Below are 72089 nucleotides of genomic sequence, written 5' to 3' on the forward strand. Positions count from 1 at the left end.
TTTAGACCAGTCACTTAACATCGGTGGTTGGAAAAGTAATGGAACCCCTATTAAAGGAGAAAATAGAAGATCATCTAGAAAGCAAAAATATAATAATGAATAGTCAGCATGGATTTCAAAAGGGAAAGTCATACTTGACCAACTTCATTGAATTTTTTGAAGAGGTAACAGAGAGTGTAGACAAGGGTAATGCAATAGATGTCATTTATCTGGATTTTCAAAAGGCCTTCGATAGGGTAGCTCATAATAGACTGATGAACAAGGTCAGAGAATGTGGAGTCAGGGCACAAGCAGCAGAATGATTAATACAACCTGTGGTTAATGTCTGGTTATTGGATTGATTTTTATATTCAACAATCCAACACTAGAGGGTGCCATTGCCTTGGGAACTATGGGAGTGCGGGTTCAATCCTCAGAGTGAGTATTTGCACTCGGTTTTTCTGTGTCTTTCTGAGCATGCGCATTGGACTCTGCCCTCTTTTTTGAGCATGGGCCCTCAACTCGGTTGCGCATGCGCAGTGCAACGTACGAGGAAGTCGGAAGTGGGGCACAAGGCAGAGAGACAGCCGCTGGAGTTGGAGCTGGAACTGCTTCTAGCTTTTGGATTATTTGGAATATTTTCACAGCCTTCTGTGGGAGAGAAAACATCAGAGGTAGTGGGAGAGAGAGAGAGAGAGACTGGGGAGGGTGAGAGAGAGAGAGAGAGACTGGGGAGGGAGAGAGACTGGGGATGGAGGGAGAGAGAGAGAGAGAGAGAGACTGAAGGAGGGTGGAAGAGAGCGATTGGGGAGGGGGAGATAGAAACTGGGGAGGGAGAGGGATACTGGGGAGGGAGAGGGAGACTGGGGGAGGGAGACTGGGGAGGGAGAAAGAGCTGCGATAGAGAGAGGGAAAGTGGGAGACTGGATCGCAGAGGAGAGAGAGAACTCAGGGAAGATGGATCACATTCTTCCATCCCCCTTTACACCCACACCCAATTTCTCAGAAAGCTCGGTACGTGTGTGACAAGGGACATCACTAGAACGGATAAAATCCGGAAGTCACAACACTGGCACTATTCACTTTAGACCTAATAAACCTGTTAACAATCCGTGACCCACGTACAATGCCCCATCTATGGTGGGAATGGGGAAGGAACTTGGGCTGGGATGGAGCAGGAAGTTAGACTGGGATGGAGCAGGAAGTTGGGCTGGGATGAGGAAGCTTTATCCTGTTTGGGCTCTGAAGTCAGAATGGTTCGAATTACATTTTTCAAAGTCACTCAGAACTTGGGCTGGGCAGTTCCAATTACACTTTCCAGAAAACGTCTGGGTGTGTCTTACCCTCCAAGGGGACCAATCAGCAATCAGATCATGTGATCAAGGAGAGCCAATCAGAGCATTTTGTAGTGCAAATATCTGCGTCGCGGCTTAATTATACCCCCGAGGTAATAATTATACAGAGAGCTGTGAGATCCGATATATCAATGTGTTTACTCTGAGGTGGGGAGGGGGAGTGATATATCAATGTGTTTACTATTCTCTTCCAACAGTGAGCCGTTTGATATCAATTAGCGAGGCTGATTGACAGATTGCTGGCCCCAATTGTGTCTTTGGTATCCTGACCTGCCCTGGGGTTAATCACATCGATTGATCACCAGAAATATCAGGCAGAGGGAGAAGGCCAGAAGGAGGCAGTAATAAGGGGTTGGATTTCTGTACAGTTGAATATTCTCTCAGATGTTCCCATTCACACACTGAGCTGTGTTTGAGGATCGAGATATGGGCGAGTGTTGCACTAAATCCCATGGACTGTGGGACCCGGGTTAACATAATGAGACATTAATTAGAGCGATAAACAGATCACTATTAGTCAAATGTGGTCCAGAATCAGAACTGAGCATCAAAGCGAGAGAGCGGAGCCCCCGGATTATGTGTTGTTTGGGAGGTCAGCTTTCATTCGCTGCCAGAGGCAGAAATCTTTGTGAAAGATCGCACTTCAAGACAATTTCAGATGTTCAGTGTTGATGCGTTTAACCAGAATCTTTAAACAGATTATTGAGGCTCAGCGGGTCTCAGATGAAACAATCTAATAACATTGAAGTGTGTGGGAGCTGTGATATATCAGCTGGTGAACACGGGCATTTCATTTCACTGGAGGAGCGGATACAGCGGGAGCAGTAGATCGCATCGTGACCAGAAATGGGGGTGAACGGATTTAACCCCCGATCTCCCTGCAGCCGGCTCCTCACTGCTGCTCTTCTCTACCTTAGTGTCTGCAGCAACTCGCCAAGGCTTCTTCAACAGCACCTCCCAACCCACTCCCTCCACCCACCCCACACCGTGACTGCAGTGTGTACCATCCACAGGATGCACTGCAGCAACTCGCCAAGGTTTCTTCAACAGCACCTCCCAACCGACCAACTCCACCATCGAGAAGGACAAGGGCAGCAAGCGCATGGGACATCACCACCTGCAAGTTCTCCTTTGAATCACATACTTCATCCAGGCTTGGAAATATATCGGCCATTCCTTCATCATCGCTGGGTCAAAATTCTGCAACACCGTCCTGAACAGTTCCCTCAGTACTGCCCCTCTGACAGTGCAGCGCTCCCTCAATACAGCCCCTGTGACAGTGCAGCGCTCCCTCAATACAGCCCCTGTGACAGTGCAGCAATCCCTCAGTACTGCCCCTCTGACAGTGCAGCGCTCCCTCAGTACTGCCCCTCTGACAGTGCAGCGCTCCCTCAGTACTGCCCCTCTGACAGTGCAGCGCTCCCTCAGTACTGCCCCTCCGACAGTGCAGCACTCCCTCAGGACTGCCCCTCTAATAGTGCAGCGGTCCCTGATGACTGTGACATATCCTCCTGTGAATTTTGAAATCTCTGTCACGAGTTTTCAGTTCATTTTAAAATGCCATTCTTCTCGCCTCTTCCCAATGTCCTTGGGATTGGAATCCAAGAGCACATGGATTCTGGTCGCCAGAAAATCCCAACCCTTTGAACGGGGACAAGGCTCCAGTGTTCCCACACTCTGCCTGCAATGGGAGCCTGCCCCTGTGTCCTGTTTTACATCGGCCTTTACTCCCATATTACTGCAGTATTCCCACACTGCCTGCACAGGGAGCCTGCCCCTGTGTCCTGTTTTACATCGGCCTTTACTCCCATATTACTCCAATATTCCCACACTGTGCCTGCACTGGGAGCCTGTCCCTGTGTCCTGTTTTACATCGCCCTTTACTCCCATATTTGCCTCCAGGATCTCAGTCAGAATCTCATTGAACTGAAACTGCTCCTCCGAGGAATCTCTCCCTATTCTGTGCTTTATAACTTTATCTTCAGACTGTCTCTCCCGAGATTCTTTAAAGACGGAGGTTCAGTCCTCGATTGGCTCCCATCAGCCCTCCTCCCCAAGCTATAAACTTCACTGCTCATTCCCAGAGGGAGAGTCATGGCTCAGAGTGTTGGTGCCAGATTCTCCCAAACATTCCTGGGCTGATCCAGTCCCATTTCTAATTGATTCTACCACATCCTCCTTCCAGAAAATCTCTCCCCCAGAATCCCAAAGGAAGTGTCTGGGCCCACTGCCCCTCCCTTTGTAACTGTAACCCTGAACAGGAGCAAGATTCTGAGAGGGGAGAACCAGCTTGGGAGACATTCCAACCATTCCCATTATCAATGACCAGCTTTATTTGAAATAAGATTGCTCTATCTCCTGATGATCCATTTGTTTTTTGTGCTTTAAACATTTGTTCATTTCAGAAACAAGGTTGGGATTTATACGGATCATTATTGTGAACAATGTGATAATTTGCAGGAACAGACTCACAGCCCAGGGACCATCTGTCTCGGGATCCCCACTGTGAACTGTGAAAGAGTTAAAAGTCTTGCTCAGAAACTGGCAGAGTGCCAGCAAATATTCACAAGGTTTGTGAAGGATAATTTCTGTTGAATATCCATTGGGATTCTTCCGATTGTTATTCTGTGCGAATGATAAACATACCAGCACCAGGTCCCTTGTTTCAGTGTAAATTCTGTTCTCCAACAAGACCTTTACATATTGACATATTGGGAAGCCCAATGTCATTGTCTTCAGTCCACACCACAAACTCTGTTCCCTGACCCCCGACCCCATCGCTGACCACTGTCTGAGGCCGAACCAGACCGTCCACACCCTTGGAATTCTATTTAACCCTGAGCTGAGCTTCCCACCCCAAATCCTCCCCATCACCAAGACCGTCTATTTCCATCCCCGTAACATCACCCGACTCCGCACCTGACTCAGCTCATCTGCTGAAACCCTCATCCATGCCTTTGTTATCTCTGGACTTCACTCTTTCAAAGCTCCCTTGGTCGGCCTTCCATCTTTCACCCTATGTAAACTACAGCTCATCAAAAACTCTGCTGCCCGAGTCCTAACTCGCACCAAGTCCCGTTCACACATCACCCCTGTGCTCGCTGACTGACATTGGCAACACCTCGATGTTAACTTCTCATCCTTGTTTTCACATCCCTCCATGGCATTGCCCCTCCCTATCTCTGTAACCTCCTCCCACCCTCCAACCCTCTGAGCTCTCTGTGCTCCACCAATTCTGGCCTCTTGCGAATCTCTAAATTATATCACCCTGCCATTGGTGGTCGTGCCTTCAGCTGCCTGGGCCCTAAGCTCTGGAATTCCCTCCCAAAACCAATCCATCTCTCTATCTCTCTCCTCCTTTAAGATGCTCCTTAAAACCTACCTCTTTGGCCAAGCTTTTGGTCACCTGCCCTAATATATCGTTATGTGGCTTGGTGTCATATTTTGTCAGATTTATGCTCCTGTGAAGTGCCTTGGGACATTGTACTACATTAAAGGTGCTATATAAATGCAAATTGTTGATGTTATAGGATGGTCACTACACTAACCGTATCCCTCTGATACAGCCCATGATATTGTTATCATAGTGATGAATGAAGAATTATTGTGAGAGCGCGCAGTGTTAATTAACGATGGCCTGAGTTGAGCCCAAACTCTCCAGGAATCAGCGAGTGCCTCCTGGCCCCGTGGATTGAGGCAGTGTGTTGAGGGCGGGCTCTCTGTGACTCTTCCTGTGATTATATTGATACTCAGATCTCCTGGTATTACTGGGAGCGCTAATAGTATCAATAACCTGACCCATAACCTTTACAGATTGTGTTAACACAATAGCAATACTGAGAACATCTGTACATTTAACAAGCAGTAAAATTACAGGAATAAGACAAGGTTAAGTCTCGCTCAACGCTCTCACTGAGTGGTCTAGTCCCATCTCTCGCAGTAATGGCCTTGTGCTGATCGAGAATTTCCAGCGGTAACATTCAGTTATAGTGTGTGTTGGCCTCGATTTATTACAATCATTAACCATCGGATCATCCTCACTGTTTCCCAGAATTCCATGACAAATCTTTCATTTATATTATTCCAAGTAGTAGACAATTATTCCCAACCACAGCATATTCCACACTGTGCTGTATAATGAGTGATATAAACTGTGCAAAGCTTCCTCAGTACTGCACCTCCGACAGTGCAGCACTCCCTCAGTACTGCACCTCCAATAGTGCAGCACTCCCTCAGTACTGCATCTCTGACAGCACAGCACTCACTTGGTACTGCACTGGGAGTGTCAGCCTGGATTCTGTGCTTGAGTCTCTGGAGTGAGATTTGAACCCACGATCTTCTGACCCAGAGGCGAGAGTGCTGCCCACTGAGCCATGCCTGACTCTGAGCTGTTGGTTGAAATTGTTTTTTTGCTGATGCATCGAATGAGAAAACGAGTCAGTGTGGAGATTGAAGAATGAAATGTGGCCGGGCTGGGAAAATGTCAGTTTAATTCCTCTAAACTCTGGGATTATTCTATAAAGAGCTTTCTACACACAAAGGATCAGAGATTTCAGTGTTTGCAATTTGACGGGTTATTGAGATTCTCATCCTGCTTCTAGTCTCTGGATTTCAATTTTATTTCACTCCCATTATTAAACTGTGATATAACAACTTTCTTTTCAACAATTCCCCGTCCAATCAACTTGGCCGACCCTGGTGTCCATCAGACTGACACTTGACCCCTGAGCCAAGTGGTGTCCTTCAGACTGACCCTTGACCCTGGACTGAGTAGTGTCCATCAGACTGACCCTTGACCCCTGGACTGAGTGGTGTCCATCAGACTGACCCTTGAACCGAGCGGTGACCATCAGACTGACCCTTGGACTGAGTGGTGTCCATCAGATTGACCCTTGAACTAATGAGTGTTGACTTTGCAGGGATTATATTATATTATTATTGGGGTTTGGGGTCTGATTGGGGTTGGGATTTGGATGATTGCTGCTTATTATCCTGTGCCAGCAATGTCCTGATTTATACTTTGCTCACACTGACCCTGGATACTGAACCCACGATTAGAATCTGATTTCTTTTCACATTTCGAGAGGGGCGGAATCCTGAGCTCTGCTCCCTGCAGTTACAGAAATCAATGTGACCATTTTCTAATGACGGGAGATTGGTGGAAGGAGGTCACAAGCTGCAAAACCCAAGGAGTAAAGTGAGAAAGTGTGGGAGCCGCTGTGATGTGAGGTGGATATGGGGGAAAGGTCGCTGGGTTTGAATGCTGGAGCTGTCTGATCTCAGGCACATCATTAGTTTAGTGAGGGAAGAAATCTCTCTTTGACAAATACCAGGAGAAATGAAACCGAAACCACATTGCAGCATCTGAGCTCAGACAGGAGACAGAAGGAGCAAAGATTGCGGCCTTCGAGACTGAACCTATTACTGAGATTTCATATTTGTGGAAAGAGGATCAGGTTTTTATAATGGTGATATCAGAAAGCATTACATATTGGAGGGGGATTAGATCAATTTTCAAAAGGAATTTGAAATTAATTTGCAGAAAATGATGGATATTTGTTAAGAGTGAATAAGATTTAATTATTTGAGGATTAATATTCTCAGCCTATGTCCCTTGTAGTGTACAGACAGACAGATTGCCCTTTCATAAATCCATGGTGACTCTGCCCAATCTTATTATTTTCTATGTGTCCTTAATAATAGATTCGAGAATTCTCCCTGCAACTGACGCCAGGCTAACTGGACTGTAGTTCCCCGTTTTCTCTCTCCCTCCTTTCTTAAATAGTGGGGTTACATTTGCTATCTTCCAATCCGCAGGAACCATCCTATAATCTATAGAATTTTGGAAGATGATAACCAATGCATCCACTATTTCTATAGCCACCTCTTTCAAAACCCTAGGCTGTAGGTCATCAGGTCCAGGGGATTTATAGGCTTTCAATGCCATTTATTTCTCCAGTACCATTTTTTTACTAATATTAACTTCTTTCAGTTCCTCATTCTCGCCAGACACTGGATTCTCCACTATTTCTGCTAAGTTGTTTGCGTCTTCTTCGGTGAAGACAGACAGACACAAAATATCTGTTTAATTTCTCTGCTATTTCTGTATTCCCCGTTATAATTTCTCCTAATTCAGCCTGTAAAGGACCCACATTTACTTTCACTCATCTTTTCCTGTTTATATACCTATACCTCTTTACATATCTATAGAAGCTTTTCGTCTGTTTGTACTCTCATATTCTATTTTCTCTTTCTTTTTCAATTTCTTGGTCCTCCTTTGCTGAATTCTAAAATTCTCCCAATCCTCTGGTTTGCTACTTTTTATGGCAACATTATAAGCCTCTTCCTTTGATCTAATATTATTTTTAACTTCTCGTTAGCCACGGTTGAACCACATTTCCTGTGGGATTTTGGTACTTAAAGGAACGTATTTTTGTTATAAATTATGTATTAATTCTTTAAATGCTATAATTGCCTGTCCACCATCATACCTTTTAATGTAATTTCCAATCTACCTCAGCCAACTCACCCCACATACCTACGTAGTTTGCTTTGTTTAGATTTAAGACCCTAGTTTCGGATTTAACTAAATCACTTTCAAACTTATGTAAAATTCTATCATATTATGGTCACTCTTCCCTAAATGCCTATTTACTACAGCTTATTAATCAACCTTTCCTCATTGCACAATACTATATCTAAAATAGCCTGTTCCCCAGTAGGTTCCTCAACATGTTGATTTAGAAAACTATTTTGTATACATTCCATGAATTCGTCCTTTACACTACTACTGAAAATGTCATTTGCCCAGTCGATATGTAGATTAAAGTTTCCCATGATTACTGTATTACCCTTATTACATGAGTTTCCAAATTCCCATGATTTATACTCTGCCCTACATTACAACTCCTGTTCGGGGGCCAAAAACAACTCCCACCAAAGTTTTCAACCCCGTGCTATTTCTTAGCTCCACCCAAACTGATTCTACTTCTTGATTTTCAGAGCTAAGGTCCTTTCTCTCTACTGTCTTTATCCCACCCTTTATTATCAGGGCTACCTCTCCTCCTTTTCCATGTTGCCCATCTCTTCTAAAATATCCCTGTAATCCCAACCTTCGCCACTTTGCAACCACGTCTCTGTAATGGCTCTTCGATCAAAGCTATTAATTTATCTATTTTATGGTGAATGCTTCGCGCATTCAGATATAGTGCATTTAGCTTTGACTTATTTATATTCTTCCCTGATGTCATCTTAGACACTGATGCCTTATTACCTTTGTTATTTTCTCCGTCTCTTCCTGACCCACTCTGCTTATTTTTACCCAAAACTCTACTCTGCTCCAGTGCCTTGACATTTCTCTTGCTGCTTTTAAATTTACTCATTCCTGAAACCTCCCACCCACCCTTCATTAGTTTAAAGCCCAATTCAAAAAATAATTGAGGTTAGAGAAATATTCCTATATTCAAGGACTTTCTATCTCCTGAGCACCATTTATATCAAGGCAAGGTCTTTCTTTAAAGGATGTTGTTGTTTGAGTCTAAGGCCCTTCCCCAGATGTTGCAGCAGCTGTGTCAGAGGCCTGGGAGGGAGTTACAAGCCCACCCTCCCATCCAGTCAATGTTGGGCAGTGAGAGGGAGGGAAAGGGAAGATGGAATGGTTGTAACAATGAAGGAGGAAGAAGGGAGAAGTTTACAAATAAACATCGACACTGATAAAAAGGTCACTGGAAAGTGAACACACAGAAACCCAAATACCTTTCACAGGCTTTCCCTGTCCCGTGTGTCTGGGCCTGAGATTTATATTTCAGCTGACTTCAGTCAGAAATAAGAAACACATCTTTGAATTATTGATCTTTCCGACCTGTTTATTTCAAGCTCTTTTAACTCTCATTCGACATCCTGTCAAAAGAGGCAGCAAATATTTCATTGAGGAAGTCTGTTGGTATCATTGTTTGCTCATATTTCGGTCTGACAGTCGATGAGTAACAGGTTCGGAGAAATTTCAGAGTTTTTTAACGGAAAGTTGAACTTTAGGTGTGAGCTGTGGTTCATTGGCAGCATTTCACCTCTGAGTCAGAAGGTCGTGGGTTCAAGTTGGCCCCTAAAGACTTGAGCCCATAATCCAGGCACATACTCCCAGTGCAGTACCGATTGAGTGATGTCATCTCATCTATGCACTGTCAGAGGGGCAGTACTGAGGGAGTGATGTCATCTCATCCATGCACTGTCAGAGGGGCAGTACTGAGGGAGTGATGTCATCTCATCTAGACACTGTCAGAGGGTCAGTCCTGATGGAGAGATGTCATCTCATCTATGCACTGTCGGAGAGGAAGTACTGATGGAGGGCTGCACTTCAGAGGGGCAGTACTGAGGGAGTGCTGCACTGTCAGAGGGGGCAGTACTGAGGGAGGGCTGCCCTGTCAGAGGGGCAGTACTGAGGGAGGGCTGCACTGTCAGAGGGGCTGTACTGAGGAAGTGCTGCACTATCAGAGGGGGCAGTACGTCACTTGTGACTTTGATGAGAGTTGTTTCGATACTTTGGCAGGGGAGGAAACCTGGTGCTTCACAGGAGCGTAAATTATTTGACACCAAGTCACGTAAGGAGATATTCGGATAGGTGAGGTTTAAGGAGCATCTTCAAGGAGGGAGAGACGGAGAGGTTTAGAGAGGAAATTCCAGAGTTTGGGGCCCAGGGAGCTGAATGCATGGCCGTCAATGTTGGAGTGATTAAAATCGGTGATGTACAAAAGTGCATAGATCTCGGAGGGTGGTAGGGCTGGAGGAGGTTACAGAAATAGGAAGGGGTGCAGGGCTGGAGGAGGTTACAGAGATAGGGAGGGGTGTAGGGCTGGAGGAGGTTACAGAGATAGGGAGGGGTGTAGGGCTGGAGGAGGTTACAGAGATAAGGAGGGGTGTAGCGCAGGAGGAGGTTACAAAGATAGGGAGGTGTGTAGGGCTGGAGGAGGTTATAGAGATTAGGGAGGGGTGCAGGGCTGGAGGCAGTTACTGAGATAGGGAGGGTTGCAGGGTTGGAGGCGGTAAAGAGATAGGGAGGGGCGAGGCCATGGATGGAGTTGAACACAAGGGTGAGAATTTAAAATCGAGGTGTGGCCGGACTGGGAACAATGTCGGTCAGTGAACGGCGGGGTGGTGGGTGAACGGGACTTGGTGCGAGTTAGAACACAAAGGGGCCGAAATTGCCCTCCAACCAAAACGGGACACACTCACCGTTTCCTTTGCTGATTTACCGCCCCAATCGTTGTGTCTGGATCGATTTTGGACCTTTGTTAAATGTTTCTCTGGCGGGACGGTGAAGCCGGGCTGCGGCGGGGCGGAAGTCGGTGGGGAGCGGGGCGGAAGGTGGGCGGATTCAGGGGCGTCGCTCTGACGTGTCACAACGTCCCTCTCCTTCAGTTAAAGGGGAGGGCCGCTGCCAGCTCTGCATCAACTTTAGTGACACCCACTGGGCCACCAGGGAGGGTTTTGGCCGGGCCAGCGACCGACAATTAAAATAAAATGGCGGCCGCGGCAGTGCGCCCTCCTCTTTAAGGGCAGACGCCCCACGCAGCCACAAGCAGCTTCCCACCGGGGAAAGCTGTCAGTGACACCGACCGCCGGCCGATCTGCTCTCGCGGGACAATTTCCCATGGGGCAATTTCCCTTGCGGGGCGGAAAGGGGGTCAACGCTGCAAGGTAAGGGGTTGGCGTGCGCCCGACGGGATGGGAACACGGGCAGGGTGGTAGCTTACACCGCCATAAAAATGCACCAGGGCAATTTCTAAAATGGCGGCACCTCCGCCCCAACTGAGCGGTAGCTAATTGGTAACTGCTCTTAAAAAAAGGGGCAATTTCAGCCCCAAAACCATTTGATACAAAGGCACCCAACAGAGACAGCTCTTCAAAACCATAAACTAAAGGAAAATAATTTCCCCAAACACTGGGCTCCAGTTCCAGTCCATGTGGAATGGCTCGAATCTAAAGAGCAAATCATCGTCTGTTATCAGCAACAAGCAAGTTGTAAATCTGCCGATAAATCTTCACACAACCTGTTGAGAGCAAGTGCAGAGCGTTAAACTGAGATGAAAGGGCCCAGTGGAGCCATTCTGACCCCGGCTGTCATGTATCTCACATTACTCTATATAACTGTATCTTACCATGCTATACATGACTGTAACTGGATATGGCCTGTAACAATAAGCATACCTTATCACCAGGGGTGCACTTGCAGGAGACACTCCATACCTGTCCCACTGAGGTATATAAAGGGAGGTCTCAGGCAAGTGCAGGACTGGAGAGCTGGAATGAAAGGTGCAGGTCCTGAGTGACCTTGACTTCAGCATGTGTCTTGTGTAAGTCAGTACATTAGAGTCAGGACTTAACACCGGCGAGTGACTTTTCAACATTTAATATCTGAAATGTCAGATAAATGGGCTTTGATGATAATTCCTTGGAACCAGGAAATATTCTACAAGAGTTCCCGAGACAGGTCAGGAAAAGATTCTCCAGAACAAGAAATAAATGATGATTAATGTCCCTGTCGAATGAATGAAATATTTTCAGGACACAATCTCTCTTCTATTTTGTTGTAAAAGCTTTGAATCCTCTGTGTAAGATAAACTCAGAGCAAAGTGAATCATTTCTCAGCTGTGGTCAGTCAAGGTCTCAGGTCAGAGTTTATCTGCACTGTCTGAGGGGCACAACTGTGGGAGTGCTGCACTGTCGGAGAGGCAATACTGAGATAGTGCCGCACTGTCGGAGGGACAATACTGAGATAGTGCTGCATTGTCGGAGGGGCAGTACTGAAGGACAGGGGTACTGTAGGAGGGACAATACTGAGGGAGCGCTGCAATGTCAGAGGGACAATACTGAGCGAGCGCTGCACAGTCGGAGGGGCAGTACTGAGGGAGTGCTGCACGGTCGGAGGGGCAGTGCTGAGGGGACACTGTACTGTCGGAGGGGCAGTACTGAGGAAGCACTGCACTGTAGGAGGAGCAGTACAGAAGGAGTGCTGCACTGTCGGAGGGTCAGTACTGAGGGAGTGCTGCACTATCAAATGGAGTGAGGGAAGGAATGAGGAAGGAAGGGAATGGATGGAATGAGAGTGATGGAGTGTAACAAGTGTGAGTGAGTGAGGGAGTGAGTGCTGCACTATCGGAGGTACGATCTTTTGGATGAGACATTAAACCGAGGTTCCGTCTGCCCTCTCAGGTGGGTGTAAAAGATCCCATTTCACTATTTGGAAGAAGAGTGGGGCAGTTATCCCCAGTGTCCTCACCAATATTTATCCCTTGACCAACATCACTAAAACAGGTTGTCTGGTCATTATCACATTGCTGTTTGTTGAGAAAGTCCTTCATTGTCTGTTAGGTGCTTTGGGCTATCCTGAGGGGGTGAAAGGCGATGTAGAAATGCAAGTCCTTTCTTTCTTTCTTTGTCCCAAAGCTGGACATGGGCCGAGCAGCTGGCGATTACAGAATGAATATTAGCAGCTGCCTGGGCCCCGCGGGGAGTCCGAGAGTCCAGTCCCCACTGACTGCCCATTCCTTCCGGCCTCTCATATCCAGTCGGGCTGGGTGGGCTCCGGCCTCGGTTCCACTTTGCCTTTCCCAGGGGTGGGAGCGGGTGAGGGGAGCGTGTTTTACCGGCGACGCAGTAAACGCTGGATTCTCCTGCACTCTTCGCACCTTCCCGTGAGCGGCCATGGCGCTGGAAGCCGGTCAGAGCGGCGGGCGGCCATTAGCGGCGGTTAGCAGCGCAGTCAGCGACAGCAGCACCCGGTGTAAGGTGGGGTCCCGCGGAGATTGGGAGACACACCCTCCCACTTCCTCCCCACACTGGCCTTTCTCACACAGGAGCCCGGTGTAGGGAGCGGGGCACACACACCTCCCATTGTCCTCACACACTCCTCCGTTCTCACACCGCGTCAGAAAGTTATCGCACACGCCCGCTGCAAGAGGTCAGAGAAAAGAAAGGTCAGGTCATAGAAACTCTCCCACGTTACAGATTGTTCCAATTGTCTCTCACTTTTACAACAACTTGCATTTATATAGTATCTTAATCGTAATAAAACGTCCCAAGGTGCTTCACAGGTTATCAGACAAAATTTAACACCGAGACACAAAAAGAGATATTAGGACAGGGGACCAAAAGCTTGGCCCAAGAAGTCGGGTTTAAGGATTGTCTTATAGGAGGAGCGAGAGGTGGAGAGGTTTAGTGAGTGAAATCCAGAGCTTCGGGCCCAGGCAGCTGAAGGCACGGCCGCATATGGTTGAGCGATTAGAGTTGGGGATATGCAAGAGGACAGAACTGGAGAAGCACAGAGTTCGTGGAGGATTATGTGGCTGGAGGGGTTTACAGAGATAGGGAGGCTTATGAGGCTGGATGAGGTTACAGAGATAGGAAGGGGTGTAGGGCTGAAGGAGATTACAGAGATAGGGAGGAGTGTAGGGCTGGAGGGGGTTAGAGAGTTAGGGAGGAGTGTAGGGCTGGAGGGGGTTACAGAGATAGGGAGGGGCGTAGGGCAGGAGGGGGTTACCGAGATAGGGAGGGGTGTTGGGCTGGAGGAGGTTACAGAAATAGGGAGGGCTGGAGGGGGTTATTGAGATAGGGAGGGGTGTAGGGCTGGAGGGGGTTACAGAGATAGGGAGGGGTGTAGGTCTGGTGAGGTTACAGAGATAAGGAGGTGTGTGGGGCTGGAGGAGGTTACAGAGATAGGGAGGGGTGCAGGGCTGGTGGAGGTTACAGAGAGAGGGAGGGGTGTAGGGCTGGAGGGGTTTACAGATATAGGGAGGGGTGTAGGGCTGGAGAAGGTTACAGAGATAGGGAGGGGTGTAGGGCTGGAGGAAGTTACAGAGATAGGGAGGGGTGTAGGGCTGGAGAAGGTGACAGAGATAGGGAGGGTTGTAGCATGGAGGAGGTTACAGAGATAGGGAGGGTTGTAGGATGGAGGAGGTTACAGAGATAGGGAGGGTTGTAGGATGGAGGGGGTTACAGAGATAGGGAGGGGTGTCAGGCTGGAGGGGGTCACAGAGATAGGGAGGGTTGTAGGATGGAGGAGGTTACAGAGATATTGGGGTATGTGGCCATGGAGGGATTTGAACACAAACATAAGAATTTTAAATTCGAGGCATTGCCAGACTGGGAGCCAATGAGGATCAGCGAGCACAGGGGGGATGGGTGAACAGGACTTGGTGCAAATTAGGATGGGATTAAATATTGAGGCTGAGACTGAGGATTAAATTCTGTGTCCAATTATTCTGTCTAATTCTGGGCACATTAGGAAGGATGTCAAGGCCTTGGAGAGGGAGCAGAGAAGATTTACAGGAATGATACTGGGGATGTGGAGAGTTATGTGGAGAGACTGGAAAAGCTGGGATTCTTCTCCTTCGAGCAGAGAAGGTTAAAGGGAGATTTAATAGTGGTGTTCACAATTATGAAAGGTTTTTGATCGAGTAAATAAGTAGAAGCTGTTTCCAGGGGCAGGAGAGTCAGGGACCAGAGGTCACAGGTTGAAGGTAATTGGCAAAGGACCAGAGGGGAGATGGGAAGAGTTTATTTACGCAGCGAGTTGTTGTGATCTGGAATGCGCTGCCTGAAAGGGCGGTGAAAGCAGATTCAATCGTAACTTTCAAAAGAGAATTGGATAAATATTTGAAAAGGAAAGATGTGCAGGTCGATTGGGAAAGAGCAGTGAGTTGGACTAAATGGATCGCTCTTTCAAAGAGCCAACACAGGCCCGATGGGCCGAATGGCCTCCTTCTGTGCTGTCTGATTCTATGACCCGCCCTCATTGAACTCCAGGCCTCCCTTTGCGAGGAGCTGTGCCACTAATTGAGTGGCAGGTGATGGGAGAGTCCAGGGGGATTCACTCACTAAAAACCTCTGTGTTTCCCCCCACGGTATCTCTGCTATCGGATACTCTGCTGACCCTGACACCCAGAAGCCGGGGCGGAGTGAGGGGAGGGGCTGGTGCTGGAACGGTTACTTACCTCGACAGCCCCTGTGCCAGTTATATCCGGGCAGGCACCTGTCACACTTGGGCCCTGTCGCCCCCTCCTTACAGTCACAATATCCCGTGTCATTACAGCGATGGTGGAGCGAGCCATCAGGGTGACACTCACAGTCTGCAGAAACAAGACAACACACACACTGCACACGGCTGTTCCCAATAAATACAGCGACACAACCTCAGCGACAGGAATGAGTGCGAGCCGGGACAAGGGAGCCTCAGACTGTGGGGTTGAAACAAGTCTCCAACACTTTACAAACAGCTTCAATCCTCCACACACTGACTGCACACGGCCCGTGTTCCACTCCCTGGGGCGACTGCACAGAATTAACGCAGGTTAACAAGGCAAGAAAAAACAAGCCAGGTTCATCAATAGAGGATAGAATGCACAAGCACAGAAGTGATGTAAAACTTGTATCGAACCTTGGTTCGACCGTACTTGGAGCACTGGGCACAGTTCTGGTCTCCGTATTATAAAAAGGACAGAGAGGCACTGGAGAAGGTACAAAGTAGATTTACAAGGATGATACCAGAACTGAGACATTGTACCTATCAGGAAAGGCTGACCAGGCTGGGGCTCTTTGCTGGGAAAGAGAAGACTGAGGGGTGACCTGATCGAGGTCTTTAAAATTGTGAAGCGGTTTGATAGGGTGGACGTAGAGAAGATGATTCCACTTGTGGGGAGTCAAAAACTCCGGTCATAAATATAAGATCATCACTAATAAATCCAATAAGGAATGGAGGAGAAACTTCTTTATCCAGAGAATGGAACTCACTACCACAGGGAATGATTGAGGCGAATAGTATCGATGCATTTAAGGGGAAGCGAGATAAACACATGAGGGCGAAAGGAATAGAAGGATATGCTGATAGGGTGAGATGAAGAGGGGTGGGAGGAGGCTCGTGTGGAGCATAAACACCGGCATGGAGCGGTTGGGCCGAATGGCCTGTTTCAGTGCTGCACATTCTGTGTAATTGTGTGTGTGGAGAATGGGAGGAGATGAGGAAATGGAGAGAGGGGATTGTTGGTGGACACTGGGGGGAGGGGTAACATTGAGCAGAGGGAAGCAACGCTGCTACGATGCAGGATGGTCGTTTACCGAGAATACAAACTGTCATGTATTCAACTGTCATTGTAACCCAGGTATAAGCTGACCTAAGTTGTACACCTTGAGAACACTGACCACAGGGGGCGAACTTGTGGGAGTCACTCCTAACCTGGACATTCCAGTATAAAAGGGGAAGCTCCACCCACCGTCTGTCTCTTGAGGTCTTGGTAATAAAGGTAACTGGTCACAGGGTAACCTTTTCTCAAGTATGGGCCTTGTGTACATTTATACTGTATAGTAAGGACATATTATTGGCAACGAGAAACTGGGATTTAAACCACGCGAGCATGGCCACTAGCAGCACAGAAAAGAGTTACTGTGTTGGTGATGATTGGGACGACTTTATTGAGAGACGATAGCTAAGTTTTGTCACTAAGGAATGGTTGGGACAGGATTCAGCCGACAAATGCAGGGCTCATCTCCTGACTGTTTGTGGATCCAGAATGTACTCCCTGATGAAGGACCTTCTAGTGCCAGAGAAGCCGGCGGATAAGACTTTGCAAGAGCTCAATAAGTTGATCGGGGAACACCTTAAACCAGCGAGCAGCATGCACATGGCGAGACACCGGTTTTACACGCACCGGCGGCAAGAAGGGCAAAGTGTTCCAGACTTCGTGGCAGATCTCTGACGACTGGCGAGCCTATGTAAGTTCCCAGATGCATGCAGAGCGGAGATGCTGTGAGACTTTTTTAGTGAGGGCATCGGGCATGCTGGGGTTTTCAGTAAACTGATTGAGACCAAAGACTTGACCTTGGAAGTGGCGGCTCTGATAGCCCAGACAATTATCTCAGGGGAGGAAGAGACTAGAATGATTTATGGCAAAAATCTTGGCTCAAATGCGGCAAATGACCAAGGACTCAACATTGTTAATGCGGCACACAGTTCTCGAGGCAGACAAGGACAATCAGACATGCCCCAGCATGTAGTCGAACCCAAAGGGGGAATTCAACAGAGACAATGGCTAGCTGAATGGCGATTCAGGCCATCGCAATGGACAATGTGCGGCCAGTAATGGGTTCATCAATACCTGTTAATGGTGCTCTTAAGGACAGTTACAGAGACAGTCAGAGATGATCGACTGGTAATGGATCTTTTGTTTCCAACAATGGAGCCTCCAGCTCATGCTGGAGGTGTGGAAGCAAACACCCAGCCAGAGCTTGCAGGTATCAGCAATATACCTGCAGAAACTGCAACATCAGCGGTCACTTGGCGCATATGTGCAGGAAGCCTGCAGCCAGGTTGCTGTACGAGGAGGACGGACCCGATGTAAGCCCTACGAAGCCAAATGAATACTGGGGGAAATCACTGGAAGCTGAAGTTCAGCGAGTTCAGGTGGAGCACAGATACAGTTCATACACCAGGACGCCACCGATAATGATGAAAGTGCTCCTCAATGGCATCCCAATATTAACGGAGCTAGACACGGGGGCCAGCCAGTTCCTGATGAGTATCAAACAGTTCGAAAGGTTGTGGGTCTCCAAGCCCAGGAGGCCAAAATTATTGCCGATTGACGCACTGCTACGGACATATACAAAGGAGATCATTCCGGTGCTAGGCAGCACCACGGTAGCCATGACCCACAAAGATTCGGAGAACAGGTTGCCACTCTGGATTTTCCCAGGGGACGGTCCCGCACTACTGGGGAGGAGTTGGCTTGCTCTCATGAACTGGAAATGGGCGATGTCAATGCAATTTCTTCTGTGGAGCGAGTATCATTCTCACAGGTCCTGCACAAATTTGACTTATTATTTCAACCCAGCATCGGCACTTTCATGGGGACCAAGGTAGTGATTCACATAAACCCGGACGCCAGGCCAGTATACCACAAGGCCAGAGCGTTGCCGTACGTGATGCGGAAAAAGATAGAATGCGAATTAGACCGCCTGCTGAGGGAAGGCATCATCTCGCCAGTCGAATTCAGTGACTGGGTGAGCCCAATCGTGGCAGTGCTCAAGGCGGATGGGTCGGTCAGGATATGTGGCGATTACAAGGCCACCATCAATCGGGTATCAGTCCAAGATCAGTACCCGCTACCGAGAGTGGAGGACCTCTTTGCGACGCTATCCAGTGGCAAACTTTCTTCAAAATTGGACCTGACCTCAGCTTACATGACCCAGGAGCTGGCGAGTGAGTCAAAGAAGCTGACCACAATCACGACACACAATGGGTTGTTTGAGTATAACAGATGTCCGTTCGGGATTCATTCGGCCGCCGCGACCTTTCAGCGAAATATGGAAAGCCTCCTCAAGTAAATTCCAAGGACAGTGGTCTTTCAAGATGACATCCTCATCACGGGTATTGAAGAACACCTCCACAACCTGGAGGAGGTGCTACGCAGACTGGACCAGGTCGGGCTGCGACTTAAAAAAGCGAAGTGCATCTTCTTAGCTACAGAGGTAGAATTCCTCGGGAGGAGGGTGGCAGCAGACGGGATCAGACCTACTGCGTCCAAAACGGAAACGATCCAGGGAGCCATAACACGACGGAACTGCATTCGTTCCTGGGGCTCCTGAACTATTTTGGGAACTTTCTTCCCAAATTGAGCACGCTGTTAGAGCCGCTACACGTGCTCCTACACAAAGGTCGTGATTGGGTCTGGGGGGACAGCCAGGAAAAGGCTTTTGATGGAGCACGCAATTTGTTGTGCTCTAAAAAACTGTTAACGTTATATGACCCGTGTAAGAAACTAATTTTAACGGGTGATGCGTCATCCTATGGGGTCGTGTGTATGTGGCAGCATGTGAATGCCAATGGTCAGTTACAGCCGGTAGCTTATGCCTCTATAAGTCTGTCGCAGGCAGAAAGGGGTTACGGGATGGTAGAAAAGGAAGCACAAGCATGTGTATATGCAGTAAAAAAAATGCATCAGTATCTGTTTGGCAGGAAATTTGAGCTGGAGACAGATCACAAACCACTAACATCCCTTTTGGCCGACAACAAGGCCATAAATGCGAATGCATCAGCCTGCATAAAGAGGTGGGCACTCACGTTAGCCGCCTATGACTACACAATTTGACACAGACCAGGCACTGAAAACTGCGCCGATGCACTCAGCACGATCCCACTAGCCACCACTGAGGGGGCAGCTGAGCATGATGCTGAGATGGTCATGGCTGATGAAGCTTTCGAAAGCGAAGGCTCACCTGTGACAGCCCATCAGATTAAGTTCTGGACAAATAAAGACCCGCTACTGTCTTTAGTTAAGAAATGTGTCCTGAATGGGGACTGGGCAGCCACGTACGGGGCATGCCCTGAGGAGTTTAAACCGTTTCATAGGTGCAAGGATGAACTCTTGATTCAGGCCGATTGCCTACTGTGGGGAAACCAAGTAGTCATGCCCCCGAAGGGCAGAGAGGTGTTTATCAGAGAACGACACAATGAGCACCCGGGCATTGTCATGACGCAGCCAAGGAAGCCCCCCTTAGCCCTGGTCCTGGCTCGCCAAGCCATGGTCACACATCCATGTGGACTACGTAGGTCCTTTCATGGGAAAAATGCTTTTGGTTGAAGTAGACGCTTACTCCAAATGGATTGAGTGTGGATTTTAAATTGAAGCACATCCTCTGCCACGGTAGAAAGTCTATGGGCAATATTTGCTGCCCATGGTCTACCGAACGTCTTGGTCAGCAACAATGGCCCGTACAAGTACTGAATTCCAGGACTTCATGGCAGGCAATGGAATCAACCATGTCAGAATGGAATCGTTCAAGCCGACCTCAAATGGCCAGGCGGAACGAGCAGTGCAGATAATCAAACAGGGGATGCTCAGAATCCAAGGGGGTTCCCTACAAAGCTGCTTATCACGTCTCCTGTTGGCCAATAGATCCCGACCACACTCGCTCACAGGGGTTCCACCTGCAGAGCTGCTAATGAAAAGGACGCTCAAAACCAGGTTATCCTTATACACCCTACTATGAAAGAAATTGTTGAGAGCAGGCGTCAGTCACAATGTGACTACCATGACAGGAATGCGAGGGCACGATGTATTGATGTCAATGACTCTGTTTTTGTCCTTAATTACGCTGCAAGGCCCAAATGGCTTGCAGGCACTGTGATTGCCAAAGAGGGGAATAGGGTTCTGGCAGTTAAACTTACCAATGGACAAATCTGCCGCAAACACGTGGATCAAACTAAAAGGAGGTTCAGCAACACCATAGAAGAAGCAGAGGAAGAATACGACGTAGAGTTTACTCCACCACAGGTGACCGAAAACCGGAATCAAGTGGAGGAGAGCCCAGTCACTGTGGGCAGTCCAGACAGGCTTGAGGCACCGCAAACAGCAGACACTCAGGCCAGTGCCCAACAACTGGAGCCCCAACTCAGGCGCTCTACAAGGGAGCGCAAACCACCAGAGAGACTTAACCTGTGATCCCAATAAGACTTTGGGGGGAGGTGATGTCATGTATTCAATTATCATTGTGACCCATGTACAAGCTGACCTAAGTTGTACACTTTGAGAACACAGACCACAGGGGGCGGACTTGTGGGAGACACTCCTAACCTGGACTTTCCGGTATAAATGGGGAAGCTCCACCCACCGTCTGTCTCTTGAGGTCTTGGCAATAAAGGTAACTGGTCACAGAGTGACCTTCTCTCATGTATGGGCCTCGTGTGCATTTATACTGTACAGTAAGGACATATTACAAACAACATACAAATTCCTGAAAAACAATGGAGACAGGGAGGCAACGATTATATCGTCAAAACACAGAGCTTTCAATATACGTCAACACAGCTTGGGCCAGGCCTCATCGCTAGGGAAAGCCTGGGCCAGGCCTCATCGCTTGGGAAAGCCTCGCCAGATCTCATCGCTGGGAAAGATTGGGTTGGGGCCAAGTCACTGGGGAAAGGTTGGGTCAGAGTCTAGTCACTGGGGAAAGGTTGGGTCGGGGTCTAGTCACTGGGGAAAGGTTGAGTCGGGGTCCAGTCACTGGGGAAAGGTTGGGTCGGGGTCTAGTCACTGGGGAAAGGTTGAGTCGGGGTCTAGTCACTGGGGAAAGGTTGAGTCGGAGTCTAGTCACTGGGGAAAGGTTGGGTCGGGGTCTAGTCACTGGGGAAAGGTTGAGTCGGGGTCTAGTGACTGGGGAAAGGTTGAGTCGGGGTCCAGTCACTGTGGAAAGGTTGAGTCGGGGTCCAGTCACTGGGGAAAGGTTGGGTCGGGGTCTAGTCACTGGGGAAAGGTTGAGTCGGGGTCCAGTCACTGGGGAAAGGTTGGGTCGGGGTCTAGTCACTGGGGAAAGGTTGAGTCGGGGTCCAGTCACTGGGGAAAGGTTGAGTCAGGACCTAGTCACTGGGGAAAGGTTGGTTCGGGGTCCAGTCACTGGGGAAAGGTTGAGTCAGGACCTAGTCACTGGGGAAAGGTTGGGTCGGGGTCCAGTCACTGGGGAAAGGTTGAGTCAGGACCTAGTCACTGGGGAAAGGTTGGTTCGGGGTCTAGTCACTGGGGAAAGGTTGGGTCGGGGTCTAGTCACTGGGGAAAGGTTGGGTCGGGGTCTAGTCACTGGGGAAAGGTTGGGTCAGGGTCTAGTCACTGGGGAAAGGTTGAGTCAGGACCTAGTCACTGGGGAAAGGTTGGGTCGGGGTCTAGTCACTGGGGAAAGGTTGGGTCGGGGTCTAGTCACTGGGGAAAGGTTGGGTCGGGGTCTAGTCACTGGGGAAAGGTTGGGTCGGGGTCTAGTCACTGGGGAAAGGTTGGGTCGGGGTCTAGTCACTGGGGAAAGGTTGGGTCGGGATCTAGTCACTGGGGAAAGGTTGGGTCGGGGTCTAGTCACTGGGGAAAGGTTGGGTCGGGGTCTAGTCACTGGGTAAAGGTTGGATCGGGGCCTAGTCTCTGGGGAAAGGTTGGGTCGGGGTCTAGTCACTTGGTAAAGGTTGGGTCGGGGCCCAGTCACTGGGGAAATGTTGGGTCGGGGTCTAGTCACTGGGGAAAGGTTGGATCGGGGCCTAGTCTCTGGGGAAAGGTTGGGTCGGGGTCTAGTCTCTGGGGAAAGGTTGGGTCGGGGCCCAGTCACTGGGGAAATGTTGGGTCGGGGTCTAGTCACTGGGGAAAGGTTGGATCGGGGCCTAGTCTCTGGGGAAAGGTTGGGTCGGGGCCCAGTCACTGGGGAAATGTTGGGTCGGGGTCTAGTCACTGGGGAAAGGTTGGGTCGGGGTCTAGTCTCTGGGGAAAGGTTGGGTCGGGGCCCAGTCACTGGGGAAAGGTTGGGTCAGGGTCTCGTCACTTGGGAAAGATTGAGTCGGGGCCTAGTCACTGGGGAAAGGTTGGGTCGGGGTCTAGTCACTGGGGAAAGGTTGGGTCGGGGTCTAGTCACTGGGGAAAGGTTGGGTCAGGGTCTAATCACTGGGGAAAGGTTGGGTCGGGGTTCTAGTCACAGGGGAAAGTTTGGGTCGGGGTCTAGTCACTGGGGAAAGGTTGGGTCGGGGTCTAGTCACTGGGGAAAGGTTGGGTCGGGGTCTAGTCACTGGGGAAAGGTTGAGTCAGGACCTAGTCACTGGGGAAAGGTTGGGTCGGGGTCTAGTCACTGGGGAAAGGTTGGGTCGGGGTCTAGTCACTGGGGAAAGGTTGGGTCGGGGTCTAGTCACTGGGGAAAGGTTGGGTCGGGGTCTAGTCACTGGGGAAAGGTTGGGTCGGGGTCTAGTCACTGGGGAAAGGTTGGGTCGGGATCTAGTCACTGGGGAAAGGTTGGGTCGGGGTCTAGTCACTGGGGAAAGGTTGGGTCGGGGTCTAGTCACTGGGGAAAGGTTGGGTCGGGATCTAGTCACTGGGGAAAGGTTGGGTCGGGGTCGAGTCACTGGGGAAAGGTTGGGTCGGGATCTAGTCACTGGGGAAAGGTTGGATCGGGGCCTAGTCACTGGGGAAAGGTTGGGTCGGGGTCTAGTCACTGGGGAAAGGTTGGGTCGGGGTCTAGTCACTGGGTAAAGGTTGGATCGGGGCCTAGTCACTGGGGAAATGTTGGGTCGGGGTCTAGTCACTGGGGAAAGGTTGGGTCGGGGTCTAGTCTCTGGGGAAAGGTTGGGTCGGGGCCCAGTCACTGGGGAAAGGTTGGGTCGGGGTCTAGTCACTGGGGAAAGGTTGGGTCGGGGTCTAGTCACTGGGGAAAGGTTGGGTCGGGATCTAGTCACTGGGGAAAGGTTGGATCGGGGCCTAGTCTCTGGGGAAAGGTTGGGTCGGGGCCCAGTCACTGGGGAAAGGTTGGGTCGGGGCCCAGTCACTGGGGAAAGGTTGGGTCAGGGTCTCGTCACTTGGGAAAGATTGAGTCGGGGCCTAGTCACTGGGGAAAGGTTGGGTCGGGGTCTAGTCACTGGGGAAAGGTTGGGTCGGGGTCTAGTCACTGGGGAAAGGTTGGGTCGGGGTTCTAGTCACAGGGGAAAGTTTGGGTCGGGGTCTAGTCACTGGGGAAAGGTTGGGTCGGGGGTCTAGTCACTGGGGAAAGGTTGGATCGGGGTCGAGTCACTGGGGAAAGGTTGGGTCGGGGCCGAGTCACTGGGGAAAGGTTGGGTCGGGGTCTAGTCACTGGGGAAAGTTTGGGTCGGGGTCTAGTCACTGGGGAAAGGTTGGGTCGGGGCCTAGTCACTGGGGAAAGGTTGGGTCGGGGTCTAGTCACTGGGGAAAGGTTGGGTCGGGGTCTCGTCACTGGGGAAAGGTAGGGTCGGGGTCTAGTCACTGGGGAAAGGTTGAGTCGGGGTCTCGTCACTGGGGAAAGGTTGAGTCGGGGTCGAGTCACTGGGTAAAGGTTGGGTCGGGGTCTAATCACAGCGGAAAGGTTGGGTCAGGGCCCAGTCACTGGGGAATGGTTGGGTCAGGGCCTAGTCACTGGGGAAAGGATGAGTCGAGGTCTAGTCACTGGGGAAAGGTTGGGTCGGGGTCTAGTCACTGGGGAAAGGTTGGGTCGGGGTCTAGTCTCTGGGGAAAGGTTGGGTCGGGGTCTAGTCACTGGGGAAAGGTTGGGTCGGGGTCTAGTCACTGGGGAAAGGTTGAGTCGGGGTCTAGTTACTGCGGAAAGGTTGGGTCGGGGTCTAGTCACTGGGGAAAGGTTGGGTCGGGGTCTAGTCACTGGGGAAAGGTTGAGTCGGGGTCTAGTTACTGCGGAAAGGTTGGGTCGGGGTCTAGTCACTGGGGAAAGCTTGTGTCGGGGTCTAGTCACAGGGGAAAGGTAGGGTCGGGGCCTAGTCTCTGGGGAAAGGTTGAGTCGGGGCCTAGTCTCTGGGGAAAGGTTGGGTCGGGGTCTAGTCACTGGGGAAAGGTTGGGTCGGTGTCTAGTCACTGGGGAAAGGTTGGGTCGGGGTCTAGTCACTGGGGAAAGGTTGGCTCGGGGCCTAGTCTCTGGGGAAAGGTTGGGTCGGTGCCCAGTCACTGGGGAAATGTTGGATCGGGGTCTAGTCACTGGGGAAAGGTTGGGTCGGGGCCTAGTCACTGGGGAAAGGTTGAGTCGAGGTCTAGTCACTGGGGAAAGGTTGAGTCGAGGTCTAGTCAGTGGGGAAAGGTTGGGTCGGGGTCTAGTCACAGGGGAAAGGTTGGATCGGGGTCTGGTCACAGGGGAAAGGTTGGGTCGGGGCCTCGTCACTGGGGAAAGGTTGAGTCGAGGTCTAGTCACTGGGGAAAGGTTGAGTCGAGGTCTAGTCACTGGGGAAAGGTTGGGTCGGGGTCTAGTCACTGGGGAAAGGTTGGGTCGGGGTCTAGTCACTGGGGAAAGGTTGAGTCGAGGTCCAGTCACTGGGGAAAGGTTGAGTCGAGGTCCAGTCACTGGGGAAAGGTTGGGTCGGGGTCTAGTCACTGGGGAAAGGTTGAGTCGGGGTCTAGTCACAGGGGAAAGGTTGGGTCGGGGTCTAGTAACTGGGGAAAGGTTGGGTCGGGGACTAGTCACTGGGGAAAGGTTGGGTCGGGGTCTAGTCACTGGGGAAAGGTTGAGTCGGGGTCTAGTCACTGGGGAAAGGTTGAGTCGGGGTCTAGTCACTGGGGAAAGGTTGGATTGAGGCTGGTCACTGGGGAAAGAGGGGCTGATTTCCGACGCACTTTGCTCAGCCCTATTGAAGGTATTTTCTTTGTTTCTTTATCTTGTTTTGGGCTGAAAGCAGAAGGGTGAAAGAAGGAGAGAGCAGAGATTGTAACAGGAACTGACCTCGGCAAACGTGGTGGTGGTCCAGCTGTGCTGAAGGGTTTCGGTGGTAGCCCAGCTGACATAACTGGCAGTGTCGGCCTCTCGTGTTGTGCTTACAGCTCACGCAAATGGCGGTGGTGAGCAGCTCGAGGTAACTGCACCGGTTCGAATGGCCGAAGCATTCGCAGGCTTGCAGGGAAAAGACAGAGAGTGTAGACGGGACACAGACAGTTTGCAGACTGTGAGAGGGTCACATGCTGCAGGAATGAGAGGTGGGGAGGAAATGGCTGGAATGGGAGGGAGGGAGGGAACACTGAGGCTTTTAGCTGTGAGGGGAAAACATCAGACTCCTGGCTAGTTACGGTTTGCATTGAATCAGGCAGATGGCAATGGATGGTCCCAATCCCAGGTTATAGATTCTGTGCCGGGTTTTACACAGCACTGCCAAGTTAGGGGCCTTTCAACTGTGGCTCAGTGGGCAGCACGTTCGCCTCGGAGTCAGAAGGTCATCGGTTCAAGTCCCATTCCAGAGATTTGAGCCCATAATCCAGACTGACGCTCCCAGTGCAGTACTGAGGGAGTGGTGCACTGTCGGAAGGGCAGTTCTGAGGGAACGCTGCAGTGTCGGAGGGGCAGTTCTGAGGGAGCACTGTGCTGTCGGAGGGGCAGTACTGAGTGAGTGCTGCACTGTCGGAGGGGTAGTACTGAGAGAGCGCTGCACTGTCGAATGGGCAGTCCTGAGGAATTGCTGCACTGATGGAGGGGCAGTACTGAGGGAGTGCTGCACTGTGTGAGGGGGAGTACTGAGGGAGTGCTGCACTGTGTGAGGGGGAGTACTGAGGGATTGCTTCACTGTGTGAGGGGCAGTACTGAGGGAGTGCTGCACTGTGCGAGGGGCATTACTGAGGGATTGCTGCACTGCCGGAGTGGTCGTACTGAAAGACTGCTGCACTGCCAGAGGGACAGTACTGAGGGAGTGCTGCACTGTCGGAGGGACAGTACTGAGGGAACACTGCACTGTTTGAGGGGCAGTACTGAGGGATTGCTGCCCTGCCGGAGGGGCAGTCCTGAAGGAACAATATATAAATGAAAATCCTTGCTTTCTCATGTGCTCTGAGCCAGACGCGGTGTTTGAGAGCTCCTACCTTGCTCTGGGGTCGTGACCTCTAGTGATGAGTTTCTTGGCCGTGTGCGACCGAGCTTTGGGTCAGCTGCATATGTCAGGAGAAATCAGCAATTATTAATCCCAGCTGGAGAACACGCGTTCTGAACAGAACATCTGTACTGTACGCACACACATCGAGTGGACACTGTCCAGGATGGCAGGAGTATCCGAGAGACAAGCAAACAGACATTTCCATCTCCGCTACACCGCCAATCAGACAGAAACTCACACCGAGACTCGGGAGGAGATATTAGGACAGGTGACCAAAAGCTCGGTCAAAGTGGTAGGTTTTAAGGAGATTCTTAAAGGAGCAGAGAGAGGTGGTGCGGAGACGTTTAGGGAGGGAATTCCAGAGCTTCGGGCCCAGGCAGCTGGAGGCTTGGGAAGGCGTTAGGGATGGAGAAGGTTACAGAGATAGGGAGGGTTGTAGGGTGGGAGGGGGTAATAGAGATAGGGAGGGTTGTAGGGTGGGAGGGGGTTATAGAGATAGGGAGGGGTGTAGGGTGGGAGGAGGTTACAGCGATAGGGAGGGGTGTAGGGTGTGAGGGGGTTATAGAGATAGGGAGGGCTGTAGGGTGTGAGGCTTTACTGATAGGGAGGGGTGGGGCCACGGAGGGATTTGAACGCGAGGTTGAGAATTATAAATTGGAGGCGTTGCTGGACCGGGAGCCAATGTCGGATCAATCAATCACTTCCCCGGGTCTACTCACTGCCCGGCTGTCACTCCAACCGGATCGATGGATAATTAGTGGGAATCTGGTCCGCGGAAAGATGATTAAATGGGGTGAGGCCGTGACAGGCTGTTATTGTGGGATTACGGTATATTGAGGGTTTGTACCTGGGTAGCAAAGGAGCATGTTTGGGGTCAAAATGTAACGTTTCATAGACCCCCAGTCTCGGTCAGTGTGGTGGGTTATGGTCACTCCTGGTCAGTGTGGGGCGTTTTGATAACTCCCGGTCAGTGTGGAGAGTTATGGTCACTCCTGGTCAGTGTGGGGAGTTATGGTCACTCCCGGTCAGTGTGGGGAGTTATGGTCACTCCTGGTCAGTGTGGGGAGTTATGGTCACTCCTGATCAGAGAGTTATGGTCACTCCCGGTCAGTGTGGAGAGTTATGGTCACTCCCGGTCAATGTGGGGAGTTATGTTCACTCCCGGTCAGTGTGGAGAGTTATGGTCACTCCCGGTCAGTGTGGAGAGTTATGATCACTCCCGGTCAGTGTGGGGAGTTATGGTCACTCCCGGTCACTGTGGGGAGTTATGGTCACTCCCGGTCAGTGTGGGGAGTTATGGTCACTCCCGGTCAGTGTGGGGAGTTATGGTCACTCCCGGTCAGTGTGGGGAGTTATGGTCACTCCCGGTCAGTGTGGGGAGTTATGGTCACTCCCGGTCAGTGTGGGGAGTTATGGTCACTCTGCTCCCGGTCAGTCTGGGTGTTGGTTCGGGGTTGCGTTATGGCGGATGGTTTGGAATTACATGGACAGCATGTGAAGGGTTAAATAAACGGGAACAAGTTGATGTAAGATCCAGGAACAAAGAGGAACAGATTGAGGCCGAGACACTCACCCAGTTCCCATTCCTGCATCTGGGATAACGGGATTACAACACGTCCCCATTGATCTTGGCCTCAACCACCAAATGGATTTCTACAAATCTTCCCTCCACTTCCCACTGAACGTTCTCACTGAGACACAGTGAGAAGCATTTTCGTCTCAGCTAAGATGTCCGTCGTATATATTACATCTTCCCTGCTTTATATCTGCTGCACTGCTCGAGGAGATTATACTTTACTGCATAGATACACGGGCAAGCAGACTCCTGATCCCAGCCCTGTTCATACCTAATCTGCCTCACACTTTCATCTGTTCACACTCAGCCCCTGCTCACACTCAATCCCTGCTCACACCTACACCTGTTCCTCGCTCACTGAGCGACAAGGGAGGTTTGAGGGAATCGGATCATTCCCGATACAGAAATGAGCTCTGGGTCAGCAAGTCACAGGTCAGAGAGCATAGGTTCTACTTACGGCCACTCGCCACGGAGGGGTCAGGGAGGCCTGGAGAGGGAAACGGAAACAGAGTTAGAGAGACATCTGATTAACAATCTTTATCGATAAACACATTAACACAACCCATCACACGGAGTGTTCATCAGATCGACGTCACTCAAACTCACGAACAAGGAACTGATGGGGGATTGGCGTGCTGCATCCTCTGAGAGCTCACACCAGCCCTGTGTGAGACCAGGTAGAGTTGCTAAAGTGCTCCCATAAGATGAGTGTGAGAGTAGTACGTGGGGACGCTCCCACTACGTGCGATTAGTGTGTAAGTACGCAGGATTAATACGTAAGGGCATCAGTGGTCACACACACCCCTCCCCCACTGCCCAGTCAGCTCACTATCTGGATATTGATCTCGGGACATTCCACACACAGCAGGCCACAGATGTCCCTCACAACCTTCACTTCCTGATCTGCTTCAGATATTGATTTCACAGAGGCTGATTCTCCTCTAACCTTCCCCAGCTGTTCCCCAGATGTTCATCCAGCTGTGAACATTCCATTCTCACATCAGTCTGCACCTCACTGCTGGCTCTGTATGTGTGGGTGTCCGGAGTGAGGTTTCAGCAAATTCAACCCCTGCGGCTATTACAACCTCACCCTCTACATAATGCCAGCGATCCCCCCTCGCTCACTGACCCCGACATTACATTGATAGAGGGCTTCAAAATGAGGAAGGGTTTTGATGGAGTGAATAAGGAGAAACTGTTTGCAGGGGCAGGAGGGTGGGGAACCCAAGGACACAGATTGAAGGTGATTGGCCAAAGACCCAGAGGGAGATGAGGATTATTTTTAGCAGCGAGTTGTTGTGCTCTGGAATGCGCTGCCTGAAAGGGCAGTGGGAGCAGATTTAATCATAACTTTCAAAAGGGAGTTGGATAAATACTTGAAATGGCAACATTTGCAGGTCCATGGGGAAAGAGCGGGGAGTGGGACTAATTGGATAATCTTTCTTTCATTATTTTTTTCTTCGCTATATCTCTAATTCTTTCTCTCACTTTCCTTTTCTCTCTCTTTCCCTCTCTCTTACTTTCCGTCTCTCATTCTAACTTACTTTCTCTGCTTCTCTCTCTCCCTCTTTATCACTTTCTCTATGTCTCTGTTTCCCACTTTCTCTTTCTTTTTGTTTGTTCTCTCTTTCATTCTTTGCTTCTCTCTTTCTCTGTCTCTGTCTCTCTTTCTCCCCCCTTTTTCGCTCCCTCCCTCTGCCCTGCTCTCTCTCCCCTCTCCCTCTCGCTCCCCCCGCCCCCCGTCCCCAGTCCCCCCTCAGTGTGGAGCTGTGGGCACGGACCCTATCTCTGTCCCTGGCTCTGTCCAATCTCCCGCTGTGAGTCTCTGTTCCCACATGAACACAATGACAAAGATGGGTGGGTTGTATTTTGGAGTCGGTGCGTTGCCGGGAGTTGGGCTGAGAATGAAATGTGAAGGGAATCTGGTGCCGGCACTGAGCCGGGCTGGAGCAGCTCTGGTTACTCACAGACATTGGCCGTCCCTTTGGGGATTGGGAGGTACGAGCCTGCTCTCCACGCTCGGCCTTGAAAGCCTTTCTTGCATCTCCCGCAGTCCGGCCCCGTGGTGTTGTGCTCACACTCGCAACTCAGCTTCCCCTTCTCCCAGATACAGTTGTTGGCGTGAAGATTGCACTTACACCTGGCAAAAAACAATAGCAAGCTGGTTTCAAATAAGCTGAGCAGCCGGGTTAGACTGGGGACTGGCCGCTCCGCGAGTCTGCTCTCCCTTTCCCAGCTTCGCTCTGCAAACAGCAACATTTTTCTCCCACTTACTGCCTTTCAACCCAGGCGGCGGGTCAGTTTCTGGGTGTGTTTCCGCTGATTGACGATCAGATTCTGGGCAGCAACAAGAACACGTTAGGAGAGAGTTTCTGATCAGCTCCGGCCTTCCAGGCCCCTCAAAGGAAGAGCTTGCATTTATAGAGCGCCTCTCACAAGTTATTTCTTTACAACAACAACAATAAAACCTGGAACAACAACTTGAATTTATATCGCGCATTTAACTTGTAAAACGTCCCAAGGTGCTTCACAGGAGCGTAAATCAGATAAACTGACACCAGCCACTTAAGGAGATATTTGGACAGGTGACCAAAAACTTAGTCTGAGAGGTCAGTTTTCAGGAGCGTCTTAAGGGAGAATAGAGAGGTTGAGAAGTGGATATGTTTAGGGAGGGGATTCCAGAGCTTAGGGCCCAGGCAGCTGAAGGCACGGCCACCAATGGAGGGGCGAAGGGAGTGGGGGATGGACAAGAGGCCTGTGGTGGAGGAGAGCAGCGACCTCGGAGTGCTGTTCCTGGTGTTGGAGGACAGCAGAGATCTTGGAGGGCTGTAGCGTGGGAGGAGGTTACAGAGATAGGGAGGGGGAGAGGCCATGGAGGGATTTTTAGACAAGGATGAGATTTTGTTGTTGTTGTTGTTCAGGAAATGCGATTTGGAAAGGCACAAAGTGCTGTGACGGTCTCTGTACCGTGAAGCGTGAGAACGCTGGTCTCGGTGACTCTGTGCTAACAGCATCGAGCCGCTGTTTAACTCACTGAGAGGGTGAAGCTTCACAATCCGCAGATTGTATGTTGCACATTCAGCAAATTGTCAGTTCTGGGCACTGTATGCTGAACTAAGCAGATACCCAGACAGTTCCTTGGAGTCACATTAACGGCAGCGTAAACATTTTACTGCTCCTGTTCTCTAATTAGTGTCTGAAGATTGTCCTCGTCTAAAAGCTGGAACGAGCCTCCCAGAAGCTGAGTGTGGAATAATGAGGGAATGGCTCCGAGCCCTGGAGATTGTGTGATGGGAGAATGGGAACTCACTGACCCAGACTGAATATAGATCCAACACGAAGGAAGCCTTCAGTCACAATCAGTCATCGAATCAGGAAGGACTTGGATCGAGTAAATAATGAGCAACTGTTTCCAGTGGCAGTAGGGTCGGGGACCAGAGGTCAAAGGTTGAAGGTAATTGGTAGAAGACCCAGAGGGGAGATAAGGAGAGTTTGATCTGGAATGCGCTGCCTGAAAGGGCGGTGGGAGCAGATTCAATCGGAACTTTCAGAAGGGAATTGGATAAATACTTCAAGGGAAATATTTGCAGGGCTATGGGAAAAGAGTTGGGAGTGGGACCTATGGATATCTCTTTCAAAGTGCCGGCACAGGCCCGATGGTCTGAATGGCCTCCCCCTGTGTTGTGTGATCCTCTCACTCTCTGGATCACGTCAAACCTCCCCAGTTACCCAGCGCTCACATAGGAAAAGAAGGAGGCCATTCGGCCCCTCGAGCCTGCTCCGCCATTCAATGGGAACATGGCTGATCTGTGACCGAACTCCATTCACCCGCCTTTGCCCCACATCCCTCAATACCATTGGTTAATAAAATCTATTAATCTCAGATTTAAAATTAACAATTGATCTAACATCAACTGCCATTTGTGGAAAAGAATTCCAAACTTCGACCAACCTTTGTGTGTAGAACTGTTTCCTAATTTGACCCCTGAAAGGTCTGGCTCTAATTTATAGATTATGCCCCTACTCCAAGAATCCCCAACCAGGGAAATAGTTTCTCTCTATCTAACCTTTCAGTTCCCCTTAATATTTTGAAAACTTATCAAAACACCTTCTAAATTCTCGGGAACACAAACCTAGTTTATGTAATCTCTCCTCGTAATTAGATGTTGGCCCTGATAGACTGACCTTCAGATGTTCATTGAGATTGTGTGCCAGATGTTAACTCCGATATAGTGCCCTCCAGATAATAACTGATTGAGTGTCATGCCAGATGTTATACCTGATAGAGTATCCCAAATGTTAACTCTGATAGGGAACACCAGATATTTACCCTGATGGAGTATCACCAAGATGATAGACTGAGAATATCCCCCAGATGTTGCCCCTGATAGAGTTCCCCAGTTGTTGCCTTGATAGAGTGCCCCAGCTGTTGGCCTTGATAGAGTGTCCCCCAGATGTTGTCCTGTTGACGGCCCCCAGATGTTGGCCCTATGAGTGCCCCCCGATGTTGACCCTGTGAGTGCCCATCCAGATGTTGGCCCCATGCGTTACCCCCAGATGTTGGCCCTGTGAGTGCCCCCCGATGTTGACCCTGAGTGCCCATCCAGATGTTGGCCCCGTGCGTTACCCCCAAATGTTGGGTTTGTGAGTGCCCCAGATGTTGGCCTGACACGGCGCCCCCTGGGTGTGAAGTGTGGGGTCTGCGACTCTGGCCAGAAGGGGCGGGGAGCTCTCACCGGCCGCGAATGTCCAGGTTGGAGATGGCGTAGAAGTATTTGGAGTGGTTGTGCTGGTCAACACTGGTGGCCCCAGTGGCCGGCCGGAGCAGCCTGACCCGCAGGTCGGTCAGGGTGAAGAAGTCCCTCAGGTCCTTGGTGGTGTCCAGCTGGCCGTACAGCGAGGCCATGTCCTGGAGACCGGGCCCCCCAAACAGGGCAAAACGCTCCTGGATCTCGAAGCGGACCATCTTGTCCACCTTCCACACGTAGCCCCTGGAATACTCCTCCGTGCAGATGATATCTAGCACTGAGGCCGGGCTCAGATCCCGGGCGCTTCTCGGCTCCATCCCGAAGGAGGTGAGGCAGTCAGCCGCGTAGAACTGGTAGGGTTGCCACGTACGGCCGTGGTCCAGAGACTTCTCCAGGACCATCTGCTCCGGCCGGCCCGACTCGAAGGTGATGACTATGTCCTCGGTCAGCTCGATGGTCTTGCCCCAGGACAGAGTGATATTGATCAGGAGGGGCTCGGGGAAACTCCTCCAGGAGACGCTTTGCCAAAAGGTGTTGGGAATCCGCCCCTCATCATCCAGCATCAGCTCGGGCGGGTGTGCGAGCTCGGGCATGTGAGCATCACACTCGTTGTTGCACATGTACGGGTTCTCCTGGAAACAGAGACGGAACAACACAGGTTATGTGTTTGAGTGAGTGAGTGTGATAGAAACATAGAAACATAGAAACATAGAAAATAGGTGCAGGAGTAGACCATTCGGCCCTTTGAGCCTGCACCGCCATTCAATGAGTTCATGGCTGAACATGCAACTTCAGTACCCCATTCCTGCTTTCTCACCATACCGCTTGATCCCCCTAGTAGTAAGGACTTCATCTAACTCCTTTTTGAATATATTTAGTGAATTGGCCTCAACAACTTTCTGTGGCAGAGAATTCCACAGGTTCACCACTCTCTGGGTGAAGAAGTTTCTCCTCATCTCGGTCCTAAATGGCTTACCCCTTATCCTTAGACTGTGTCCCCTGGTTCTGGACTTCCCCAACATTGGGAACATTCTTCCTGCATCTAACCTGTCCAACCCCATCAGAATTTTAAACATTTCTATGAGGTCCCCTCTCATTCTTCTGAACTCCAGTGAATACAAGCCCAGTTGATCCAGTCTTTCTTGATAGGTCAGTCCCGCCATCCCGGGAATCAGTCTGGTGAACCTTCGTTGCACTCCCTCAATAGCAAGAATGTCCTTCCTCAGGTTTGGAGACCAAAACTGTACACAATACTCCAGGTGTGACCTCAGCAAGGCCCTGTACAACTGTAACAACACCTCCCTGCCCCTGTACTCAAATCCCCTCGCTATGAAGGCCAACATGCCATTTGCTTTCTTAACCACCTGCTGTACTGCATGTCAACCTTCAATGACTGATGTACCATGACACCCAGGTCTTGTTGCACCTCCCCTTTTCCTAATCTGTCACCATTCAGATAATAGTCTGTCTCTCTGTTTTTACCACCAAAGTGGATAACCTCACATTTATCCACATTATACTTCATCTGCCATGCATTTGCCCACTCACCTAACCTATCCAAGTCGATCTGCAGCATAATAGCATCCTCCTCGCAGCTCACACTGCCACCCAACTTAGTGTCATCCGCAAATTTGGAGATACTACATTTAATCCCCTCGTCTAAATCATTAATGTACAGTGTAAACAGCTGGGGCCCCAGCACAGAACCTTGCGGTACCCCACTAGTCACTGCCTGCCATTCTGAAAAGTCCCCATTTACTCCTACTCTTTGCTTCCTGTCTGACAACCAGTTCTCAATCCATGTCAGCACACTACCCCCAATCCCATGTGCTTTAACTTTGCACATTAATCTCTTGTGTGGGACCTTGTCGAAAGCCTTCTGAAAGTCCAAATATACCACATCAAATGGTTCTCCCTTTTGGAAACATCCTCTAAAAATTCCAGAAGATTTGTCAAGCATGAATTCCCTTTCACAAATCCATGCTGACTTGGACCTATCATGTCACCTTTTTCCAAATGCACTGCTATGACATCCTTAATAATTGATTCCATAATTTTACCCACAACCGATGTCAGGCTGACCGGTCTATAATTCCCTGTTTTCTCTCTCCCTCCTTTTTTAAAAAGTGGTGTTACATTGGCTACCCTCCACTCTATAGGAACTGATCCAGAGTCAATGGAATGTGACTGTCAATGCACCCGCTATTTCCAAGGCAACCTCCTTAGTCATAGACATAGACATAGAAAATAGGTGCAGGAGTAGGCCATTCAGCCCTTCTAGCCTGCACCGCCATTCAATGAGTTCATGGCTGAACATGCAACTTCAGTACCCCATTCCTGCTTTCTCGCCATACCCCTTGATCCCCATCAGGCCCTGGGGATTTATCGGCCTTCAATTCCATCAATTTCCCCAACACAATTTCCCGACTGATAAGGATTTCCCTCGATTCCTCCTCCTTACTCGACCCTCTGACCCCTTTTATATCCGGAACGTTGTTTGTGTCCTCCTTAGTGAATACCGAACCAAAGTACTTGTTCAATTGGTCCGCCATTTCTTTGTTCCCCGTTATGACTTCCCCTGATTCTGACTGCAGGGGACCTACGTTTGTCTTTACTAACCTTTTTCTCTTTACTTATCGATAGAAATTTTTGCAATCCGTCTTGATGTTCCCTGCAAGCTTCATCTCGTACTCCATTTTCCATGCCCTAATCAAACCCTTTGTCCTCCTCTGCTGAGTTCTAAATTTCTCCCAGTCCCCGGGTTCGCTGCTCTACACTGTCCCATCAAACACTCCCAGGGCACGTACAGCATGGGTTAGATGCAGAATAAAACTCCCTCTACACTGTACCATCAAACACGCCCAGGGCAGGTACAGCACGGGTTAAAGAAAACCCCAGGTGTGGACGGAACACGTTGTGCTTTTTAAATGAATCTGGGGAAGAAATAGCAGAGGCACATATTTAATAATTAGTTAGAAAAAGGTGTCATACCCGAGGACTGGAAGATAGCTAACGTAATACTTATATTTAAGAAGGGAGATAGAACATGTCCAGAGAACTGTAAACCCGTCAACTTAATATCGGTGGTAGGAGAAATAATGGAATCCTTACTAAAGGAGAATATAGAAGAATATTTAGAGAGCAAAAGTATAATAATGAATAGTCAGCATGGAGTTCAAAAGGGAAAGTCTTGCTTGACCAACCTCATTGCATTCTCTGAAGAGGTAACAGAGAGAGCAGACAAGGGTAATGCAGTCGATGTAATTTATCCAGATTTCCAAAAGAGCTTCGATAAGGGACCACATAATAGACTAATGAATAAGGTCAGAGAATGCAGAGTCAGGGAGCCAGTAGCAGAATGGATAGCTCGCTGGCTTCAGGACATAAAGCAGAGAGTAGGGGTAAAGGGCAGCTATTCAGTGTGTCAGAAGGTAGAAAGTGGGGTCTCCTCATCTCCCCTTAACCTTCTCTGCTCTGAGGAGAAAATCCCAGTTTCTCCAGAGTCTCCACATAACTGAAGTCCCTCATCTCTGGGACCATTCCAGTAAATCTCGTCTGCTCCCTCTCCAAGGCCTTGACATCCTTCCTACAGTGTGGTGCCCAGAATTGGACACAATTCTCCCGCTGGGCTCTGCCTCCACCACCCTTTCAGGCAGTGCATTCCAGATCCTAACCACTCGCTGCGCAAAAACAATTTTCCTCATGTCGCCTTTGGTTCTTTTGTCAATCACCTTCAATATGTGTCCTCTGGTTCTTGAGCCTTCTGTCAATGGGAACAGTTTCTCTCTATCTACTCTGTCTAAACCCCTCATGACCATGAACACCTGTATGAAATCTCCCCTTAACCTTCTCTGCTGTAAGGAGAACAATCCCAGCTTCTCCAGTCTTTCCCTGCAACTGAAGTCCCACATCCCTGGGACCAGGAACGAGCCCCAGCCTGTTCAGCCTTTCCCCATAGTTAGATCCTCTCAGTCCCCCAATCATCCTTGGGAATCGTTTTGAGCAAAATAAAATGGACTGCAAGGAGACCAGGGAGCTGACATTTGGACAGATTTCTGACATGACAACATTTTGGACGTTTTCTTTGTTTAGATTTTCCAAAGTTCATGTTCAGTGAAAGAATCTCCGACCTCTGACCTCTAGAGATGGGAAAATGAGTCTCACTGCAGCTGTCTGTTTGGGTTAGAGAGAGAGAAACGACAAAAGTTTTGTGGGCGGAATGATTGACGGGAACTTGTCTTTTTATCGTCTATTGTTAAAACAATCCCTTATTTGTGCTCAGGCCTTACCCCTGGGCTCTGTGTGTCGGACCCTCGCCCAGCCTGTGGGCCGAATGATGCTTTACCTCAGGCTGGTTTGTGAGGGAGCAGTCGGAGGTGGCAGGGCTCCCTTGGGGTCACTTCAGGTCATTGACCTTCCGCGATGAAGCAGCGATGGACACAGCGGCAGCTCCACATGTTGTGATCTGGAATGCGCTGCCTGAAAGGGCGATGGCAGCAGATTCAATCGGGAATTGGAGAAATACTTGAAGGGGAAAGATTTACAGAGCTGTGGTGAAAGAGCGGGGAGTGGGGTTAATTGGGTAACACTTTCAAAGAGCCAGCACAGGCACAATGGGCCGAATGGACTCCTTCTGTGCTATATCATTCTATGATGCTGTGATTCTAAGCCGGGACACTGTGTGACTCGAGGGGAACTTGGAGGTGATGGTATTCCCAGGCACCTGCTGCCCTCGTCCTTCTAGGTGCTGGAGGTGGCAGATTTGGGAGGTGCTGCTGAAGAAGCCTTGGCGAGTTGCTGCAGTGCATCCTGTGGATCAGACACACTGGGACTCTGCCTGACATCGGCAACATAGAATCAGCCCGACATCTTTTTCCAAATAATCAGAAAGTGGCTGTTGCAGCAATCAATAAAACTAATGCGTGTGATAAAGATGGAGAGCGCGGCAATATACAGAGATCATAGAGATTAATGAATCTATAATTGTCACAGCATCGACTAAAGGCAGTGACTCAAGCCGCATATTGGATTGGTTATTTTTAATACTCGATGTAGAAGGAATGGGGTAACATTAGTACCACAATCCTAAAGCTGTGTAAAGTATAAATGAACAAAGGAACGGTGCAGATGTGACGTGCTCCTGAATTGCCGTGTCCTCGGGACATAATTAACAGCACCGTGCCCCAGCGCTACAACTGACCTCCGACTGCTCCGTCACTGTGTGTCCCAGGCCGTGGTCTTTGTTGGTGAAGGCACCATAAAGGTTCAAGCTCAGGTCACCAGCCATGCCCGGCCCATCCAAACCTCGCTCACCTTCTTGTTCCCTACTCAGCCTCACCCCTCCTCACACTACCCTTTCACAAGACTTCAGCCTCAACCCTAATCTGAGGCCCTTCTCACCTCATCCCACCGTTCACACATGCACTGTGAGCAGCCACGCAGATTCAAATGCACGTTTACACACATCCACACAGCAGCAACTATTCAACTATGGAAGGCACATGTGGCACACGATGAGCTGCACACTCACTCACACCTTCTTGTGCTTCTTACTACAGGTGAAACTAGCTCACAACAGGAGAGAGCAGCAGTGCACCGGTGGAGGGGAGCCTGACATACAAGCCCTCAGTGAGGTGGAGGAGCGAGTGTCCATCCCCATGGGCACACCAGTTGGTGCGGTAGTGGACGGAGAAGCAGCACCCCCTGTGGACCGTGACGGTATGTGAATGCCCTTTGGCATTTCTGTGAGATCCTTGACCCTTGACAGTAAACGCCGTCCACTTCAACTGACGGGGAAGATGAAGAGGAAGGTGAGGAAAGTGTGGTGCCTGTGTGGGACCCTCCATCAGTTGCATCGAGTGGGGACACCACCGTGGTGGAAGGACCAACATTCCTGGGCTTTGAAGAGCCTAGGCTCCTGAATCCAGTGGCCTGCAGCAGCGCCCAGAGCGAGGGGAAGCTCGGGGACCATCTCCCCGGACAGTGAGTCGACCCATCAGTCCTGCTCAGAGAAAGTCAGACGTGGACCTGGACTTGGAGGCTATGTCCAGAGAGTGCATTGGAGAAGGTCCCGCAGAGCATGGATACACTTGCCCTGAGGTTGGGGGAGGCCGCCTCTAGCATTGTCCCTGCCTCTCAGCAGTTCAATGAACCCATCCTTGCCCACTTACAGAGGGAGATGGACTCAACCAGCGACAGTGGAGTTGCAGAGGGGAGAGCGCGTGCCATGGTTGACGTGGCAGCAGCTATCGCATCACAGGCCCAAGCCACGCAAAGCCTTTGTGATGTGATACTGTTAATGATTGTGGCAACAACTCTCAGAACGCTGCGTTTGAGACTCAGGCTGCTCTGAGTCAGTCACAGAGTGATGCCATGCAAACACTAACTGCTGCCATCCTCTCTGTTCCCCAAAATCCAACGGGGAGGTAACGGTGCCGAAGGAGGCCAGTAATCCGCGCTCCCGCATATTGCTCCGGATGCTGAGGTTCCGCCCTGGGGGAGTGGCAGTGGGCCATGGGAAATGAAACTTGTTGTCTTTGCTCAAGATGACAGCATTCTGGCTCCCACCATTGCCACTCTGCCTTTCCACCTGCCGCGGTCTACACACCAGCCAACCTAGACTGCTGCCGCCGATGCTGAGGTGGTGCAGTCCGCAGCCGGGCCTTCCAGGCCCAGAGCTGGTCCAATGTATCCTACTAGGCCATCTGTAGTGTCTGTTACACACACAGCAGCCCTCAAGCAGCCTTGCTGCAGGCACTGAGGCAACATTGAGGAGGAGCAGGAGGTGTGGGAGGGGGTTAAGGTAAGGGGTAGCAAATGCCAGAGCTAGTCTCAATAAAAACTTTGGCCACAATGGACAGAAGGCCTCATCCTGTAAATATGTTTGTCAAGATCTGGTTGCAGTTTTTGAGGCCTGCTATTGTAAGTGTATGTGCCTAATACGGCACATGGATACTGTTGAGGAATGACAAATGGCAGGGGCCTGTGTACAGCTATTGTTGAGGTTAATTGTGTGTTATGGTGTTTCAAGGGGCTGTTGTTAAATGTTTATTAGTTGCTGGTCAGGGGTTGTGTTGTGTTGTTGGAGAACCGATGTATGATGAGCCGCTGACATGTGGCCCTTGTATCGGGAGCAGTGCCACGGTGTCTCCTCCGTGGCTGCTGCACCTCCTCCTCTGGCTGGCCAGTCGGGGCCTCGCCAGGCTCCTGTTCCTCTTTCTCCTCCTCCTGAGTTGGGGCTGCACTCCCCACTGGTAAGGCCTGGGCCCTCATGATGGCCAAGTTGTGCAACTTGCAGCACACCACAATGAATAGCGACACCTGTTGAGGGAAGTATTGAAGGCTGCCTCCAGAGTGGTCCAGGCTTCTGAAACGCTGCTTGAACACCCCTATTGTCTGCTCGATGATGTTGTGAGTGGCCGCATCTTGGATCTTTGGATCAAGACCGCTCAAAATGGAGGAGAAGCATCCGAGAAGGCGACGAACACATCGAGTCTCTTTGCCGGGAGGATGCGGAAGCCAAGTACAAACAGCAGAAGGAACGTACGACAACCCAAGCACCCCACCCACCCATCCCTCTAACCACCATCTACCCCACCTGTGACAGAGACTGTGGATCCCACATTGGTCTCATCAGTCACCTGACAACTCATTTTAATGTGGAAGCAAGTCATCCTCGACTCCGGGGGACTGCCTAAGAAGAAGAGAAGAATTAAACATCACCATACAGCCCAGGGAGAGAGAGACACAACGGGCTCCTGCTGTGTGTGGCTGCATCAATGCGGGAAGGGAAGATATTTCAATATAAGGATCATGTATTACAGAAACTGCTCCTGCAACACTGGAGCATAAACGGAGCATCTTATGAATCATTGTTCCTTCCACAAATCCACTCACCCCTTGACATTTATTTCGGGCTTTAAGTGTTGCTGTCTCGGATTTACACTGTGTGGTGTGACGAAGAGCCTGTCGTTATCACCAACTAAACCACTCGCGATCAGCACGGTTCAGTCCCCTGGTTAATGATGTAAATTAGTGTATTATTGAGGACAGAAGTTAGTGGCTCCATAAAGTACAATCCCACAGATTGATGTCACTCCCCATCACCCAGTAATCAGGCCCTTTGTTGGAGTTAATGTTCGAGCAGAGTTGCTCAGTTAGCAGTATTTAGTGGGCCAGTACTGAGCTGAAAGATTACATAGGATTACTTATAGGATTACATATAGGATTACATAGAATATACGGCACAGAAACAGGCCATTCGGCCCAACTAGTCCATGTCGGTGTTTATGCTCCACTCGAGCCTCCTCCCGTCTTTCCTCATCTAAATCTATCCACAACCCTCTATTCCCGTCTCCCTCATACGCTTGTCTAGCCACCCCCACCGCACCCCCCCCCGCCCCGCCTTAACTGCATCTACACTATTTGCTTTAACCGCTCCCTGTGGTAGCAAGTTCCACATTCTCACCACTCTTTGGGGACAGACGTTTCTTCTGAATTCCCGATTGGATTTCTTGGTTCTCTCTGTATCCACTCGATCAAAACCTTTCATAATTTCAAAGACCTTTATTAGATCACCCCTCAGCATTCTCTTTTCAAGAGAAAAGTGACCCAGCCTGTTCATCCTTTCTTGATATGTATACCCTCTCATTTCTGGTATCATCCATCTCCCCACGGCCCACAGTGGGTCAGGGAGAGGGTCCTCTCCCCACGGCACACAGTGGGTCAGGAAGAGGCTTCATCTCCCCACGGCCCACATTGGGTCAGGGAGAGGGTCCTCTCCCCACGGCCCACAGTGGGTCAGGGAGAGGGTCCATCTCCCCACGGCCCACAGTGGGTCAGGGAGAGGGTCCTCTGCCCACGGCCCACAGCTCAGGGAGAGAGTCCTCTCCCCACGGCCCACAGTGGGTCAGGGAGAGGGTCCATCTCCCCACGGCCCACAGCTCAGGGAGATTGCCGTGAAGCCCAACTTGTTCAGTGATGTCCTTTAGGAAAGGAAACCTGCCTCTGTAACCTGCCCGGGCCTATATGTGACTCCAGGCCCACACCAACGTGGTTGACTAGTAATGACCCTCTGAAGTGGCCGAGCGAGACACTCAGTTTGTATCAAACCCGATCCCAGTGGATCAAGAAGGCGGCCCACCCCCACCTTCTCAGGGCACCTGGGGATGGGCAATAAATGCCGGCCGTGTCAGCGATGCCCACATCCCCAGAATTAATTTAATAAAGGAACGGCGGTTTTAAGTCCATATCTTGCCTGGGAGCTCGATGGGATTCTACACTTTGGAATTTAATTATAAAGAACGTGAGCCGGCAGAAATGAATGTTTGTTCAAGTTAATGAAACCCAGAACTCTGCACCTGGTGTTTGTGTCTAAACATTTCAGCAATGAGAAGACCAGAGGGAGGTTTCAGAGAAAGAAACCAGACTGGGGAAGGATTGAGAATCTGCAGCAAATCTTCAACCAGCTGTGGTGTAATCCCACATTATTGACCGGCCTGTGTCGATCGGTCCTTATAGACCACAGCCATCGTTCATTAAACACCCAGCTTCCAATTTTAAACCGTCCGTCCCCAATGGGTGACCTCCTTCTAATGAAAGGTCCCCAATAAAAGGCCTTCTCCCCAAACTAATGTCCCCAGTGCCCCAGCCTCACGGAGACTCAGGGCTGTGAGCAGGTGTTCAGGGAACCCACCGACAGTCTGTCAAACCAGGTTTAAACAAACACTTTAATCCCAGGCTCATTTCAGCTCCGTCAGTCAGCAGGTTCCTGGGGGTGGGAAATAAAACAGGAGCTCGCAGACATATACCGCCGTCCGCCCCGCTCCCCACGCACTTCCACCCCGCCGCAAACTGACTGCACCGCCCGCAACAAAAACAATCTACAAAGAGCTGAATTTCGCTCAACTCTCCGCTCCATGGATTGGGGCGGGGAAAATCGGCTCGCTCAGTGAGTGTGCCCCCTTTCGGTCGGAGGGCAAATTCGGCAACAGGGTGTTTCTGGTGAATGAGCCCATGTAATGTGGGAGGGGAGGAGGGAGCAAGAGGGAGAAAGAGAGAGGAGAGAAAGAGAGAGCAAAGACTGAATTCTAAAGCGCCATTGACTATCTCAGGATGAGAGTAGTGCAGCGCTCCCTCAGTACTGCCCCTCCGACAGTGCAGTGCTCCCTCAGTACTGTCCCTCCGACAGTGCAGTGCTCCCTCAGTACTGCCCCTCCGACAGTGCAGTGCTCCCTCAGTACTGCCCCTCCGACAGTGCAGCGCTCCCTCAGTATTGCCCCTCCAACAGTGCAGCGCTCCCTTAGTACTGCCCCTCCGACAATTTAGTGCTCCCTCAGTACTGACCCTCTGACAGTGCAGCACTCCCTCAGTAGTGACCCTCCGACAAGTTAGTGCTCCCTCAGTACTGACCCTCTGACAGTGCAGCACTCCCTCAGTAGTGACCCTCCGACAATGTAGTGCTCCCTCAGTACTGACCCTCTGACAGTGCAGCGCTCCCTCAGTACTGCCCCTCCAACAATTTAGTGCTCCCTCAGTACTGACCCTCTGACAGTGTAGCACTCCCTCACTACTGCCCCTCCGACAGTGCAGCGCTCCCTCAGTACTGACCCTCCGACAGGGAAGCGCTCCCTCAGTACTGACCCTCCGACAGTGGAGCATTCCCTCAGTACTGCCCCTCTGACAGGAAAGCGCTCCCTCAGTACTGACCCTCTGACAGTGTAGCACTCCCTCACTACTGCCCCTCCGACAGTGCAGCGCTCCCTCAGTACTGACCCTCCGACAGGGAAGCGCTCCCTCAGTACTGCCCCTCCGACAGTGCAGCGCTCCCTCAGTACTGCCCCTCTGACAGGGAAGCGCTCCCTCAGTACTGACCCTCCGACAGTGGAGCATTCCCTCAGTACTGCCCCTCTGACAGGGAAGCGCTCCCTCAGTACTGACCCTCCGACAGTGGAGCACTCCCTCAGTACTGCCCCTCTGACAGGGAAGCGCTCCCTCAGTACTGCCCCTCCAACAGTGCAGCACTCCCCCAGTACTGCACTGGGAGTCTTGGCCTGGGTTTTGTGCTCAAGTGTCTGGAGTGGGACTTGAACCCTCGACCTTGCCTGTCTGCCTCTATCTGTGTTTATAATGAAATTTGCGCGTGGTCAATACAGAGAATGGGTAACAGAGAATAACAGGAGATGGAACCGAGACTCCTCATCATTCAAACTGCTCGATGGAAAAATCCATCCACTGGTGACAGGTTCAGGGGTCAGTTAGTCAGTGCCACAACAACAGTAAATCATTCTTCAAGCATTCTCCTGTCTGAGCTGCTAAAGTGAGTGGAACATTGTCAGAGAGCAGCGCAGTGAGGGAGCTCTGATCCAGGAATCAAGAGACTGGGAAAGTTTAATGTGCAGCCGGTTTACTGGGGACAGTGGGCAGTGAGTGAGATATTGGGCAGGGGGCGGATTCATGGGGATAAAGTCTATGGCCTCAGGTTTAATCCACTTCCTGTCGGCCTCTCCCAAACCCTCGATTTCCCGTCTGAGTAATAAAGGTTTAGTCCCAGACCCAATAGAATGGACTGCGATATTACAAAGAGAATGTTTGGCTCGTTCAGACTGAAATCCCGTCTGCTGCTCGCATCTGCTGAAAATAAACTCCCTTAAAACAAGGGAAATATCACAGAATCTCACAGCACAGAAGGCAATTCGGCCCATCGTGCCTGTACCCATTCTTTGAGGAGCTGTTTGAACCTGCTTCAACTAAACTCCCTTAAAACAGGGAAAAATATACTTAATAAATTTGGGAAAAAGGATAAATTTGCAAGGCTATGGGGAAAGAGCAGGGAGTGGGACTAATTGGATCACTCTCTCAAAGAGCCGGCACAGGCACGATGGGCCGAATGGCCTCCTGCTGTGCTGTGAGAGTGTGTGAACAGCTGGCAGGGGAACGGATACAGATGTTAACAATCCCGAGAGGATCAGACACAATCCCCAGGCACCAGTTTACAATCAGTTCAAACTCAGCTTACAGAAATTACCCAGAAACTCCACGTTAACATTCACCAGCTGTCACCACTCGCTGGGATTTCCAGAATTGGTGATCGGATTCAGAAATAATTAGCTGTCAGAATTTTACCCGAGCAAGGCACAGACTGTGTTTCTACAGAAGTGGAGACGATTCTCCCTTTAATTTGACTGTTCGAGCTAACCTCATAACACAGTCCCTCACCCCCTCACCCCTGGTCACACTGTGTCACTGTGCCCCGTGTCATAGAAACATAGAAACATAGAAAATAGGTGCAGGAGTAGGCCATTCGGCCCTTCTAGCCTGCACCGCCATTCAATGAGTTCATGGCTGAACATGCAACTTCAGTACCCCATTCCTGCTTTCTCGCCATACCCCTTGATCCCCCTAGTAGTAAGGACTTCATCTAACTCCTTTTTGAATATATTTAGTGAATTGGCCTCAACAACTTTCTGTAGTCGAGAATTCCACAGGTTCACCACTCTCTGGGTGAAGAAGTGCCCCATCTCTCTCTCCCCTCACCCCCTCACCCCCTCACCCCCGGTCACACTGTGTCACTGTGTCCCATCTCTCCCCTACAATGAGGAGCCCACTCTGCCCGCAGTATTCCAGATGTGCCTCTCCCTCAGTTTGTGCTCAGACACTGTGAGTTTTGCTTTGCAGCACGAGAAACACTCAAATCAATGAACAAATCGGCACTGAAGTGGAATTGGAGGCGAATACTTTGAGCTGGTGCCAGAGATGAATCAAATTGGGGATTACAGACCAGCGGGAGATTCTATTTCTAACACGGAGATCGATGAGCATTAACTGGTGCCTTTTGGTCGAGAAGAACTAAAACAAACAATCATATCCACTCGATCACCAAGGCCACCTATTTCCACCTCAGTAACATCGCCCGTCTCCGCCCCTGCCTCAGCACATCTACTGCTGAAACCCTCATCCATACTTTGTTCCCTCCAGACTCGACCATTCCAATGTTCTCCTGGCCGGACTCCCATCTTCCACTCTCCGTAAATTTCAGCTCATCCAAACCTGTGCTGCCCGTGTCCTAACACACACAAGTCCTGTTCCCCCATCGCCCCTGTGCTCACTCACCGACGTTGTTTCCCAGTCCGGCAACACCGAAGTGGCAAGTAACATTTGTGGTCCACAAGTGGAAGGCAATGATCATCTCCAATAAGCGAGAGTCCAACTACCTCTCCATGACATTCAACGGCGTTACCATTGTCGGATCCCCCACTATCAGCATCCTGGGGATCGCCATTGACCAGAAACTTAACTGGACCAGCCACATAAATACTGTGGTACAAGAGCAGGTCAGAGGCAAGTATTCTCAGCGAGTGTCTCACCTCCTGACTCCCCAAAGCCTTTCCACCACCTACAAGGCACAAGTCAGGCGGGTGATGGAATACTCTCCAATTGCCTGGATGAGTGCAGCTCCAACAATACGCAAGAAGCTTCACACCATCCCGGACAAAGCAGCCCATCCACCACCTTAAACATTCACTCCCTCCACCACCGGCGTACCGTGGCTGCAGTGTTTACCATCTACAAGGTGCACTGCAGCAACTCACCAAGGCTTCTTCGATAGCACCTCACAAACCCATGGTCTCCATGGGAACACCACCACCTCCATGTTCCCCTCCAAGTTACACCGCATCCTGATTGGGAAATATATTCAATGTTCCTTCATTGTCACTGGGTCAAAATCCTGAACTCCCTTCCTAACAGCACTGTGGGAGAATCTTCAACACACAGACTACAGCGGTTCAAGAAGACAGCTCATCACCACCTTCACAAGGGCAATTAGGGATGGGCAATAAATGCTGGCCTTGCCAACGATGCCCACATCTCAGGAACAAATAAAAAACTGAAGGATGTGCCTGGGACTGAGTCTCCCAGCAGGACCGGCAGTATCTCCCTCTGCCCAGTCTCAAAGCCCATGGAGGGATTGGAAGTGCAGTTCTGTGGATTACTGGTCCAGTCACAGAAGCCCTGCACCACCATGCCCAATTCGATCACAACAGTTTATGACCAGGAATTCGTGTCTTTGCACCAAAGTTACAGCCACAGTCTGAATACATTCTCACCCTGGAGTCTTTCTGTCTCACTCACCCACTCACAGTCAACACACAATCAGGGAACACAAGTTCAGAAGTCGGGACACATCTGGAAAGAAGGAGCGAGTACACCTGTCAAAAATTGTTACATATTAAAAAAAGGCCAATAAATTCAGCCGCGTTTTTATCGGTGAAAGAAAAAATGATTGCGATTTCAAAAAGTCCTCAATTGTCTGTGAAGCGCTTTGGGACGTCCTGAGGTGTAAAACTGAGACAGTAACATCTAGTGTGGTCTCACTGGGTCCGGGCCCTGTTTCACACACAGCTCCCACAGTGCGATATGGGACAGCTGGAAGTTTACCTCAAAGACTCGTATTATTTTTATAACAGATTACTAATTGAGCTGGAGAATAATTCCCTCTTATGAACTGCATGTTCTGCAATAAATTATACATTTTCAATTATTGCTGAAACATACGGCTGATTATTAAACCAGGTGTTTCCCCTCGAACAATGATGTAGGAACCAATTATCCTGAGGAGATGATTCACTCAACAAGAGCATCATTAATATTTAGAAAGAGGCTTGAATTTACATCTCAAGGACATATTCCACACTGGGGATATTGGGCAGGGCTCAGACACAATGGGACATATTCCCCACTGGGGATATTGGGCAGGGCTCAGACACAATGGGACATATTCCTCACTGGAGATATTGGGCAGGGCTCAGACACAATGGGACATATTCCCCACTGGGGATATTGGGCAGGGGTCAGACACAGTGGGACATATTCCCCACTGGAGATATTGGGCAAGGCTCAGACACAATGGGACATATTCCCCACTGGAGATATTGGGCAGGGCTCAGACACAGGGGTCAGGAGCTCCAGGGGTTGTTTATAAACATTCGACCTCCCTCCTCACATCTATTTCCGTGTCTAATTTTACAAACACTGCCACCCCTTACGGTGCGACACTGGGAAGCAGCGAGTTTTGTGGTTTACGTGTCCTGACCTTTCCTGTTCAGCCCAGCAGTTTGACTTCTCCTCACAGTTCCAGTAAATGCAACTTATCAGACTGTTATTCCATCCCCATATCTCCTCCTTCACCAAGCCCGCCTACTTTCACCTCCGTGATATCGTCTGTCTCTGCCACTGGCTCAGAGCTGTCCAGTTAGTCCCACTCTCCTGCTCCTTCCCCATAGCCCTGTATGTTTCTCCTTTCCCAGTATTTATCCAATTCCCTTTTGAATGTTATTATTGAATCTGCTTCCACCTTCCTTTCAGGCAGCACATTCCAGATCATAAAAACTCGCTGCATTAAAACATTCTCCTCATCTCCCCCCTTGGCTTTTTTGCCAATTATCTGAAATCTGTGTCCTCTGGTTACCGGCTCTCCTGCCACTGGAAACATTGTCTCCTTATTTACTCTTTCAAAACCCTTCATGATTTTAAACACCTCATCAAATCTCCCCTTAACCTTCTCTACTCTGAGGAGAACAATCCCAGCTTCTCCAGTCTCTTCACATAACTGAAGTCCTTCATCCCTGGAAACATTCCATTAAAATTCCTCTGCACCCTCTCCAAGGCCTTGTCATCCTTCCTAAAGTGTGGTGCCCAGAATTGGATACAATACTCCAGCTGGGGCCTAACCAATGATGCATAAAGGTTCACCATGACTCCCTTGCTTTTGCACTCGATGAAGCAAATGTAGGAATTTGGATGGAATTCACTTTGATAAAGGCCGTTCAGTGAGCGTCCATTCACAGCGCGACACATAACAGAGGCTGTCTCAGAAAGGCTTCTACTCACCAGCGTGCAGTACATCTCGGGGGTCTCTCCACACGTACTGTCGGAGGGATCCAAGCTGACCTTCAGTGACCTGGTGAGCAGGGCGGCCTCGGGCTGGCAGGCCATGTAATCCCAACTCATGGCCTGGTCCCAGTGAAGCTGGGCCTTACACAGGTCGTAGTGACCCCAGGACGGGAAGTGCTGCGCAGTGAGAGACAGGGCCGCCCAAAGGGCCTGAAGGGGCAACAAACCGGACAGACGCATCGCTCCGACTGGACCGCGCTCAGAGAGGGGCCATCTCGGTACGTCTGGTGGTGATTCAGTGAGTCCCTGCTCCGACTGGACCCGCTCAGAGAGGGGTAATCTCAGTCCATCTGAGGGTGATTCAAGGGGTCCCTGCTCCGACTGAATCCGCTCAGAGAGGCGCTATCTCGGTCCGTCTGGGGGAGATTCAGGGGGTCCCTGCTCTGACTGGACCCGCTCAGAGAGGGGCGATCTCAGTCCATATGGGGGTGATTCGGGGGGCCCTGCTCCGACTGGACCCGCTCAAAGAGGGGTGATCACTATGCTTGCAGATGTTCCAGGTGTTGGAATTCCAGCTATTTTCCCAGCATTGGTACAGATGTTCTGGATGTTGGAATTCTAGCTGTTTTCCCAGTTGGTGCAGGTGTTCTCGGTGTTAACATTCCAGCTGTTTTCACACTGTTGGTGCAGATGTTCCAGGTGTTGGGATTCCAGCTGTTTTCTCACTGTTGGTGCAGATGCTCTGGGTGTTGGAATTCCAGCTGTGTTCCCAGTGGTGGTACAGATGTTACGGGTGTTGGGATTCCAGCTGTTTTCTCAATGGGTACAGATGGTCTGTGTGTTGGGATTCCAGCTGTTTTCTCGGTGTTGGTACAGATGTTCTGGGTGTTGGGATTCCAGCTGTTTTCCCAGTGTTGGTACAGATGTTCCAGGTGTTGGGATTCCAGCTGTTTCCCCCCCAGCTGGCCGCTGTGTCAGACAGATGCTTTGATTGGCTGATCAGTCAGAACTGGGGCCCAATGTGATGACTGTTTCCTGACCAGAGTCTGTTTCCCATCGATCATCTCTTCCTTCTGCCATCAGTTCCCTATGCGGAGAGAAATAAAATCAATGCATTTCGGAACAGGTGCTGCTCCTGATCTTCGAGCCCACCCTCCAATATCGCCTCCCATTAGCTGCAGCGTTACACAGAAATAATCACCAGTTGGGAATCACCGCAGCCAATAGGAGGTGGCTAAATCACTCTCGTTAATATACCAAATGAGACAAATGAACAATTATGTTATTTTAGTGATGTTGGTTGAGGGATACATATTGCTCAGGATACTGGGGAGAAATCCCCTGCTCTTCTTTGAAATAAAGCCGAGGGATCTTTGATGTGAAGCTGAGAAGGCAGACGGGGCCTCGGTTTACCGTCTTGTCCAAAAGATGGAGCATTCAACAGTGCAGCACTCCCTCAGTACTGCCCCTCCGACAGTGCAGCATTCCCTCAGAACTGCCCCTCCGACACTGCAGCACTCTCTCAGTACTGCTCCTCTGATATTGCTGCAGTCGCTCAGTACTGCCCCTCCAACAGTGCAGCACTCCCTCAGTACTGCCCCTCCGACAGTGCTGCACTCCTTCAGTACTGCCCCTCCAACATTGCAGCACCCCCTCAGTACTACCCCTCCGACAGTACTGCACTCCCGCAGTACTGCCCCTCTGACAGTGCAGCACTCCCTCAGTACTGCCCTTCCGACAGTGCTGCACTCCTTCAGTACTGCCCCTCCAACATTGCAGCACCCCCTCAGTATTACCCCTCCGACAGTACTGCACTCCCGCAGTACTGCCCCTCTGACAGTGCTGCACACCCTCAATACTGCCCCTCCGACAGTGCTGCACTCCCTCAGTACTGCCCCTCCGATAGTGCATCGCTCTCTCAGTATTGCACTGGGAGTGTCAGCCTGGATGCTGGGCTCGAGTCTCAGGAGTGGGATTGAGTCAGCTCCTTCAGCAAAATCTATTCTCCTTACTCCATCATCTCACCTCAATCTCAGAGCTCACACTGGAAAAGCAAAATTATTCTACTGCCTACTTTAAAAAGTCGCCCCTTTAAACACTGATAGACTCTGTGTTTGGTGACCCTCCCACAGCCTGTTTTATGACACAAGGTGTTACTCTGGGCTGTGAGTGATATACAGATTAGTAACAGGGATATTTATAATCTATTTTCTATCATGAATTCAATGAGCTTTTACAAACTGCTGCACTGCGAGCAGGAATAGTCTCTGAATGTCTCACTTCCTCCCCCGTAATGCTGTTCCCCTTCAGCTCGAGCATCACAATCCACAGTCACCTTCTGGGCCTGACGTCACTCCTCCTGCTCAAACCCCAACACACACTCACCGTCTCCAGTCACACCCCCAACACAAACTCACCGTCTCCAGTCACACCCCCAACACAAACTCACCGTCTCCAGTCACACCCCCAACACAAACTCACCATCTCCAGTCACACCCCAACACACACTCACCATCTCCAGTCACACCTGATTTACACTCCTGTGAAGCGCCTTGGAATATTTTACTGGGTTGAGTCGCAAATTGTTGTCCAATGTGTTCCTTCATCGTACAGATTGCTGCAGCGCTCCGATACAATGCACAGCTCTCCTATGCAATGCATGCAATCCTCAGATACAATGCACTCTTATCCAATGGAAGATTGCTACTCTAGAATGCACACAGAATCGTCCTCTCCAATTCTCCAGCCCTCCGATACAATCCACACAGGAACCAGTCTGATCCCCGCGCCAAGCCGCCAATCTCTGCTGGAAACAGCAAGGCGATCCCGGGAGATCCCGGGACAGAGTCTGACTCACTCTGGGGGAGATCAGCGAGCTCCGGGCGCGGCGAGGTCCCGGACACAGCTCCGCATTGCTCAGCAACAAGTCCAGGAGCCTCCTCAATGGACCGGAGGAGTTTAGCACAGAATCTGCCCTCAAGGGGAAGGAGGGAGGGAGAGGGAGAGGGGGAGGGAGGAGAGGGGAAGAGGGAGGGTGAGGGAGAGAGGGAGACAGCGAGAGTGAGAGTGAGGGAGAGAGGGAGAGAGAGAGTGAGGGAGAGGGAGAGAGGGAGGGGGAGGGAGGGAGAGAGAGATTGATGGAGAGGGAAAGAGGAAGAGAGAGGGAGGGAGGGAGAGTGAGAGAGAGGGGGAGAGAGGGAGGGAAAGAGAGAGGGAGAGGAAAGGAAAGCGAAAGAGAGTGAGAAAGGGAGAGAGAGGAGAGAGATTGAGGGAGAGAGAGAGAGGAAGAGAGGGAGGGGAGAGAGAGGGAAGGGAACAAAAGAGAAAGAGACAGAAGTGAGTAAAGGGAGTGAGAAACAGAAAGAGAAAATTTGATTGAGAGAGAGAGAAATAGAGAAAGAGAAAAGGGGAAAGAAAACGAGAGAGAGAGAGAAATCGCGATCCCGAGACTCACAGAGAGAGAAAACTGAAATCTCAATCCAGGGGCTCAGACTGGGAACGTCGCCCCAGCTCAGCATTCCGCGCGGTCCTAAAGCCCTCCAGATTTAAATATCCAATTCCTTCAACACTCTTCCACCCCAATCAAAACGAATCGGATATTCAGCACGGTTGTGAGCTGTGAAAAATGTTCTGCTGTTACTTATGTATAAAATTCCATATAAAATGCGGTAATGACAGATTTAATAATATGGGGGAGGGGAGCTGACAGTCAGGGTGGAGGTCAGATGTCTGCACTGCTTCAGGGATCTGTCCTGTTGCTTTTTACAATCTTCCTGGGAGAGCTGACTAATATCCCATCTATACAGGGCTCTGGGGAAAGAGCAGGGAGTGGGACTGATTGGATCACTCTTTCAAAGAGCCGGTACAGGCACGATGGGCCGAATGGCCCCCTCCTGTGCTGTCTGATTGTATGGAAGGATTAAACACATAAACCTTGGGGTGGGGGTTCATGGACCCATCGGCCTGCAGCATTTAACTCGAGAAATGAAGGCAAGTCCAGCCCATTCCCCATCCCATAATATCCCACTGTCCCTGTCCAGCCCACTCCCCATCCTACAATATCCCCCTGCCCCTGTCCGGCCCATTCCCCATCCCATAATGTCCCTGTGCCGGGCCCTTGGACCTTCTGAACCATTACCCACCCCTCCTGATCTGGGACATCCGCAGATTTCCCGCTCCGAAGCCTCAGTGACCAACACGCCCAGTGACCGGATCGCAGAGACTCGCCGAATAAACTTCTGTCCTTCAGACATCTCAATTGTTGCAGCAGCAACTCCTCAGCCCGTCAATCCGGATCAGAGCGTCGCCACACACCCAGATCGAGCTGCTTCTGATCGCTGGCTGGACCATCGACTCGATCAGACCCTCGGCCGTGCGGTTAGATACGGTGAAAGGAATTCTCTCCCAAACTCTGCTCCACACTGTTCCCCCAAGGAACAATGTACAACAATCAACGTGTCCGTTTGATAAACCCCAGAACAACACAAGCAATAACTCGCGATTTATTGGTATTTAGAGAGACTTCTGTAAACTGATCCTGAGGTTAGATTTAAAAGATATCTGAGGACAAAGAAATCGATCCAAATATAAACAGAGCTTCAAAATTCCACACTCTGCTGTCACTGAAATAAAACTGGGATCTCTGCAACGCCTAGATTTTCAAATTCTCATCTTTGTGTTCAAATCCTTCCAGGGCCACGCCCCTCCCTCTCTCTTGAAACCCCTCAAGCCCTGCACCCCTCCCTATCTCTGTAACCTCTTCCAGCCTTACACGCCTCCCTATCTCTGTAACCTCCTCCAGCCCTACACCCCTCCGTATCTCTATAACCCCCTCCAGCCCGACACCCCTCCCTACTTTTGACAAGGTCCCGCACAAGAGATTAGTGTGCAAAATCAAAGCGCATGGTATTGGGGGTAATGTACTGACATGGATAGAGAACTTGTTTGCAGACAGGAAGCAGAGAGTCGAGATAAACGGGTCCTTTTCAGAATGGCAGGCAGTGACTAGTGGAGTGCCGCAGGGCTCAGTGATGGGACCCCAGCTCTTTACAATACACATTAACGATTTAGATGAAGGAATTGAGTGTAATATCTCCAAGTTTGCAGATGACACTAAACTGGGTGACGGTGTGAGCTGTGAGGAGGACGCTAATAGGCTGCAGGGTGATTTGGACGGTTTGGTGAGTGGGCAAATGCATGGCAGATGCAGTATAATGTGGATAAATGTGAGGTTATATATTTTGGGGGCAAAAACACGAAGGCAGAATATTATCTGAATGCGGCAGATAGGAAAAGGAGAGGTGCAACGAGACCTGGGTGTCATGGTTCAACAGTCACTGAAAGTGGGCATGCAGGTACAGCAGGCGATGAAGAAGGCAAACGGTGTGTTGGCCTTCATAGATACTGGATTTGAGTATAGGCGCAGGGAAATCTAACTACAGGGCCTTAGTGAGGCCTCAGCTGGAATATTGTGTTCAGTTTTGGTCTCCTAATCTGAGGAAGGACCTTCTTGCTATTGAGGGAGTGCAGCGAAGGTTCACCAGACTGATTCCAGGGATGGCTGGACTGTAATATGAGGAGAGACTGGATCAACTGGGCCTTTATTCACTGGAGTTTGGAAGGATGAGAGGGGAAACGTATAAGATTCTGACGGGACTGGACAGGTTAGATGTGGAAAGAATGTTCCCAATGATGGGGAAGTCCAGAACCAGGGGACATAGTCTTAGGATAAGGGGTAGACCATTTAGGACTGAGATGAGGAGAATCTTCTTCACTCAGGGAGTTTTTAACCTGTGGAATTCCCTGCCGCAGAGAGTTGTTGATGCCAGTTCATTGGATATATTCAAGAGGGAGTTAGATGTGGCCTTACACTAAGGGGATCAAGGGGTATGGAGAGAAAGCAGGAAAGGGATACTGAGGGAATGATCAGCCATGATATTATTGAAAGGTGGTGCAGGCTCGAAGGGCTGAATGGCCTACTCCTGCATCTATTTTCGATATTTGTATGTTTCTACCTCTGTAACCCCTTCTAGCCCTGCACCTCTCCCTATGTCTGTAACCTCCTCCAGCCCAACATCACTTCCTATCTCTCTAACTTCCTCCAGCCCTGCACCCCTCCATATCTCGTAACCTCCTCCAACCCTACACCCTTCCCAACCTCTATAACCTCCAGCCCTATACCACTCGCTATCTTTGTAACTGCCTCCCCGCCAGCCCAATACCCCTCCCTATCTGTGTAACCTCCTCCAGCCCCAGACCCCTCCCTATCTGTAACCTGTTCCAGCCCTACACCCCTCCCTATCTGTAACCCCCTCCAGCCCAGCACCCCTCCCTATCTCTGTAACCCCCTCCAGCCCTACACCCCTCCCTATCTGTAACCCCCTCCAGCCCAGCACCGCTCCCTATCTCTGTAACCTCCTCCAGCCCTACAACCCTCCCTATGCCTGTAACCTCCTCCAGCCATTCAACCCTCCCTATCTCTGTAACCTCCTCCAGCCCTATACCCTCCCTATCTCTGTAATCCCCTCCCGCCCTACACCCCTCCCTATCTCTGTGACTTCCTCCAGCCTTACAACCCTCCCTATCTCTGTAACCCCCTCCTGCCCTACACCTCTCCCTATCTCTGTAACCTCCTCCAGCCCTACATCCTCCCTATCTCTGTAACCTCCTCCAGCCCTCCACCCTCACTATCTCTGTAACCACCTCCTGCCCTACACCCCTCCCTATCTCTGTAACTTCCTCCAGCCCTACACCCCTTCCTATCTCTGTAATCCCCTCCAACCTACACCGTCCCTATCTCTGTAACCTCCTTCCACCCTAAAACTATTGTTGCCCATAAAAAAAATTCCGGGCCGTGCACCTTCTAGGGGAATAGGGGACTGTGCTGGGATACTGGGCTGTGTCCCACAGGGAAATGGAGGACTTTGCTGGGATATTGGGCTGTGTCCCACAGCGGAATGGGGGACTGTGCTGGGATACTGTGTCCCACAGGCGAATAGAAACATAGAAAATAGGTGCAGGAGTATGCCATTTGGCCCTTTGAGCCTGCACCACCATTCATTAAGATCATCACTGATCATTCACCTCAGTACCCCTTTCCTGCTTTCTCTCCATACCCCTTGATCCCTTTAGCCGTAAGAGCCATATCTAACTCCCACTTGAATATACCTAAGGTACTCGCATCAACAACACTCTGCGGTAGAGAATTGCACAGGTTAACAACTCTCTGAATGAAGAAGTTTCTCCTCATCTCGGTCCTAAATGGCTTACCCCTTATCCTCAGACTGTGTCCCCTGGTTCTGGACTTCCCCAACATCAGGAACACTCTTCCTGCATCTAACCTGTCCAATCCCGTCAGAATTTTATATGTTTCTATGAGATCCCCTCTCATTCTTCTAAATTCCAGTGAATATAAGCCTAATTGATCCAATCTTTCTTCACATGTCAGTCCAGCCATACCTGGAATCAGTCTGGTGAACCTTCGCTGTACTCCCTCAATAGCAAGAATGCCCTTCCTCAGATTCGGAGATCAAAACTGTACATAATATTCAATGTGTGGCCTCACCAAGGTCCTCTACAACTGCAGTAAGACCTCCATGCTCCTATACTCAAATCCCCTCGCTATGAAGGCCAACATGCCATTTGCCTTCTTCATCGCCTGCTGTACCTGCATGCCAACTTTCAATGACTGATGTACCATGACACCCAAGTCTCATTGCATCTCCCCTTTTCCTAATCTGCTGCCATTCAGATAATATTCTGCCTTCATGTTTTTGCCACCCAAGTGGATAATCTCACATTTATCCACATTAGACTGCATCTGCCATGCATTTGCCCACTCACCTAACCTGTCCAAATCACCCTGCAGCTTCTTAGCATCCTCCTCACAGCTCACACCGCCACTAAGCTTAGTGTCATCTGCAAACTTGGAGATATTACTCTCAATTCCTTCATCTAAATCATTGATGTATATTGTAAATCGCTGGGGTCCCAGCACTGAGCCCTGCGGCACCCCACTAGTCACTGCCTGCCATTCTGAAAAGGACCCGTTTATCCCGACTCTCTGCTTCCTGTCTGCCAACCAGTTCTCTATCCACATCAATACATTACCCTTAATACCATGTGCTTTAATTTTGCATCCCAATCCCTTGTGTGGGATCATGTCAAAAGCCTTTTGAAAGTCCAAATACACACATTCACTGGTTCTCCCTTGTCCACTCTGCTAGTTACATCCTCAAAAAATTCTAGAAGATTTGTCAAGCATGATTTCCCTTTCATAAATCCATGCTGACTTGGACCGATCCTGTCACTGCTTTCAAAATGCACTGCTATTTCATCTTTAATAATTGATTCCAACATTTTCCCCACTACTGATGTCAGGCTAACCGGTCTATAATTCCCCATTTTCTCTCTCCCTCCTTTTTGAAAAAGTAGTGTTACGTTAGCTACCTTCCAGTCCATAGGAACTAATCCAGAGTCGATAGACTGTTGGAAAATGGTCACCAATGCATCCACAATTTCTAGGGCCACTTCCTTAAGTACTCTGGGATGCAGACTATCAGGCCCCAGGGATTTATCGGCCTTCAATCCCATGAAGTGCAGTGAGAGGGCATTAAACACTCACAGTGACAATTCCATTCTCATGCAAAGTGTGGGATTAATTCAATCTGCAGTCAGTGATCGAGAGTAACCAGGTTACCATCAATCTGCAGTCAGCGATCGAGAGTAACCAGGTTACCATCAATCTACAGTCAGCGATCGAGAGTAACCAGGTTACCATCAATCTACAGTCAGCGATCGAGAGTAACCAGGTTACCATCAATCTGCAGTCAGTGATCGAGAGTAATCAGGTTACCATCAATCTGCAGTCAGTGATCGAGAGTAACCAGGTTACCATCAATCTGCAGTCAGTGATCGAGAGTAACCAGGTTACCATCAATCTGCAGTCAGTGATCGAGAGTAACCACCATCAATCTGCAGTCAGTGATCGAGAGTAACCAGGTTATCAGCAATCTGCAGTCAATGATCGAGAGTAACCAGGTTACCATCAATCTGCAGTCAGTGATCGAGAGTAACCAGGTTACCATCAATCTGCAGTCAGCGATCGAGAGTAACCAGGTTACCATCAATCTACAGTCAGTGATCGAGAGTAACCAGGTTACCATCAATCTACAGTCAGCGATCGAGAGTAACCAGGTTACCATCAATCTGCAGTCAGTGATCGAGAGTAATCAGGTTACCATCAATCTGCAGTCAGTGATCGAGAGTAACCAGGTTACCATCAATCTGCAGTCAGTGATCGAGAGTAACCAGGTTACCATCAATCTGCAGTCAGTGATCGAGAGTAACCACCATCAATCTGCAGTCAGTGATCGAGAGTAACCAGGTTATCAGCAATCTGCAGTCAATGATCGAGAGTAACCAGGTTACCATCAATCTGCAGTCAGTGATCGAGAGTAACCAGGTTACCATCAATCTGCAGTCAGTGATCGAGAGTAACCAGGTTACCATCAATATGCAGAGCTCCAGTCACAAGCCGAGCTCTCAAGCAATGAATATTTGCTGTTAAGGAATGAATTATTTATGGTCTGGGACTCTGAATAAAGTCACATTGTATTTTTATCACATGAGAATCTGGAGCTTTATTCATTCCTCTTGTGCTCCTGAAGGTGAAGGATGTTGGTGCTGGGACAGAAACACATTCCCATTTCATCACCCAGTGACGGCATCAAACATTCCCAGGGCAGGCACAGCAGTAAAGATCCCGCTATACTGTCCCATTAAACACTCGCAGGGCAGGTACAGCATGCGTTAGAGACAGAGTAAAGGACTGCTACATTGTCCCATTAAACACTCCCAGGGCAGGTACAGCATGGGTTAGATACAGAGTAAAGCTCTCTCCAAACTGTCCTATCAAACACTCCCAGAGCAGGTACAGCACGGGTTAGGGACAGAGTAAAGATCCTGCTACATTGTCCCATTAAACACTCCCAGGGCAGGTACAGCACAGGTTAGATACAGAGTAAAGCTCCCTCCAAACTGTCCCATCAAACACTCCCAGAGCAGGTACAGCACGGGTTAGGGACAGAGTAAAGATCCTGCTACATTGTCCCATTAAACACTCCCAGGGCAGGTACAGCATGGGTTAGATAGAGTAAAGCTCCCTCTACACTGTCCCATCAGACACTCCCAGGGCAGGAACAGAATGGTTTACATATAGAGTAAAACACCCTCTACACTGCCTCATCAAACACTACCAGGACAGGTACATAATGGGGCTAGATATAGAGTAAATCTCCCTCTCCACTCTCCCATCAAACACACCCAGGGAGGGTACAGCACGGGTTAGGTACAGAGTAAAACTCCCTCTACACTGTCCCATCAAACACTCCCAGGGCAGGTATAGCAAGGGTTACATGGAGAGTAAAGTGAAACAGGCTCGAGGGGCACAATAGCCTCCTCCTGTTGCTATGTAGCCAGGGATGGGCAATAAATGCCAGCCTTGCTAGCGACGCCCACATCCTGAGAATGAATTAACGATGATTGCCTGTTAATTTCCCGCTGCACACACCGTGATTTCCCTAAATCACTCCGTGTGATATTAGTCCCAATCCCCCAACTCCCAGCTTTGCTCATTTCACAGGATTTACAGCGACAATAAGAACATAAGAAATAGGAGCAGGAGTAGGCCATTTGGCCCCTCGAGCCTGCTCCTCCATTTAATAAGATCAGGGCTGATCTGATCATGGACTCAGCTCACTTACCTGCCCGCTTCCCATGACCCTTTATTCCTTTATCGCTGAAAATTCTGTCTATCTCCACCTTAAATATATTCAATGATTCAGCCTCCACTACTCTCTGGGGCAGAGAATTCCACAGATTTACAACCCTCTGAGAGAAGAAATTTCTCCTCATCTCAGTTTTAAATGGGCGGCCCCTTATTCTGAGAATATGCCCCCTAGTTTTAGTTTCCCCTATGAGTGGAAACATCCTCTCTGCATCCACCTTGTCGAGCCCCCTCATTATCTTATATGTTTCGCTAAGATCACCTCTCATTCTTCTGAACTCCAATGAGCATAGTCCTGACCTACTCAACCTATCTTCATAAATGAACCCCCTCATCTCTGGAATCAACCTAGTGAACCTTAAGGGAACATTAAGGTGGATTGCAAAAGTTTCTATCGGTATGTAAAGAGAAAAAGGTTAGTAAAGACAAACGTAGGTCCCCTGCAGTCAGAATCAGGGGAAGTCATAACGGGGAACAAAGAAATGGCAGACCAATTGAACAAGTACTTTGGTTCGGTATTCACTAAGGAGGATACAAACAACCTTCCGGATATAAAAGGGGTCAGAGGGTCTAGTAAGGAGGGGGAACTGAGGGAAATCTTTATTAGTCAGGAAATTGTGTTGGGGAAATTGATGGGATTGAAGGCCGATAAATCCCCAGGGCCTGATGGACTGCATCCCAGAGTACTTAAGGAGGTGGCCTTGGAAATAGCGGATGCATTGACAGTCATTTTCTAACATTCCATTGATTCTGGATCAGTTCCTATGGAGTGGAGGGTAGCCAATGTAACCCCACTTTTTAAAAAAGGAGGGAGAGAGAAAACAGGGAATTATAGACCGGTCAGCCTGACCTCAGTAGTGGGTAAAATGATGGAATCAATTATTAAGGATGTCATAGCAGTGCATCTGGAAAATGGTGACATGATAGGTCCAAGTCAGCATGGATTTGTGAAAGGGAAATCATGCTTGACAAATCTTCTGGAATTTTTTGAGGATGTTTCCAGTAAAGTGGACAAAGGAGAACCAGTTGATGTGATATATTTGGACTTTCAGAAGGCTTTCGACAAGGTCCCACACAAGAGATTAATGTGCAAAGTTAAAGCACATGGGATTGGGGGTAGAGTGCTGATGTGGATTGAGAACTGGTTGTCAGACAGGAAGCAAAGAGTAGGAGTAAACGGGTACTTTTCAGAATGGCAGGCAGTGACTAGTGGGGTGCCGCAAGGTTCTGTGCTGGGGCCCCAGCTGTTTACATTGTACATTAATGATTTAGACGAGGGGATTAAATGCAGTATCTCCAAATTTGCGGATGACACTAAGTTGGGTGGCAGTGTTAGCTGCGAGGAGGATGCTATTAGGCTGCAGAGTGACTTGGATAGGTTAGGTGAGTGGGCAAATGCATGGCAGATAAAGTATAATGTGGATAAATGTGAGGTTATCCACTTTGGTGGTAAAAACAGAGAGACAGACTATTATCTGAATGGTGACAGATTAGGAAAAGGGAAGGTGCAACGAGACCTGGGTGTCATGGTACATCAGTCATTGAAGGTTAGCATGCAGGTACAGCAGGCGGTTAAGAAAGCAAATGGCATGTTGGCCTTCATAGCAAGGGGATTTGAATACAGGGACAGGAGGTGTTGCTACAGTTGTACAGGGCATTGGTGAGGCCACACCTGGAGTATTGTGTACAGTTTTGGTCTCCTAACTTGAGGAAGGACATTCTTGCTATTGAGGGAGTGCAGCGAAGATTCACCAGACTGATTCCCGGGATGGCGGGACTGACCTATCAAGAAAGACTGGATCAACTGGGCTTGTATTCACTGGAGTTCAGAAGAATGAGAGGGGACCTCATAGAAACGTTTAAAATTCTGACGGGTTTAGACAGGTTAGATGCAGGAAGAATGTTCCCAATGTTGGGGAAGTCCAGAACCAGGGGTCACAGTCTGAGGATAAGGGGTAAGCCATTTAGGATCGAGATGAGGAGAAACTTCTTCAACCAGAGAGTGGTGAACCTGTGGAATTCTCTACCACAGAAAGTAGTTGAGGCCAATTCACTAAATATATTCAAAAGGGAGTTAGATGAAGTCCTTACTACTCGGGGGATCAAGGGTTATGGCGAGAAAGTAGGAAGGGGGTACTGAAGTTTCATGTTCAGCCATGAACTCATTGAATGGCGGTGCAGGCTAGAAGGGCTGAAAGACCTGCTCCTGCACCTATTTTCTATGTTTCTATGTTTCTATGTTTCTCTGAACTGCCTCCAATGCAAGTATATCCTTCCTTAAATACGGAGACCAAAACTGTACGCAGTACTCCAGGTGTGACCTCACCAATACCCTGTATAGTTGTAGCAGGATATCTCTGCTTTTATTCTCCATCTCCCTTGCAATAAAGGCCAATCTGTAAACAGGGCGAGATAAATGAGTAAAGCTCGATGGAATTCGATCCTCAATGGACAGCCCGATCTAGCAAAATAAAACTGGGAGAATTGAGAAACGCGACGGGAAACATCAGCTGAGGCCGAGACCCGGGGGCAGAGCGTAATCTGAAATCTGCCGTCATTTATTGTCTGTCCCCAGGGAACAAAGGCAGTCGTTTCTCTCTGAGCGAGAACCAGGTCTGAAACCCCCCAGCTCTGGGCCGCAGACAGTAAAGAAAGAAAGGACTTGCATTTCTATAGCGCCTTTCACCACCTCAGGACGTCACAAAGTGCCTCACAGACAATGAAGTATTTTTGAAGTGTAGTCACTGTTTAATGTGGGAAACATGGCAGCCAATCTGCGCACAGTAAGATCTTCATCAAGAATGCAGTGGGATCTTATACATTGAACTGAAAAGACAGATGGGACCTCGGTTTAACATCTCATCTCAATAATGGCACCTCTCAGCACTCCCTCAGTACTGCCCCTCCAACAGTGCAGCACTCCCTCAGTACTAAGCCTATGACAGTGCAGCACTCCTTCAGTTCTGAGCCTCCGACAGTGCAGCTCTCCCTCAGTACTGCCTCTCTGACAGTGCAGCACTCTCTCAGTACTGCCCCTCCTACAGTGCAGCGCACTCTGAATACTGCCCCTCTGAAACCAACATTCCCTCAGTACTGCCCCTCTGACAGTGCAGCACTCTCTCAGTATTGCCCCTCCTACAGTGCAGCTGGGAGTATTGCACTGGGAATGTCAGCATTAATTATGGGATCAAGTGTCTGGAGTGGCACTTGAACCCACGACCTTCTGACTCAGAGGCAGGAGTGCTGCCCACTGAGCCATAGCTGACATCTAATTAGTGCCAAACTCACTCTTTCCACCACCGGCGCACCGTGGCTGCAGAGTGTACCATCTACAAACGCATTGCAGCAACTCGCCAAGACTTCTTCCCTTCAAACGCTCACTCCCTCACAGCCCTGTGGGAGAACCTTCACCACACGGACCACAGCGGTTCAAGAAGGCGGCTCACCTCCACCTTCTCAAGAGCGGCTAGAGATGGGTAATAAATGCCGGCCTTGCCAGCAATGCCAACATGCGGAGAATGAATGAAGTGATTCTCCCTCCTGCCTGCCCTGTGTCTGTCCTGCTGTGTGTGTCAGGAACAAACCATCGATTTTCTCCACATTCACAGAGAATGTCAATGAATGAAATGACTGCCCTGATCTCGGCACCCCAGCAACATCAGCCACTGCTCCTACAGCGCAGTTTACATGGAATTAAAAGGCTGGTGTTTAATTATAAATATGTCAGTAACACATGAGTAGAGAAATAGCAGGATAGCGCAGATGAATACATGGCTTGGTGCAGGAGGGAGGGCTTCAGACCCCTGGGACATTGGGATCGGTTATGGGGGAGGGGGGACCTGTACAGGCCAGACAGGTTACACCTCAACAGAACTGGGACTAATTTCCTCATGGGTGGCCTGGGGGGGGCGGGGGATGGTGGATGGGGGGGCGAAGTGGGGGGGTTTGCTTGCGCTGTTGGGGAGGGTTTAAACTAATTTAGCTGTGATGGCCACCAGGATGTATAATTCGTCATGGAGGCCGGGTCATTGAATATATTGAAAGTGGAGAGACACAGATTTTGAACGATAAGGGAGTGAAGGGTTATGGGGAGTGGGCAGGGAAGTGGAGCTAAGCCCAAGATCAGATCAGCCATGATCTTATTAAATGGCGGAGCAGGCAAGAGAGGCCAGTGGCCTACGCCTGCTCCTTTTTCTTATATTAGAAAGGAGAAACAAGGTGCGCAAAGGATTGGGGAGACAGATAGCACTGGAGTAAGAAATATTACGGTATTAGGTAGGGTCAGACTAAGAGAGAACACAAGAAGGTGTAAGAGCGGTTTACAGTGCATGTGTGTGAATGCATGAAGTGTGGTAAATGAGGTTGGTGAGCTGCAGGCACAAATAGACAGATGGGAATATGATGTTGTGGTGATAACGGAGACCTGGATCAATAAAGGGCTGGATTGGGTATTAAATATTCCTGGATATAAGGTGTTCAGGAAAGATAGGGAAGGAAAGAAAGGAGGTGGGGTGGCAGTATTGATTAAGGAGATTATTACAGTGCTGGAGAGAGAGGATGTCCTGAAGGGGTCAAGGACAGAATCTATTTGGTTCGAGTTGAGAAACACTAGAGGTGCCATTACACTACTTGGTGTATTCTATAAGTCACCAACTAGTGGGAAGGATATAGAGGAGCAAATTTGCAGGGAAATTTCAGAGAGGGGCAAGAATTATAGAGTAGTGATAATGGGGGACTTCAACTATCCTAATGTAGACTGGGATAGTAATAGTGTAAAGGGCAGAGAGGGCAAAGATTTTCTGAAGTGCGTCATGAGAACTTTCTTGAACAGTATGTTTCTGGCCCAATGAGGAAGGAGGCATTGCTGGATCTGGTTCTGGGAATGAGGTGGGTCAAGTAGAGCAAGTGGCAGTAGGGGAGCCTTTAGGGAACAGTGAGCATAGTATTATAAGGTTTAGACAGGGAGCAATCTGGAGTAAAAATACTTAATTGGAAGAAAGCCAATTTCAGTGGGTTGAGACTGGATCTTGTTATGTCCAGAATAGAGTAATGTGATTGAGTACTGTAGACATGAGTAAGTGTGAACTTAGTCTCTTTATTCTAACTCCAGAGTGTTGGAACAGCATGGGAGGCCTGCTTATATACAGTCCTCCCAAGGGATGCTGGGATTCATTGGGACTCCAACAGACATGCCCTCTGGTGGCGGTAGAATGCTGGTTACATAGGGTTGCATATATAACATCACTCCCTCCCAAAGTCAATCGTACACTTATTTACAGGGTGAGACGATCTGGGGCTTTTCGTTCCCTCGTTAATCACCTCAGTACAAATGCAGGTGCAGGTGAGTTGGTTGGTTCTTCACTGGGTTGCTGCGCAGCTGGTCTTGCTGGGCTGCAGAGGGTGATGAGTTCAGCTTCATGGTCAACCGTTATGTCGGTTGCCACTTGTGTGTGCGTCGGAGGGTCGAAATTGGTGGTGTCCTCTTCAGGTTGCTTATGGCTTTCTGTGAATCGCAGTTTGTTTTAGTCCAAGTGCTTTCTGCAAGTTTGTCCATTTGCAAGTTTGACCTAAAACACCCTACTCCCTTCTTTGGCTACGAGAGTGCCAGAAAGCCATTTTGGACCATGTCCATAGTTGAGCACAAATACAAGGTCATTGACCTCAATATGGCGTGACAAACTTGCGCGATCATGGTACATGCTTTGTTGAAGCCGCCTGCCCTCAACGTGATCATGGAGATCAGGGTGGACTAGAGAGAGCCTTGTGTTCAGTGCCCTTTTCATGAGCTGTTCGGCAGGGGGAACCCCGGTGAGAGAGTGGCGTCTGGTAGCTGAGCAGGACTCGGGACAGGCAGGTCTGCAGGAAGCCTTCCGACACATGTTTCAAGCTTTGCTTGATGATTTGGACTGCCTGTTCTGGCTGGTGATTGGATGTGGGCTTGAACGGGGCAGATGTGACATGCTTGATCCCATTGCAGGTCATGAATTCCTTGAATTCAGCGCTGGTGAAGCACGGCCCATTGTCGCTGACAAGGACATCAGGCAGACTGTGTGTGGCAAACATGGCTCGTAGGTTTTCGATGGTGGCAGTGAATGTGCTTACAGACATTATTACACACTCAATCCACTTTGAATAAGCATCCACAACAACCAAGAACATTTTGCCTAGAAACGGGCCAGCAAAGTCAACGTGGATTCTAGACCACGGTTTGGAGGGCCGTGACCACAAACTTAGCGGTGCCTCCCCGGGCGCATTGTTCAGTTGAGAGCAAGTGTTGCATTGGCGCATGCAACACTCCAAATCTGAGTTGATGCCGGGCCACCACACATGGGATCTGGCTATTGTTTTCATCATTACTATGCCTGGGCGAGTACTGTGTAGGTTGCATATGAATGTTTCCCTGCCTTTCTTGGGCAAAACCACGTGATTACCCCACAAAAGACAGTCCGCCTGTATGGACATTTCGTCTTTACTCCGCTGGAACGGCTTGATCTCTTCATGCATCTCCACTGGGACGCCGGACCAGCTCCCATGGACAAGGGACAGTAAAGGATCCTGGCTGGTCCAGGTCCTGATCTGGTGGGCCGTAACGGGTGACTATTCATTTTCAAATGCATCGATCACCAAGAACGAGTCTGCAGGCTGTGCCATTTCCACACCGGTGATGGGCAATGGTAGCTGACTGAGGGCGTCAGCGCAGTTCTCTGTGCCTGGCCTGTGACGAATTATATAGCTACATGCAGACAGCTTGAGTGCCCATCTTTGGATGCTAGCAGAGGCATTGGTATTGATACCTTTGCTCTCTGAGCATAGCGATATGAGCGGCTTATGGTCAGTTTTTAACTCGAACTTAAGCCCAAACAGATAGTGATGCATTTTTTTCACCCCGTAAACACATGCCAGAGCTTCTTTTTCAATCATGCTGTCAGCCCTTTCGGCCTTCGCATAAGCGACCGATTGCAATGTTCCCAATTCGTTTGCTTGTAACACACACCCGACCCTGTACGAAGACGCATCTCAAGCTCGCATTAACGTTTACAAGGATCATACAGGACAAGCAGTTTGTTTGAACATAACAGATTTCGGGCTTACTCAAAGGCAGTCTCTTGTGATTTCCCCCATAAACAGCCATGTCCCTTGCGTAACAACATGTGTCGAGGTTCGAGCAAGATGCTTAACCTGGTTAGGAAATTAACAAAATAATTGAGGAGTCCCAGGAACGACTGCAACTCCGTCACATTCTGTGGTCTCGGCGTGTTCTTGATGGCCTCCATCTTGGCGTCAGTGGGTATGATGCCACATGCCACGATTCTTCTCCCTAAGAACTCAACCTCTGTCGCCAGGAAAACATACTTCGAGCGTTTAAACGATCTAGCCAAATTAGAACCTCTTCCAGTTTCTGCAAGTGCTCGATGGTGTCCCAACCTGTGACCAGTATGTCATCCTGGAAAACCACAGTGCGCGGAACCGACTTTAGCAGGTTCTCCATGTTCCTTTAAAAATTGCCGCGGCCAATCGAATTCCAAACGGGCGTCTATTGTAGATGAACAGACCGTCGTGCGTGTTGATGCAGATGAGGCCTTTCGAAGATTCCGCCAGTTCCTGCATCATGTAGGCCGAGGTCAGGTCCAACTTGGTGAACACCTTTCCTCCTGCCAGCGCCGCAAATAGGTCATCTGCCTTGGGTAGCGGGTACTGGTCCTGCGGCAAAAAACAGTTAATCGTTTCTTTATAGTCCCCGCAAATTCTGACCGTGCCATCGCCCTTGAGAACCGGAACAATCGGACTGACCCACTCGCTGAACTCCACCGGCGCGATGATGCTCTCTCGTTCCAGCCTGTCTAGCTCGATCTCCACTTTCTCTCACATCACATACGGCACTGTCCGTGCCTTGTGGTGGATGGGTCGTGTACCGGGAATCAAGTGGATCTGCACCTTCGCCCCGAGAAACTTCCGATTCCTGGCTCAAACAACGACGAAAACTTGCTCAGAACCTGGGCACATGAGGCGTTGTCGATGGACGGAAGCATTCGGATGTCATTCCAGTTCCAGCGGATTTTTCCCAGCCAGCTTCTGCCAAATAGTGTGGGGCCAGCTCCTGGTACTATCCAGAGTGGTAGTTCATGCACTGCTCCATCATAGGAGACTTTTACTGCTGCACTGCCAATTACAGGGATCAGCTCTTTAGTGTAAGTTCTCAGCTTGGTGTGAATGGGACTCAGCTTGGGCCTGTGTGCCTTGTTGCACCACACCTGTCGAAGGCCTTTTTGCTCATGGTGGACTGACGAGCACCCATGTCCATTTCCATGGAAACTGGAATTCCATTTCGTTCAACTTTTAACATGATCGGTGGACATTTCGTGGTGAAGGTATGTACACCATACACTTCTGCCTCCTCGCTTTGAGTTTCTAGTTCAGTTTGATCCGCCATGGATCGGTCTTCCTCTGCAACGTGATGGCTTGCAGAGTTTGCAGCTCGTCTGCACATTCGCTGGAGGTGTCCCATTGTTCCACAGCCTTTGCACGCATAGTGTTTGAAGCAGCATTGATGGGTTCGATGATCACCTCCGCAGCGCCAACAAGGTGTTAACTGCCTCGCATTAACGCTTGATGGTGGTCTATGAGTCATCTGAGGTCGTGCAGCTGCAGGCATGTACGTTCTGCCATATGCATTCCTGCCCGAAAACGACATTACTTTGTGTGCCGTACTTGCCGAAACATCTTTATGCTGCGAAATTTGTTTGATGTTATCGCTGGTGGACATAAATGCCTGGGCTATTGTTATGGCTTTGCTCAGGTTCGGTGTTTCAACAGTCAATAGTTTGCGAAGGATAACCTCATGGCCAATGCCAAGCACAAAAAAGTCTCTTAGCATTTGCTCCAGGAATCCATCAAATTCACAATGTCCCGCAAGGCACCTTCGTTCGGCAACGTAGCTCACCACTTCCTGGCCTTCAGACCGTTGACATGCGTAAAATCGATACCTTGCCATCAGAATGCTCACCTTCGGATTTACTTGCTCCCGGACCAGTGTACACAGTTCTTCATACAATTTGGTTGTTGGTTTCACCGGAGCAAGATGATTCTTCATGAGGCCATAGATTGTTGCCCCGCAGACAGTGAGGAGTATCGCCCTTCGTTTGGCAGCATTCTCATTCTCTTCCAGCTCATTGGCCATGAAGTATTGGTCGAGTCGCTCCAGGAAGGCCTCCCAATTGTCATTTTCTGAGAATTTCTCCAGGATACCAAAAGTTCTCCGCATTTTCGCATGACGGTTCGTTATCTCGTCTCCAGTTGTTATGTTCAGAATAGAGTAATGTGATTGAATACTGTAGACATGAGTAAGTGTGACCTTAGTCTCTTTATTCTAATCCCAGAATGTTGGTACAGCATGGGAGGCCTGCTTATATACAGTGCTCCCAAGGGATGATGGAATCCCTTAGGACTCCAACAGATACGCCCTTTGGTGGCGGTAGAATGCTGGTTACATAGGGTTGCATACATAACAGATACAGTCCGTGTAAATTGCAATGTGCGGACACATGGCAGATGACATTTAATGCATAAAAGTGCGGAGTGATACATTTTGGCAGGAAGAACGAGGAGAGGCAATATAAACTATAGAGTACAATTCTAAATGGGAGAGACCTGGGGGTATATGTCGACAAACCATTGAAGGTGGCAGGGCAGGTTGAGAAAGCCGTTGAAAAAGCATAAGAGATCCTGGGCTTCATCAATAGATGCATAGAATACAAAACCAAGGAAGTGATGATGGATATTCCAGGATACTTAAATTGGGAACTAAATATTCCAGGATACTTAATTTTTAGAAGGGATAGGAAAAATGGAAAAGAAGGAGGGCTAGACTTATAATACATAGAAACATACATTGAAACATACAGAGAAAATAGGCACAGGAGTAGGCCATTCAGCCCTTCGAGCCTGCACCACCACTCAATAAGAACTCAGCTGATCATTCCCTCAGTACCCCTTTCCTGTTTCTCTCCATACCCCTTGATCCCTTCAGCCGTAAGTGCCATATCTAACTCCCTCTTGAATATATCCAATGAACTGGCATCAACAACTCTCTGCGGCAGGGAATTCCACAGGTTACAACTCTCTGAGTGAAGAGGTTTCTCCTCATCTCAGTCCTAAATGGCCTACCCCTTATCCTTAGACTATGTCCCCTGGTTCTGGACTTCCCCAACATCAGGAACATTCTTCCTGCACCTAAGCTGTCCAGTCCCATTAGAACGTTATATGTTTCTATGAGATCCCCTCTCACCCTTCTAACCCCCAGTGAATAAAGGTCCAGTCGATCCAGTCTCTCCTCATATGTCAGCCCTGCCATCCCGGGAATCAGTCTTGTGAACCTTCGCTGCACTTCCTCAATAGCAAGAAGGTCTTTCCTCAGATTAGGAGACCAAAACTGAACACAATATTCGAGGTGAGGCCTCACTAAGGTCCTGTACAACTGCAGTAAGACATCCCTGCTCCTATACTCAAATCCCCTAGCTATGAAGGCCAACATACCATTTGCCTTCTTCACCGCCTGCTGTACCTGCATGCCAACTTTCAATGACTGATTTACTATGACACCCAGGTCTCATTGCACTCCCCTTTTCCTAATCGGCCGCCATTCAGAAAATATTCTGTCTTCATGTTTTTGCCACCAAAGTGGATAACCTCACATTTTGCACATTATACTGCATTTGCCATGTGTTTGCCCACTCACCTAACCTGTCCAAGTCACCCTGCTGCCTCTTAGCTTCCTCCTCAGAGCTCATACCACCACCCAGCTTAGTGTCATCTGCAAACTTGGAGATATAACACTCAATTACGTCATCTAAATCATTAATGTATATTGTAAATAGCTGGGGTTCCAGCAGTGAGCCCTGCGGCACCCCATTCGTCACTGCCTGACATTCTGAAAAGAACCCGTTTATCCTGACTCTCTGCTTCCTGTCTGCCAACCAGTTCTGTATCCACGTCAGAACATTACCCCCAATACCATGTGCTTTAATTTTGCACGCCAATCTTTTGTGTGGGATCTTGTCAAAAGCCTTTTGAAAGTCCAAATACACCACATCCACTGGTTCTCCCTTGTCCACTCTATCAGTTGCATCCTTAAAAAATTCTCGAAGATAATAAAGGATGGGATAAAGACAGTCGAGTGAAAGAATCTTAGCTTGGAAAATCAAGAAGTAGAATCAGTTTGGGTGGAGCTAAGAAACAGCAAGGGGCAGAAAATATTGGTGGGAGTTGTTTATAGGCCCGCACACTAGTTGTAATGTAGGGCAGAGTATAAATCAAGAAATTAGAGGGGCATGTAACAAGGGTAATACAGTAATCAAGGGGACTTCAATCTACATATAAACTGAGCAAACCACATTTGTGGTCATAATGTGGAGGACAAATACGTGGAATGTGTACAAGATAGTTTTCTAGATCAGTATCTTGAGGAACCAATTAGGGAACAGGCTATTGTGCACTGAGAAATTGTTCATTAATAACCTTGTATTAATGGGGCTCTTCGGGAAGAGTGACCATAATATGATAGAATTTTATATAAGTTTGAAAGTGATGTTGTTAAATCCAAAACTAGGCTCTTCAATCGAAACAAAGCAAACACAAAAACCCCACAGGAAAAGTTCCAACCGTGCCTAACGAGAGAAATTAAATATAGTATTAGCTCAAAGGAGGAGGCTTATAATGTTGCCAAAAAGAGTAGTCAGCCTGATGATTGGGAGAATTTTAGGATTCAGCAAAGGATGACAAAGGAATTGATAAAGAAAGGGAAAATAGAATATGAGAGTAAACTGGCAAGAGACATAAAAACAGACTGTAAAAGCTTCTATAGGTATGTAAAAAGTAAAAGATTCGCAAAGGTTAATGTGGGTTCCTTGCAGGCTGAGACAGGAGAAATTATAATGGGGAATAAGGAAATGGCAGAGAAATTAAACAAATACTTTGTTTCTGTCTTCACGGAAGAAGACGCAAGAAAGCTCCCGGAAACGGTGAAGAGTTGGTAACCATTAGACACAGATTGAAGGTGAATGGCCTCCTCCTGAGCTGTATCATTCTATGATTCTATTACATTACAATTATATTACATTACAATTATATTAAATTACAATTATATTATATTACAATTATATTACATTAAAATTCTATTACATCACAATTTTATTACGAGACTTCTCACCAACTAGCGAATCTAACGGCCACAAAGGAGATAAGAGTCGATGTTGACTATACGGAGAATCTTAAATGACAGATTCTCCTTTCCGCAAGTGACTGAATCCAACCATTAGAAGGAAATCCGAGATCTTACTCGCTCTCAGAAAATGCGACTGGCCGAGTAATTTCATATTTCTCAATG

General features: G+C 49.5%; 1 protein-coding gene across 1 annotated transcript; it reads right to left on the reverse strand.

The window, feature by feature from the left end:
• Positions 1-13051: 13051 nt before the first annotated feature.
• LOC139266954 (netrin-G1-like) lies at positions 13052-49320 on the reverse strand. The gene is made up of 6 exons (XM_070884591.1): positions 48919-49320; positions 33019-33662; positions 30246-30422; positions 18784-18806; positions 15323-15457; positions 13052-13281 (listed from the first exon to the last, which is right to left on the reverse strand). Exons 1-6 carry the CDS (start codon positions 49159-49161, stop codon positions 13052-13054), a joined length of 1452 nt encoding a protein of 483 aa, XP_070740692.1. The 5' UTR covers positions 49162-49320.
• Between the last annotated feature and the right edge of the window lie 22769 nt (positions 49321-72089).

Source organism: Pristiophorus japonicus, chromosome 7, assembly GCF_044704955.1.
Source record: "Pristiophorus japonicus isolate sPriJap1 chromosome 7, sPriJap1.hap1, whole genome shotgun sequence".
In the NCBI taxonomy this organism is placed as follows: Eukaryota; Metazoa; Chordata; class Chondrichthyes; family Pristiophoridae; genus Pristiophorus; species Pristiophorus japonicus.

Bases quoted from the DNA above. Each gene is read 5' to 3' on its own strand.
- LOC139266954 (XM_070884591.1), bottom strand. From the start codon at position 49,161: ATGCGTCTGTCCGGTTTGTTGCCCCTTCAGGCCCTTTGGGCGGCCCTG. The intron at 33,663-48,918 runs GTGAGTAGAAGC...CTCTGTTTCCAG, and splicing joins CCGAGATGTACTGCACGCTG to GAGAACCCGTACATGTGCAA. The intron at 13,282-15,322 runs GTAAGTAACCGT...GACCTCTTGCAG, and splicing joins CTGGCACAGGGGCTGTCGAG to CGGGCGTGTGCGATAACTTT.